Here is a 55369-nt window from a genome sequence, read left to right as displayed (position 1 = left end):
TTCCGTGGGCCTTCCCCGGTGGTCCAGCGACTGAGACTCCGTGCTCCCTAAGCAGGGGGCCTGGTTCGATCCCTGTGCAGGGAACTAGATCCCATATTCCACAACTAAGACCCTGAGCAAACAAATAAATAAAAAACAAATATTTTTTCAAAAAGTGGCCATAGTCACAGTATGATTGCTCCCTCCACTGAAGCATGTGAAAAAACAGGCCCCTTCCCAGTGAACGTGGGCCGTGAAAAGATGATCAAGCGGTGAGAGAAGTAAACAGTGGCATGTTCTTCGTCCTCAGACACTCACACTGGCATTTGTGGGGGACTTTCCGTGTGCCAGCCCCTGCGCTGATGGTGGAGCCCTTCTGCGACAATACCGCTGGGTGAGAACAAGCACTGTCCACATACCAGGCAGTGAGTGGAGGCTCAGAGGGCGTCCCCCTGTAGCAGGCAGCAACACTGAGGTTCATGTGGTTCCAGGGTGGGCAGTGTCTGACCCCCCTGCCTCACGACTTCTCACACGAACCCCACCCCCACCCCAACCTTTCTCCTGTCGCCTCTGCCCACATCTAGCACATTCACATTTTTTTGGTTGTAAGTCAGTTCCTGAGAGGAAACTGCTGAGTTAAGCTCCTCCAGTAAAAACCTTTCGCCAAGATGATGACGGGGTTGTTTTATAGATTAGCCTTGACACCTGCAGCTATTTCCAAATGGAGCCAGGCAGGACTTCCACCCCTCCCCCTCCTGCTCCCCATTTACAACCTCCTCCCTAGAAGCTGAGACAACAGAGCATCAGGTTAGAGGCTCTGGGACTGGGCCCTGGTACGTAGAGCAGGCAGCCCCATCTTTCTGCGCTGTTATTGGTAAAGTCGGATTACGATTGGCCCTACCTACCTTGTGACGCTTAAGTGAGAAGAGATGTGGAAAGGCTGCTGCTGCTGCTAAGTCACTTCAGTTGTGTCCGACTCTGTGTGACCCCAGAGACGGCAGCCCACCAGGCTCCCCCGTCCCTGGGATTCTCCAGGCAAGAACACTGGAGTGGGTTGCCATTTCCTTCTCCAATGCATGAAAGTGAAAAGTGAAAGTGAAGTCACTCAGTCGTGTCCAACTCTTAGCGACCCCATGGACTGCAGCCTACCAGGCTCCTCTGCCCATGGGATTTTCCAGGCAAGAGTACTGGAGTGGGGTGCCATCGCCTTCTCCAGGAAAGGCTCCTAACCAGCCACAAAGCATTGTGAGATGGCGGTCACTGGATCATTCTCGGATTCAGGATGCCTCTGGGTCCTGGAGACTGAAGAGGGACAGAGGGAAGGGAGACAGGGTGTCGGCTGTGTGCAACCTCTGGAGTTCAAGTTCTTTTTGTAAATGAACTTGGGTATTAGGTCAACATTAAAAACAAAGGTCAAGAGAGAAGGATTACAAGTTGTGTGGGCAGATCAGCTTCCGAAGAGAAGATACAGAATCAGGTATCTCAGTGTGCCGTGGAGAGGCTGTTTGGGAAAGCAGGCAGAAGGCACACAGCCCAGTTATTGGTGAAGACTGTGGGTCACCTTATTAACAACCACCACAGACACTTGAGTGCCTTCTGTGCATTGAGCACTGGGTTCTGGAGTTTATATGCATTATCTCTAGTCCAACAAGCACCCTAAAATGTAGACACCCATATTACAGATGAGAAGGGAAGCTAGTAAGGTTAAGTAACTTGCCTTAGGTGTCAGGTGAGCCCTGATGGTCTGACCCATTGCACCAGAGGCTCTTTTCAGGGATCCCTTCTCCCAGCCACCACCCAGCTGTACCTTCCTGCCCCCTTTGCTCAGTACAAAAGCTGCCTGTTTCCTTAATGGAGTGACAACTTATCATAATATAGTTAAAATTTCACCCAAGGGGTAATTTAGGTGCCTTTACCTCAGCTTGTGACCTACTGTTGTGTAAGAGTAGGTTTCCACCTCCAAAGAGGAAAGAAAACAAACAATAAGGGGAAAGAAAACAAAAGCCCATGATCATGGGTCTCCCTCCCAACTAACAGTTTCAGGAAAGAAGAGCTCCCAAGTTCTAGTCTTTACTTGAAAGCATTCCAAAGAGTTTCTTGTCTCTTAGTTTCTCCCGTAAATACCAAACAAGAAAAAGTAAAACAGGCAAAATGCTATAGAGGGGATACAATAATGATGCAGCTTCTAGTTGCTTCAGGTGACCATCTATGATGAGAGCACTACCATTATTTAGCCACTGAGAAGGCAAAGCAAGGGACCTGCCAAAGGTTACCCCAGTTAGGATGTACACAGTTGGGATTTGAATTCAGGTACTCTGAGCGCAGAACCGAGATGTTTTCTAACCCAGGCTCTGACTCCCTCCCAGCACAAGGAAGGCAGATACACCTGGGGAACTTAGCTGACACTATTCCACAGGTGTGCTGGGAATCATGGAGCAAGGTAATCTGTCTGCACTTGGCACTCTGGGTCATTGTCTTCCAGGGCCTACCAAGAAGCTGGCATTCAATGGCTATTTAGTGAATGCATAAATTAAGAAATAATCTAAAATATCCTAGATTTTTTATAGGAAGTAAAAAGAAAAAAACTCTGAGATTAGAATGAAACCAAATTCCTCAATTCATTCCCCTGCTCTCCATACACATAGGCCATGGGGTGTTATGGCTGCACAGGTGGATCTCAGAAGACTTGGCCTTGCTCGGTGATGTATCCTGTTCTACCACCAGGCTATGCCCAGGGGCCTTCAAATAAAAGTTACTTCATGGTGCTGGCAGAAATAGAGCCAGACTACCTATGACCATAACCTGGCCCCACTGCTTACTATCTATGTAGCCTTGGCCTCATCACTTGACCACTCTGTGCTGACTCAGTTTTCTCAACTGTAAAATGGGGATAATAACAGTTCCTGCCTCAGTGGATTTTTTGAGGGTTAAATGAGTTAATATATACAGAACACTTAGAGTAGTGCTGGTGATACGAGTGTTAGCTATTGTCAATTTCCTTCTTCCTCTAAGGATCCCTGTGCCCTTTACTTACTCTGTTTCGCAGCTACTTACTGACTTATAATCTCATTTTGAGAGTTAGATGTCCAAGTACAGGACCATCTCTTTTCCATGTCCCTTAAATTCCTGTGTCAAGGACACAGGGCAGGTTTAAGATGAGCAACAACTGATCAGCATCCCTGGGGGGAGAGATCCCTGGAAGATTCTGGGAAGAGAAAGAGACAAATGACAAAGTGGTGGGCTCATAAAAGAGGCCTGTGACAAATGACTGGGAGGACTGGGTGGACAGATGGAGAAGAGCAAAGGCCCCTGTCCTTTTATTGGAGAACTCCTTGTGGCTCCCTGAACAAGACAGTGGCTCCCTAGGGGCTGGGCTAAGGGTTGGTCTCCCTGGTTTTCTCTGCTGGGATGAGTAATATGGACCAGGGCAGAGGGTCTATATCAATCTAGCCCAGCAGAAAAATGAATGAAAATTGAATTCCCCAAGGAGAATTGGGGAGCTGTTATCCAGACAGAGATAAATCAAAGGATGCCACAGAGACAGGGAGAGCAGGTTTCCAACAGCAGGAGAATAATTAAGGAAACAGTTTCGAAATGCAAATGATAAAAGAGGGTTTGAGAGGAATAAGGACAAGGAGGAGATGATTGGAGATGGGGTGACACGGAGCAGAGGCAGTGAATTGTCCCTCAGCGGGAAAAGAGACGGGGCTTCAGGATTCCTGGCGTCTTGAGGGTGAACTCCCCCACCCTGTGAAGTTCCTAAAATGCAAGGGTTAGAAGACACATAAGTCTGCTGTGCCCGGTGGAAAGAGCACCAGATTGGGAGTCAAAGGCTGGATTTAATTTCCAGTTGACTCTGTAACTTATTAGCAGTGTGACCTTAGGCAAACCACTTAACTTCTCCGTTTCCTGATAGTCATACCCAAGCCCTGGCATGATGATGAAGATCAAATGAGATAAAATATGTGGAGAAACTTTGTAAAATGTAAAGTGCTAGACAAATGCAAGCTTTAATCATTTTCTTAAATTGAGTTTCTGGAGAGTCTTCTCTCAGAATTGGATCCACTGACATGTTGGGTTTGGTTCCCAGAAATGTAATATGTAAATGTCCAGAAAGTACTGGATACTCTTCCTGACTATTGACCGACTGCCCTGACAGAACTTTAAACCTGGGAAAGCCACATGGCCACCAGCCATGAGTGGTGGCTGGTACCCACCCTCCTACTGGGTATAGCTGAAAGGCACAGGTCTGAGGAGGCTCTGAGAACCGTTGCTCCTGGGACGTCACCTGCCAGCTGTGGACAGCCTTCAGTGGGAAAAGCCCTGAGTTAGCTCAGAGGTTTAAGTCCAAACACCTGGATGGTTTTCCTGGGCTATTCCAGTAGAGACTGTCTGCTCTTTCTGGGAACCAGTCCTTCTTCCATTCTGTGGGGGGTTGGGGCGGGGAGACTAGCTTAGCCCATTATCCTCGGTGTTTTCACCCTCCAGTGCCACTTATGAAATTGTTGTGAATAATAGATGGAATTACACAGGTAGAAGCTCTTACCTTGGTGCCGGGCACAGTTTTACACTTTCAGTAAATATTGGTTATTATTATTACCACCATAGGTTATTATGTTGATGTTATTATTGTTGCTATCTGTAGTGGCAGGCACTAAAAGGTACATTTAAGGGAAGCTTTTTCTTTTTTAAACTGGAGATTCATTATTAGATGGGAAAGGTAAGGGCCCAGGAGGAAACTGAAATACCTTGGCAGATGTAGGTGTTAGTGGAAGACCTCAGGGAATGGGATTCAGCTCATACCAGTAGACAAATACCTCTAGAGAAGTATAGGAATGCAAAAAGGGTATTTATTAGTGGAGCTGCTTTGTGGGTACATATGGGGAAACAGAGGGATGTTGGGGGAACTGCTGCTCACAAGTCAAGAATTGACAGCAGAATGGGTCTCCCAGGGCTCTTCTGCCATTGGGTAGAGTTGAAAGTGGCATCCCCTAAACCAGCCCTGGGCACAGGAGAGTCCCCACCACAGTAATGCTGCCCCAAACCCAGTGACAGGCTAAAGACATGCAGTGAGAAGAGGGCAGGACCCAGGCAGGTTCATTCAAGGGGAGCAGGAGCTGCAGAGAGCATTAAAAAAATATAATATTAAATCATAGAAGTAATTATGCATATGCTTCACATTTCACTGCAGATAAATATTTTATCTTTCACTAATATTACTGAAAACATATATCAACTTTACAGGAAATCTGGAAAAGAAAAAATTCCGTAAAACACATCTCCCTAATATACTTTTTTTCTGTAATACACATCTGAATAGCATTCTGATATATTTTCTTCCAGTTTTTCCCCAAAGTTTTTGAAAAACAACTTCTATTAGTTTTTTTTCTGCTTTATAAAATAGTGTGTTCATTGAGGAAACTGAAAAGAGCAAAAAGAAAATAAAAATTGTAATGTACAGATAACCACTTTCGTATTTTAGCATATATTTCTATCTATGCTTGTTTAAAAAATATCCTAAAGTCCATACTGCTTCACATTCTTATTTTTCCCTCACCTCCTAATAAATCTGGAGCACTTTTCTACATTATTAAATATCCTGTTGTATTTTCAAATGACTATAATATTCCATTTATATACTCTAAAAATCCCCTATTGTTGGATATGTAGGTTATCCTCTTTAACTGTTATAAACATATATCATTATAGATATTATTCTTGATTATTTTGTGTGGACAAATTTTCATATGGATGAGGTCAAATCCATCACACTGTTAGGCTATAAAAGATATTGTCAAAATGCCCTCAGAAGACATTGTTCCTTTTTCCATACCCATGAGGAAACTGTTTTCTAATTTTCCCACACACCCTAGCCAACAATGGGATTACCACTGCTTTTATCTTTGACTAATATTTTTACATACTTATACAATATTGCATCCTGCTTTAAAAATTGTTAGTATTTCACAAGCATTTCCATGTTACTAGGTTTCATAGTTACCTTCAATAATTGTATAACATTATTTTTCTTTTATTGAATATTTAGGTTGTTTAAGCATCTTCTTGTCTGAAACTTTTTTCAGATTTTATTATTTCCGTAGAATAGACACTCAAAAGTGGAAAGACATGAGCTAAAGAGTATGAATAGTTTATGGACTTGATACATATTGCCCAATTGCTTTTCAAACGAATTTAAGAGCTTATAAACACCTTAGCAATGTTTGTGAAACAGTCTCCAAGTACCTTCAACAGCAGTGAATTCTCCGATTCCTCCTCCCCTTTTTCACTGAACAGACAGAAAGAAGTATATGTACAAGATGTTTTGTTTTGCTTTTCTTTAATTCTTAATGAGGCTGGCATTTCCTTGTGATTGTTTGCTGGCAAAAGTTTTCGTAGAAAACATTTTGGTAAACACTGAGAATGTCACCTGGTTCTTGGCTTCTTGGGCACTGGAATTGCCTCCCAGGTAGGCAGGGCAAGAGACGATGCCAACCCAGCACCAGGACACACAGAAGTCACTGTGACTTCATTGAAAACAAATTCTAAGCGCTGACAGCCATGCCAGGCTCGCCCACTGTCATGCTTGTCCCTCACCAGTCCTGGTATCCCCTCTTTGTGAACAATCCCCTCTTTGGAGAAAAGGCTGGATGGTTGGAGAGAGAGCACCCAGTTCCCCTTCCCATCAGAGCCAGACCCCACTAAGCAGGGACCACACATCTGTCTGTGTCTCCGGAACGAAATTCAGGGTGGTGGTGTTGCGAGGACTGGGATCCGGAGAGTTGCCTATTAGGATAGGATCCTAGGATTCGGAGAGGGTCCTATTGCAGGGGGATGGGCTTCTCGCGCCTGCAGTCAGGCGGCGTCGAGAATCTGATGAAGCACTCGGCGGAGACCCGTCCCACCGATGGGCCTTCTGTTTTATTTCCTCCAGGACCTCGCGCGGAGAATTGGTGTTTGTGTGCGTCTTGTAAATACCATAAGCCACACGCGCGCCCTCGCTCGTTAGCCCCGGCGGTGGGTGTGCGCGCTGCCGTCCCGCACGCACGAGGTGGGGAATTGTTCAAAACACCCGCGGTTGCAGTGGGTGAGGCAGGGCGGTCTCGAAGGACTGAGGGCAGGACGAGCGGGTCGGACGCAGGCAGAACGGCCGGGACGGGGCGGCAGAGGACCGAAGAGTCCACTGGGAGCCGCAGGCCGCGGTGTGCGGGGGCGCGCACCGGGGGCCCGCGCCCCGCTACCTCCGCGCGCAGTCCCTGGCGGCCCTCCACCACCGGCCGCCGCCCGCTGCGTGACTCGCGCGCTCCGGGTTGAGTACGGGCTGTCCCCTGGCCCGGCCTCAGCTAGACGCGGGGGAGAGAGAGCAAGGGCTGGGAAGCGCCGGCGGGAAAGGAGTTGGCCGGAGGAGAAGAGGAGGCCGAGGACGAGGAGGATGGAGTCATCTAGTTACGGAGCGCGCTCGATCATCAGGCCGGGAGAAGCCCGGGACCGAGAGCGCGCGACGGAAGACCCCCGCCGAGCGGCCCGGCCTCCGGAGCGCCTGCCCCGCCCTTTGGTTCGAACGGAGGAGCGGAGAGGACACCAGCCGCCCGCTGGGGCCGGGACCCCCTCCACCTCGGGGGAACCCACGGAACCCTCGAAGGCCCGGACACCGCCGTCCGGGACACCTGCTGCCGCGGCCGAGCTAACCGCAGTATTTATACCCGGGGCGCGAGCGCGCACCGCGGGCAGCGGGTGGGGGAAGGCCCGTGAGGCCCCGCCCCGCTCCATGCAGTCCCGCCCTCCTGCCTGGCCGGACTCCCTCGGGGCGCTGGGACCCCCACTCCGGCCTGGGTTCGCCGCTTGCTGCCCGGTGGGGGGCTTGGCTGAAGGGCGGGCCTGCCTGCGGAAAGCGACGTCACGGCCGTTCCTGCAGTGTGAATGAATCAAAATGCCTGGGTGACCGCGGCCTCCCCAGCGGCCGGCACGCCAAGGGTGGAGGGGGGGGGAGGGAAGCGGGCGGGGGAGGGAGGAGGGGAAAAAAAAGCCAGAGCTGCAGCAACAGCGTCTCCTCAACCCGGGATGTGCACCAACCCGGGAGAGGGAGATCAAAGGGATTTGAAACAGACCGGGGACTGGCAGGGGGAGGGGGCCAGGCAGCCTGTGGAATCCTGCTGGAGAAACGGAGGGTCCGCTTCCACCGTGACTTCGGCGGTCTGGTTGGGTGTTTTTTTTATTATTATTATTTTCCAATTTCTGAATCCAGCTTGAGCGAGAGATCTCCGTAGACTGCGACTCGCTGGCTCTCGCTCGGAGATGATGCAGAGCGCAGCTGTCCCCGCGGAGGGGGCTGTCAAGGGGCTCCCGGAGATGCTTGGTGTGCCGATGCAACGTAAGACACCCCCCTTTCTCGCTGATTTAATTTGGTAGCCAGACAGCCAGCAGCTTGGGCCGGTTTGGGGCGGGCCGGACGCTGCGCGTAGCCTGGACCGGAGGGGACGGGCGGGGCGAGGGGCCGACGGCCGGGGCGCAGAGGCGGTCGCAGGGCAGGGGCACCGGGCAGAGTGCGTGTGAAGGGTCTGGCCCTCGGCCCTAGGGACCGAAAGTGAACGCCTCCGGGATAGTGCTCGAGGCGAACCGAGGGATACCGAACCCCGCATCCCCAGCCCGTGGCTTTTCTAGGAGCGTTGGGGAGAGTGTTGTTTGGGGACGCCAGGGGAACAGGCTGCAAGCCAGGCCAGAGCCCTGGGGTGGTCCCCCCAAATCACTCCCCCGGGGGGGGCGGGGAGGGCTACAGTCAAAGCTCGCAGTATCGCTAGTGCAACTTCACCCCAGCTGGCGGAAAGTTGGAGAGCGCGTCCCCCGCCCCCGGGGCTGGCGGCACAGAAGCCCAGGCCCACTCTCTGTCCCCGCGCGCAGGGTGTGCGCGCCTGGTGCGTCCCCAGCCACTGCTGCCCGCAGCGCCCGCCGCCTGCGCCGCCGAGACTGCCAGCTCCCAGTGAGGAAATCCACTCGCCATATTCTAGCAAGCCGAGGAATGAAGGGAGGGGGAGCACCAGGACGAAGTTCTGAACTCGGGGTACATCCTTGGCGCACGAGAGGGCAGGTTTCGGGATGGCTTGGACTCGGAAGGGAAGAGATTAGAGCGTAAGGGCGCTTTGCTCGCCCGCTCGCTTGTCTTTCCTGTGCCCGAAATTAGGAAGGTGGCCGAAGCTCAGAGCCTGTTTATCTTAAGGTGTGTGTGTGTGAGAGTATGTGTGTGCGCGCGCGCGCAGGGATTTTCCAGGTGGGAATCTGTTTCTGACCCTCACTCGCGAAGGGTGAGTCTTCGGTGGAAAATCTGTGCAGAGGCCAGAGCAGGTCCCGTGGCGTCGCGCGCGCGTGGCGGGCGCCGCGCGAGCCCTGCCCCGCGGGCTCTTAGGTTCCGCGGAACGCCTCTGGGCTTGGGAGAGAGAAGAAGGGCTTCCTCCCTCTAGTAGCCGAAGGGTTTCCGCCTGCGACTTCTTCCATGGAGCGGTAGCTACATCCTTGAGGTTTAAGTAAGGGCCGGCTCATCCACGGATGGTACCTACCTACGAACTAGGATGCACGAGCGCGCCCTCCTGCGCCCCGGCTCTCCATGACAAGGTTTCTGCCCCAGCAATACCTCAAAGGTAGGCTGGCGAGTGTTCCCCGACTCCGCGACTTCCTAAGAAGTTTGTGAGAAGGGACTAGAAGAGGATAGCTTCACTCAAGTTATTTAGGTTGTTCCTTGACTATCCTACAGTTATCTTTTGTGTCTTTTTCGGTCAGTTATTGACAATTCTAAGTCTGCGCTGTGCCTTCGAGAGTTTACTGCTAAATGTGTCTGTAGAAGGGGTTGGGGGCTCACTGACTCCTTACTCCCCTCATCCACCAAGGGCGGGGAGGGAGGGGGTTGTCAGCCCCTCGCACACACACTCACAAACCCTGTCAAATGTGCTCCGGCTTAAGCTGATTGTCACTCTGTGCAAGTGAGGGGAGGAGTGTGAGAGTGGACGAAGGTGTGTGTTTCTCGGGTCCCTTTACTGTGATTTAATAGTTGCGGTCCATAGGTGGCCTGTGTTAGGACTGCAACATAACACAGTGGGTTTCGCTCTGACAGCCTTTCTTTGGATGCCTCGCACACACTCTCAGATGGTCTCACTTTTTGTTTTTCTTACTCAGAGACAAGTTTGATTCCATCATCAGGAACTCGATTTCCTAAAATGCCTAGAACTCACCCTCAGAGCAACAGTTCGCCAGGGCTCAGCGTCTGGGTTCGAAGTGTGGAAAACTTAAGGAGGTAGAGAAGGGGACTCTCATTCCAGGGTGGTCCAGCAAGGCAAGGCTGAACCCGGAGAGGGTGGTCTGTCCTTCCTTTTGTCTTGCCCTGGTTCTGTGGCCTGGGTTGGAGGCGGCACTAGCCAAAATTGAGGGCACCAATCCCTTTGGGGATTGGGATCAGTTTTTTTTTTTTCTTTTGGGGATGTGTGTGGATTGTTCCCTCACCAACTGCAGCAGATCTGGCTTCTGGCTATTAAGCTGCTGGTGCTGGGAACTGGGGGTGGAGGGGAGGAGGGGGGCTGGCCCCCTCTGGCATATTTATCCAGCCATTCTCTTTCTTGGGATGTACGACCCAGTAGCCTAAGGATTCCATGTAGAAGTGGACATGCCCTTGGGCCTCAGGGAGGGAGAGGGGTAATCCTGGGATGTGGGTGTTTAAACCCGGTGTGGGGGTGGGGGTGGGGAGCAGAGAATAGAAGAGCTCTCCAACAGCCCGGGTCCCTCCAACCCACCAACTGGAAGGCTTACCCATCCCCCCACCACAGCCACCTTCTGCTTCTTCACCCTGAGCCACCACAGATAGAGCACAGGTCTAGAGATCCCCCCACCTCAGTGCCTCTGGTGCCCTGGCCTCTAGGGGTATTGTAGGGGTTGGAATCCAGTTTGATTGTAGGGGTTGGAATCCAGTTTGGTTCTGCTTTGAGGGGATGGTTTAGGCGCATTCCCTTCAGGAAAAATTACCAAGTTATGTAATTATTTCTCTCTCTTGGCGGTCCTCTTCCTTACACCCTATCCGCTCGCTCCCATACCCCCCAACCTCCCCCCCCCCCACACACACACATACTCCTTGGTCCTGGGTGGCCTGGTCTATGGCGCTCCCTGTCCCCTGCTTCACCGCTTGGAGGTTGCAGAGCAGGTCCCGGCCTTGCTCCCACAGCCCCTGGGTCACCCAATAAGGATGTGCCGGGCTCAGGCTTTCTTGGCTTTCTTCATCCCTTTGAGGGGCATAGGCCTGGGCAAGAAGCTTGGAAGAATCTGGAAGGAGAAGGCTGGGAGCAATCCAAGAGCAACTTAGGGTAGAGAAATACCCCCACCCCCCAAAGCTTGTACTGGTTGCCTGGGCAGCGCCCTCTCCCGCCTCAGGTCAGTGTTTTCTAAGGAACTCAAACCCTGGCTCCTTGCTCTGGGTGTCGGGAATGCTCTCCTGTGCAGGAGGCAACACCCTCAGGGTCACATCCAGCACCGGGCGAGTTCGTTGTTTTGTGGGTGCGGGCGGACAGGTTCAGAAAAGGACCTTGTCCTAAGTTGATGGGTCCCAGCTACTTGGCCCACGATTTAGGGTAGCTGGTTTCTGTTGTTCCTGGCACAGCCTGTCTTTGTCTGGGTGGTCCTCGCTGCGTCCCTCGGGGCTGCCAAGGTCGGAGTCCCCACAGCGCCTGACCCTGTGCAGCGCTGGGTGCAGTGACTTCTCAGCCAACTCCGAACCTCTCTTCTCCCCGAATCCAGCGGTTCCAGTCCTGCTTCCCTCTTGCTGGCCAAGACATTTAGGAACAACGAGGGGCATGGCGGGCCTGGGGGGGTGGGGGCACGTTTTATCATCCCCTTGCCTTCGGTTTTGGCCCATCTCACAAGTAGTCTCCCGGGGCACCAAGGAAAGGAAAACGGACATCCGAGAATGTTGGCTGGAGAGCGGCCCGATCCCGCGGGAAGAAAGACTGATTAGCCCGGTCCAGACTGGGAGTGGTGAATGGGAAGCAGGCCCAGGGCGGAGGTCACCCATCTCTTACTTGTGTCCTAAGAAAATCTATCTTGCAGCTCTCGTGAACCTCGAAGCTCTCCTGAACCCCGAAGCTGTGGGCAAGGGTGTTTGGTTTTGTATTTGATAGGATCTGGGCAAAGGACGGCTCAGGACGCCTCACTAGCCTTCTTCCCTTCCGGGTGCTCCTGCGTGGGGTGAATTCTCCCTGCCCTGGTCGGGTCCGACTCCTCGCCCCCAACCTTAAACTCTTGCAGGCTATATCTTAAGGGTGGAGTAAACGCATTTCCCGGCAGGGAGTTCTCTCCAACTCTGGAAAAGCGATTTGCTCTTCTTCCCATTCCTGCCTTTTTCGTGGTTCCAAGGGAGGTAAAAAGGAAAAAGAAAAAAATATATATATACACAAAATACAGAGAGAGTGATATTTCATCAGATCCGATACAGATATTCAAACAGCAGCCCCCAACACCGCAAACCTCTTTCCCTGCGTCATAAATATATAGTCCAGCGCGGGCCAACTTTTATAGGTCAGACTGGTTGGTCCCGCTGGCAGATTTGGGCCTCGCCGGTTGGGGATCCTGCCCCCACCGTCCGGCCGGAGCTGCGCACCAGCCAGAGGGAATTTGGAGAAACCCGGGTGAGCGCGGCCGTGCCTCGTTAGGGGCGGCGGGGTGCCGCGGCGCCCGAGGGGCTCGCTTCTCGGGCCTCCTCGGTTCCCATGCCTACATCGGAGAGGGCGGAGGGGAGCCCGCCTGGGAAGCCGCAGTCTCGGGGCGCTCAGGGAGATGAATTAACGATTTAACCCAGACAGAGAGCAGGCAGGTCGGGCAAGTGAGGGTCGAAGGTCTGCACTGAGCAGCCCCAAGTCCGCGTCCGGGGAAGAAGAGAAATCCCGGCTGAGAAGAGGAGGCAGGACCTAACTCGAGTGGTTTCCTCGCTTGGCCGCGATCCATCCTCGCGGAAAAACAGAGCCAGGAGGGGCCAGGCGGGAGCGGCGTCCTTGGGTCTGGGAGCACGACCTGGGTGACCTCGCCGCCACCGGGGCAGAGCGCCTCTGCCCCCAGGGCAGGCGCCGGCCTGGGTGGCCCGGGGGAACCGAAGATGAATTGCTTCCAAAAGCGATTGCCTCGCACCTGCGGGCGGTGCACCGTCCGGAGCGAGCCCGCCGCGTGCCCTGGGTTTTTGAGGGTTCGCCTGGGGGGCAGGTGCGGACAGGGCGGCCCTTCCCGGGGAGCCAGCTTCGCCAGCACCGCGTCCACCCGCTCCAAGTGGAGGTCGCAGCTGCGAAGGGGGCAAAAGAGGGGGCGCATTCGGCACCGCGCGGCGCATTCGGCATTTCTGCGCCTTGGCCCTTTCCCTCCGTCCACCTTCCTCGTCCACCTTCCTCTTCCTAGTTTATTATCCCGTTTAGTCTGGGATTGGCCAAGCCTGGAACCAGTTTCCTACTTGTTTGGAGCCGGGCAGACTTTTCTCGCCAGGAGCGCGGACGGAGCGCGGGAACTATAAACCCTCTTCTTCCGCATACTCATTTCGCACCAAGAATTTGGGAAAACCTTGTTCACCCCCCCCCCACGCGGGCGGCACAAGTCTTTCCGTGAATTTTTAACCCTTAGAAAGCGATTCTCACATTTTGGGAGCAGTTCCTCCAGCACAGAACCTGGAGGCAGCCGGCGGGTCCCTGCGCCGCGCGCCCCCTTCCCGCGTTCCCCTCTGGGCTCCTGGCCCTGATCCCCGCGCTTAGCGGACCTGGAAGAGCGCTCGAAACGTGGCAGGCTCAAGAGAGACGAGGTCTGTACCTGGACAGCTGTTGTTGTAAATTAAATTCGACCTGGGCAGGGACTTAGTAACACTGTGCGCCCAGGAAAGAAATGGAGCGGGCCGCGGGCTGTACCCAGTGTCCTACAGAGGAAGGCGCGGCTGGGACTCAGCGCAGGCTTCATTCACCCTTTGGGGCTCAGAGGTTGGTTTCATCAAGGATGGGATTTTTTTTTTTTTTTTAAGGCAGGGTGAATGTCTTTTAAAGGAATCTGAAGGATGAAACTAGTCAAGAAGAATTACTAGCAAAGCCCGGGCGAGATGAAACCAGGAGCGGCAGGAAGTTAAATGAAGGAATACCAAAGAGAGGTGTACCTCCCTCCCGACACGCCAAAAACAAAGCGGGGTTAAGGCAAGAATGTAGGCTGAACGCCCCGGGGATTAGAGTAGAGTCTTCAAGTAGAGTCGAGTCTTCAAGACGTCTAGGAGGGCCAACCTACGCGACCAAATACCAGGGTCGATTTTACAAAATCGAGTCCTCCTGGAGGTGAGGTGGGGTAGGGTGGGGTCGAGGGGTCGAAGCAGGAGGGAAACCGGCGTAGCAGTGGCTTTCCATTGAGTAGACAGAGCACAGCCCACCGGGGCGTCTTGGATTTTGAACAGTGACCTGATGACCCCGCTGACCAGGTGTAGACAGCCTCAAGTCCTAAATATTTCCATTGTCCTAACACTTCCCTTTTGCCTCGGATTTTAGAGTCCTTTCACTCTGTGCTCCAGTCAATTAGTGATTACTTTAGCACCGCATTAGCAGACAGAACCCAGAGAGACTCAGGTGCTGGGAGGGCTGCAGTGGAGGAAAGGGAGGGAGACAGCCACACCTGCAGTCATCCAGGGATGGGAAATTAGTTAACAGGCACTCACCTTTCTTTCTATCACATTGTTAAGAGGTCTCCTTTGAGCCTCTTGATTTAGTCTGTACCGGTGGGTATCTTGTGGGTTTCTCAGGGAAACTAGTCTTCTCCTAATTAAGGAGTTGTGGAGCGGGGAGGTGGGTGGAGTTGGATGGAGGGATCTTGTGCCATTTCTTTCAATCAGGGAAATAGATCAGGATTGGGGCTGAGAAGCTTTGGAATGCAGAGAGACTTGGAAACAGTTTAGTTGCTGAGCGGCTGGTGGAAAGGAGTAATCTTATCCACTTTGGGAAACCCAAGGCTGGAGACAGACTGAAACAGCCGTTTGCTATGGCGCACCAGATACCTTACTGTATAGATGGCTGAGTTTGGAGATGGATGGTGTGTGCAGGGGGTTCGTTTTGTAATGGTTTTCTGCCTTTCCTCCCCTTCTGGAACGAGTGTTAACAATGCCCATAACACAGATGTGAGCCAACAGGGTCTACTGCTTTTAGGAAAATGTCATCATGGCTTGAATGTCTGTCTTCCTTGTCTGTCTCTCTTTCCTTTCTCCCTTCCTTCCTCCTCTTGTGAGATCCTTGCGGGAGGAGCATGGGTTTGCACAGGATTTCTGATCAGCGGGATCTCATCAAGGGTTGAGTGCCTAGCAGGCTGTGGGGAGGTAGATCCATCCATCTCTCACGCAGTTTCCAGGAGGCTTGGGGTGGGGGAGGAGAGCAATTTCTGGATCTGGAACAGAAACGATCCCAGAGCGGGGCTACTGTTGTTTGTGATAGGAAGAAAAACTCACATGCCCCCTGTGAGGTCTTTACCTTTTTAAGGTCTCAATTTTATAGGAACCTCCATCAAAATGGAGCACAAATGAGCCATTTTGAGGCGCTGCAGCTGAGGGTAGGAAGAGAGGTTTAACTGGCAAAATTGAAATGGATTCTTCCTTGGAAAATGTACTTTGGGTTCGTGGCGGGCTGGAAAAATAGTCTCAGGAGGCAACTAGTAACTCCTATTGTTTTTTGGCAGATTTCTTTTCTCTGATCCCCACTCCCCTTCCCTCTGCCAATCTAGGTCTAGTCACAGATGTTTTACTGTGGTATCTCACCCCCAAATGCCTTTAAAGTATAATTGGCTTTAATTATAATGTTAGGGGGTTAAGGGATTGGTTCTGGGAACAGCTTAATAGAGACAAAACTTGCAGCCAAATTAATTGAAAGTTTCTTCATATGAAGGAGCAGTTGCCAAACATATGGAATATTGCCACAGAATGAGACATCAGAAAAATGCATTGTGGAGATTCAGCAATGATTAAATGTGAAGAATGGAATAGAAATAGATGTCTGTGGCAGTTCCATAGACTGTCATGGATTCGTTTAATGTGATTTTTCGGTTTTATTTGCAATTATTGAGAATAGTCAATACTCAACAGAAGATTACTAATTCTGTGTCAATGTATAACCTAGGAGATAATTCTACACCTGCAAAATATATGTCTACATTTCTTATTTTATTTACTATGGGATGCCTTCTTTTAAAGGGTTGTCCAGATTCAGCCTTAAATGGTAACATCAAAATTGTCTCAAGGCTACTTTTGAATTTGATCTTTCATCGAAGAGGTTACTATTTTTGAGCTAAGCAGAAGAACAAAAGAGATTTTCAAAGGGACCTCAAACCACCAAATGAAACAAATAGGATCTGTGGTGGGAAGGATTCTAGGGAAGAACAGGGGGAGAAGACGACGTTAGGTGTGATAATTTCTCATTCTCTGACTCTTTTCTAGTTGTTAGTCATTTGTCAAGACAAACTAGAAATTAGATAAGATGTGTGTAGATTGCTGTATTTTGAAGTACATCAGCGAACAGGATTATATTAGAGAATATAATTTACCTTAAATGTGATGCCAGGTTTTGTTTTGTTTTTTACTTATCTCAATATTTTTGTGGCTGGCCCAGATCCTTATAGACAATGCTGTCATCACATAATAACACAATGTTCAATAAACTTTTTATTCTTAAATTTTTAAAGAACTAATATTGGAATTTTGTGCTTCTACTGTGCTGTTTAAGATTATTCTTACTAGGTTATTAAGAGAAAGTTTATGAGAAACATTTTTGAAAATTATGTTTGGTCTCTTGAAGATGCTTTGGTTTAGAATAAGGGAACATATAAATAAGGATGCTCTAAGTTCAGTTCAGTCGCTCAGTCATGTCTGGCAAAGCATTTCAGTATTCTTACTGAGAATCATGAACTCCTTGTTGCCATAGAATAAGGGAACATATAAATATGCTCTAAACTGTTCAATAAAAGTGAATTGTCTTTAATAGCGAAATAATAAAGAGCCAGGAGGGGGTAGAAAACAGACACATCTAGTTCTGATTTGTCATATAAACTGCATCCTGTGTCTCAGTTCTCTGTTCCTTTGGTCACAGTTATCAGGTGATTTGAAAGGGGAGTTATGACCAGAAAACAAGGTTTTATTGTCAGTAGGGATGGCAGCGACTTTGAAAAGTTTTATTTAAGAAATAGGTATTGAATAACAGAACTTTCAATTAGTTTAACTGTACCTCTGTTATAATTCTGAGACTTGGATATTCCAGAACTTAGGTTTGCATTTAGGCAGGTCTGGTGCCATACTTGCTATGTCCTGTGGCCTTCTGTTAGCAACACTTGAGAATTAATCATTCCCAGATGAAACGAATAAGCCCCCACTGAGAATATTTCCCCAGCCTGCCTTTTCAAAACCTCCTTCTTTCTTTCTTAAAGAACTTTAGGTAACAGAGCGACATTGTCTGCCATTAAGTGCTGTTTTCTCCCTCTTCTATGTTGGGAAGGAATCGAGAATTCCAAGAAAAACATTTGCATAATATTTCAATTATATATGTGTTTCCTTAAAGCCCCATTTGGCTTTTCTCCTTTCAGTTTGAAGTCAGTTAAAAAAAAAAAAAGGCAAATAAAATTAAGTATTTTGGGAAACATACAGTAGCCAAATGTTATTTAAGACAGAGTTCAAAACGAAAACTACTTACCAGCAAAAGAATTTGAGGTGAAACCCACCAGACAGAGGTGCTTTGGTGAGCATTGTTGGCAGCCTTGGTCTTCAATCAGTCTCAGAATCTATCACAGAGAAAAAGAAGATTCTAGCCCTGGTTTGCTCCCCAGTTGTGTACCCTTAGGGAAGCCCTTTTAAATGTAGAGGTTCACTTTTCTCAAGATCTCAAGGAAGAGTAAATGAGCTTACAGATTTGCAAGTTCTTGACAAAATTCATAGTGTGGGCAAACTTAAAGACCACAATCATGATCACGGTTCCTGTTTTGGGGATGGAGTTGCCGTAAGTGGGCTGGAGGGCTCCTGGGTTTCCCGAGAGGATGGCCAAGACAGTAGGGAACACTGAAGGGGTCTCCAAACAGGAAAGAAACCCTGGAAGCAGGTCCCAGGGACCGGCTTCCTATCCAGAAAGAAGCAAGGAAAACCTTTTCCTGGGCATAAGGCTGTCAAGTCAAATGGTTTGTGAAACAAAAAGAATTTTATTGTCCAAAAAGCAGTGATAAAGCAATGTCTTGCAGGATTCCAAAGTGGCCCATGAAAGTCCAAATTTTACAAAATATTAATCTGTTCTGAGACTGTAATTAAATGAACATTATTCCAACCAGTACAAAATACCTGTCTTTAAAATATTAAAGTATTCACCAGCATTATGGGTCCAATGGAAATATCTGAAATTCTAAATCATTTTCCCAGAAAGATAAACTTTCTCAAATACACTTTAGAAATCCTTGTCAAGTGCGTTGGTTCTAGTTTTAGTCTCCTTAGTGAGAAAAAAATTGTTTTTCCTCACCTTGTTGATCTTCTGTGACCAAAGAGATGGAAAGCACAATTTTTCAAAGAATTAAAATCGATTAAACAAACACAAACAGTCTCTGAAATGTTTCAAGGTGGCCCCAGGTTCCTTGAGAGCAGTTTCTTGGAAATGAAGAAACGTGAGTGGGGAATAAAAATACACAGTACTTATTATACATACCAGAGGGGTGTGGGCAATTTGATCTGCTGCAGACCGTATTAGACCTTTGATCGCTTCCACTTCCCACCTTTCTGAAACTTCTCAAATGGAGGAATTTGGGGATTTAAAACAGAATCCGTTGTCTGTGGGCCACTCTGAAAAATAAGCCCCATGTGCACTTCAGGTGATTTGAGGGCTGAGCATCACGTTGTGGCTTTTATGAAAGCTTATAAGCTTCCTTGATGAAGAAGTAGGTTCCAGCTATAGGCAAAGGGTTTTTAGTTATCTCTTACCAAACAAGAAATAGTCACTTCACCATTGGGCATTTAGATGTCTCCAAGGAAAATAGGAGAAGCCTCAAATGTTAATTTGAACTCAATCCACTCTTACCTGGATACATTACAGCAGAAGGTCAGGCAGTTTGTGGTCCCAACTACCCCACTCTCAGCACTCACATGTGAAGAGGGGGACCAAGGTCTGGCAAATTTGCCCTCATTCTGTGGAGGAAAAAATCTGACAGATTTCTTTATTCCAAAAAGACTGAATCTTGTAATGTTGCATTATCTGCTGTTCATACTCTGGGATTATGTTGATTAGAAGGGGTTGTACATTTTCCAGATGCTTTAGAACAAGGGGGGTGAAGGAGAGTTTTGAGTGTTTTGGTGGTGAGGGTAGGGAAAATTATATTGGGAAATAATGAAGCATGAAATAATTTTGATACGCTTTAAATGTATAAATCCATCTTGTTGGTGACCGGCTATGAGAAGGGAGAAGGAAGCTGACCACTGAGCTTGGACAAAGGTATTATGGAAGAAGTGTTTTATACTCATTAACTGACGCAGTCACGTAGCAACCCTGAGAAAATGATGTTATTATCTCCATTTTACAGATAAGAAAGTTGAGGCTTAAAGAGATTCTACCATGTGTGTGATTGTCCATGTGTGTGATTGTCCAAAATCACACACGTGGTAGAATCAGCATCTCATTATCATAAATAATTTGGAAGACCTAAAGATTTGAAGATCTGAACTCTAACCAGAACTGAAAATTTTCAAATTCCCTAAGTAGTTTTCCAAAAAGGTCTTTGAGCAAAATTTTTTACCTCCCCCTAGCTTTCCATTTCACTCACTATCCATTCTCCCTACCTCTCCAGGGTTGGACAGCTCCCTCATCCAGAGATGGTTTCCTTTCTGTAGATACAGCTTGACTTCAGAAGAATTGGCATTTTCCCCGAGTCACCACGCCTTAGCTGTGGTATCCAGATATGCGTGTGCATGTGTTTGTGTGTCTTTAGGAGTGTGCGTTAGAATCTGTGGCATGTGTGTGTGTACCTATGAATACATGTATGTGTATATGCTAAATGTTTGAGTATACGTGAATGTGTGTGTGTGTGTCAGTGAATGTGGTATGTGTGGGTGCCTTTGTCTATGTATGAGTGTGTATGCTTAGTGAACATTAGTGATTGTGTGTTTCTCTGTGTGTCTGAGTATATATGGGAGTGTGTCTGTGTTAAGTATGTCTTTGTATATACTGCAAGTGTGACTGTGTGGGTACATCTGACTATGTGTATGTGTCTGAGTGTGTGTAAGGGCATCTGCTTGGGTAGTTGTGTACATGCAACTGTTCTCCCTGCAGACTTAGGTCTGTGCCTTGGGTTGTGTCTCTCTGCTGGACTCTGGTGGACGGCCCCATGATGGGAGGGTATTGTCCCACGTGGTCCAGCATGTCCACAGATTCCTTGGCTGCTCCAGGAGTGTTGCTGTCTTTTCATGCCTGGGTTTACCCTCTACAGAGCCCCAGCAGAGAGTATCACCACAGAACACTTTCCTGCAGATAAGATAAAAATTTTCATTTTAAATGAAATGACTCCTCAGATCAGGAACTGAGTTTATAGATCAGATTCTGTCTTAGTGACTGCAGAAGTCTGCTTAAACTCCAGTTTTCAAGGTAAAATCTTGCCGTATCAAATACTGCATGGATAAGTCAAGTTTACTAGGGACTTGGAAATCCTCTCACACCTTGGAAATTTTGGTTATGACTTTATTTCTTGTAGGAGACCTATATAAGCTCTGTCCTGTTCAGACTCTTCAAATTATGGGGAAAAAAATAGTTTATTGTAGGTTAAAAAAAGATTTGTGTTGTTGCTCTTTGAAATTTTCTGATAAACATTTCACATGCATCTGAATAATTGCCTGGAGCTCTGTCTCCTGAAGTGTGGGGTCTGAGGTCACAGGTCCTCACCCCCATCACAGGTGGGGATGAATCTGAACTTGAATAAATGAATCAACAAGCTGGCACCTTGCAGCTGGGGGGAGGGGATCAGCCGGACAGGGGTTCCCACTCCCAGCCCTGCTTGGGCATTAGGTGTCTGTCCCCTAAAACACCTGCGTGCTCTGTCCGAAGGTGGGAGAGCTGTCCCTCAGACAATTCTGTCTGCACAATTGTTAGGGAGCACCAGAGGCTGTTGGCTTATCAACTCCTCGTCACTGACACAGAGCAGCTTAGAGACTATTCCTCCACCTCCATCTCCCCTCCGTATGTGACACGTGACCCAGTAGAGCTAGCTGGGTGAGGTGATGTCTGACCTTCTAGCTCTGGGGTTGGGTGAGCCCACCCCATGACAGGCTTAGTTCAAATCCTGGTTGCCCCTTTGGGGGACCTCTGACATTTTGCTTGACCTCTCCCAGACTCAGTTTCCTCATCTGTAAACTGGGGATAATAATATTCCTACACCAAGTTGTGTGGATTGAGGAAACCTATGCGCAGGGCCTGGCATAGTTTATAACAGGTTCTTGTTGCCTGGTTTTACCTTTATTATTGATATACAGTGGATCTCTTAAAACCATTTCTGCATTATTTTTGTTTTTTTTAAATGCTCTGTCTCTCAAAATCTGCAGTGGAATACAGTGGGAAAGGTTTTGTTTTCTTTTAACTTAAAAAGCACCCTTAGTATATCCTTTACCTTTTTGCCAAGCTTGAGGACGCCAGCTGGGTTCCAAGGCCTCAACCCCAAGTTTGGGAAGCCCAGCCTGATCCCTCCGGAAGCACTCCCTGCAGGCTGGAGGTCGAGAGAAATGGCTCGTCTGCCTGCTTTTAGTGTTGTTCCTAGACATGATGTTGTCTCGGCTTCCAACCCTCTAAACCCCCCACCCCTGCCCGCCCTTCCTGCATACATTAGCCTTAATGTATTCTCCCTTGAATACTCATCATATTAAGGCTCCCGGTAGATACCTTGCTTGAAATAAATTTTATGGGCACGCATCCTCGCCCTCATCTCCATGCATTTGTGGCCTGGAGGAGAAATATAGCTGTATCTTTCCTTGGAGGCCAAACAACAATTAGGTGGGAATGGGCAGCCCTCTGGCCTGGGCGCAAGGCAGGGTGTGGGGAGGGAGCGGGCTTGCTCTCCGTTCCCCTATCAGTCTTTCCCAGCTTAATTTGCCTCTGCTGGCCTGCAACCTGGCTCCTGGGACAAAGACGTCCCTAGTTGGTTTTTTTCCGGGCTGATGATCCACGAAGACCCACAGGTCGGACCAGGCACCCGCGGCTCAGTGGGGCATGGGTTCCTTTGGCTCTGCACCGCACCTCCAGGCTCACCTCTTCGCTGAGCCGGAGGGCTTCTCCCCTAGGGCTTCCTTCCCATCCTTTGCATAAAGATGCCTGAGCAGACTTCCTTCACAGCTCTTTCCGTAAAACTCAGCAGCTGCCACCAGAGCGCCTGCAAGGGAGGTCCACACCCTTTTCCTCTTAATGGCTCCATTTACCTGCCTATCCCCATCCCTTTCCCAGGCTGGACTTGTCACACCAAGGGAGCTCCAGGTTACCCGCCCCTTACTTACTATAGCTTCATCTCTTCTTTCCCAACCTCCCAACTGGTAAGGCCCCTGCCCTCAGAACCCTCCCTGGCAGCTCCAGGGATGTGGCCCTTGGTGGTTCCTGAAGAGTCAAGCGTGTGGTTGAACAGGAACCTGCCTGGAGGTGCCTGATGAGTCCCCAAGCCATGGCACAGCTGCTGTGTGCTGTGGGTCCGCTCTGAACCTCCGCATGAGAGGAGGGTCTTGACATCTATGTGGGACTTCTTGGTGGGAGTTCAATGAGATCAAGCTCAGAAACTTGGGCCCCTAGCTTTCCTTACTCAGCCCAGTGGCACCACTGCAAATACCTGGTTACTGCAGTTATATTACCTCCTAATGATAGAGACCTTTACTGAACACCTACTAAATACCAAGTCCTTGTCCTGTATACTGAGTCCTGTTGTTTGGCCTCCAGCCAAAGTGTTGTGAAGATGAATTGATTAATATATCTTCACAACACTTCTACCAGATTCAACTGTCATCATCACTCCATTTTACAGGCGAGGAAACTGAGGCAGAGGCAGAGTATTGGGTTGGCCATAAAAGTTCGTTTGGGTTTTTCTGTAAGATGGTTTGGAAAAATCCAAATGAACTTTCTGACCAACCCAATGATTTGTTAAAGCTTAGAAAGCAGAATCAAAATTGGGCAGACTGGCTCCAGAATCCACGGTCTTAACCTGTGTCCTATCTTGCCGCTCTTATTCAATGGAAATTCCTGTAGCTGTCCTGTGCTTAGCCCTTTGCTGGGACTCCTTGGTAAATACTTACTGGTCGAACAGTTTCTTTGTCAAGGAGGAGAGCTTTTGAGATAAAAAGAAAATCCCATCTGAACTGGGACCGGTAGTGAGTGTCCAAGCCTACATGTACCAGGGAGTTTTCATTTTGGTCTGAGAATCCGGTCAAAGGGCAAGGCATCTAGTGAGTCTGACCTTCAGGCAATGGTGGTGCCTGCTGAGGCCATGAAGGGAACAGACTGTGTTGGGGTTCAGTTGGGTTTAAGATCAACACTGTGTGTACAGGGCTAACAATGATGGTTAGTGAATGTCTCCATAGCCTGTCTGTGTTTTAGATATAAATGACTTAATACTTGAGAAAGCTTTCTCTTTACATAGGTTTGCTGCTGCTGCTAAGTCGCTTCAGTTGTGTCCGACTCTGTGCAACCCCAGAGTCGGCAGCCCACCAGGCTCCGCCGTCCCTGGGACTCTCCAGGCAAGAACACTGGAGTGGGTTGCCATTTCCTTCTCCAATGCGTGAAAGTTAAATGTGAAAGTGAAGTCCCTCAGTCTTGTCTGACTCTTAGTGACCCCATGGACTGCAGCCTACCAGGCTCCTCCGTCCATGGGATTTTCCAGGCAAGAGTACTGGAGTGGGGTGCCATTGCCTGCTCCGTTACATAGGTTTGAATGTGTTCAGTTTTTCCCCTTAATGCTTTGAGGCTAATGCTCTTATGTGAACACTTTAAAATCACAAGTCTCGATAGCCTGTCTATGTTTTAGATATGAACGACATAATACTTGCGAAAGCTTTCTCTTCACGTAGGTTAGATGTGTTCAGTTTTTCCCCTGAATGCTTTGAGGCTAATACTCTTATGTGAACACTTTAAAATCACAAGAGATTTAGTTTTACTACTTTTGTTGACATTTTGGGATGTGCAGGAAAAACTAGTGAAGAACTGTCTCCAGGTGAGCTTCTTAGGAATTTTTTCTTTTTGTAAATTTAAACTATATATTAAAAATTTTTACATTGTTGTGTTGGTTTCTGCCATACAACCATGCAAACCAGCCATAAATATACATACATACCCTCCTTAACCTCCCTCCCTGTGATACATATATACTATGGAATATTACTCAGCCATAAAAAAGAATGCATTTGAGTCCATTGAGGACTAGTGAGGTGGATGAACCTAGAGCCTGTTACAGAGAGTGAAGTAAGTCAGAGAAAAACAAATATCATGTATTAATGCATATATATGGAATCTAGAAAAATGGTTTTGATGAGCCTATTAGGAAGCAGATACAGAGAAAGAACTTGTGGACACATTGGGGGAAGGAGAGGGTGGGACGAATGGAGAAAGTAACATCAACATATATACTGTATCAGGTGGAAGATGGGCAATTGGTGAGAAGTTGCTGTATCGCTCAGGAGCCCAGCCTGGCATTCTGTGATGACTTAGAGAGGATTTGATCAGTAATTTATTTGGTGATAAATATCTTTGGAGGTACTCTTGTGTGCCCGGCACTGTGCTAGGCATGGAGGAGACACAACTGAGAAAGAAATGCTGCTCCTGCTCTTAAGGATTCTGCCTTTTAATGGGAAAGATAGTGTGTAAAAAGACAAGTAGCAAAAAATGCTATAATAGAGGTAAGAAACCCCAGGGTTTGCCAGCCTTGTGACCTGCTGTGTTATGAGACTACCATGGGAGGCCAAATGCTTGCCCATTTATGTTTTTGTTCTTAACATTTGTTACAGTCCTTTTTTTTGAGGGAAAGGACAAGGGAAAATGGCTAGAGATGTTTACACTATTTGTTCATCCAACTGTGAAAGCCTGACCATTTTATACATTTTGAAACTAATTCAGTGACTCAAAAATACTATCAATCCCCTGAGCAATCCCTTGGTAGAGATGGGATGGCAGAGAAATAGACCTTGGCTAGGAAGTCACCCAACCCAGGAACAGGATGGGGCAGTGGTTAGGATTCAGTTGCAGACAACAGAGTCCATTTTCACTATTTAAATGGAAAGTGGTCAATTACCAGGTATGTATTAGATGACTTTCAGGTTAGTGGAGCCAGCCCTGGAGCAAGCTTCTGGCAATAACTCCCAGTCCCCAGAATGGTGTTGCTTCTGCCATGATTGATTAGGACATTAAAACCAGAGAATCCTGTGGCCTCTGCCGTGCTCCACATGAGCATAATGGGGGCCTGCCTCTTGGCTGTGCCTCCATTCTACTCAATTCTGAATTCTGGTCTCTCCTTAGTGCATCTGATTGGTAGACTCTAAATCACATTTGGAACCTGAGCTTCAAGGGAGTCTGGAAAAGCAGAGTCTAGTTTTCCTGTCTGAGGTACTACACGAAGTCATATTCACTGGGGATATTAATTGATGGTATCTTTTGTAGTTCATTAAAATACTGAGATTCTTTCTCCTCTTGGACCTTTAGGCATGGACCTTGGTCACTACCCCTCTCCCCTACATATCATTTTCTGTTTAGGCCAGATGGCCTCTCAGTCCATGCCTAGGCAGGGCTCACTTTAGAGGTTTTAGCACAGATTCTACCCAGTAGTGAAAGTGTCATGGGCTTCCCTGGTGGCTCAGATGGTAGAGGATCTGCCTGCAATGCAGGAGACCTGGGTTCAATTCCTGGGTTGGGAAGATCCCCTGGAAGAGGGCATGCAACTCACTCCAGTAGTCTTGCCTAGAGAATTCCATGGACAGAGGAACCTGATGGGCTGCGGTCTATGGGGTCTCAAAGAGTCAGACATGACTGAGTGACTAAGCACAGCACAGTGAAAATGTCATAGAAATAAAAGTGAATGTAATTGGGTCTTCCTGGCCACTGGCTGCTGAACTGCAGCTGGCATAAGTGGAGTTAGCTGATGCTGCTAGCCTTGTGGTGCTCTCAGAAACAGGCCCTTTGGGCCAAAGCCACCCAAAGCCAGGCCAGCAAAACATGGATTGGATTTCAATCCCAACCTACTCCTTTGACCAGGCGTCTTTGCACAGTGTACAACCTGCACAACTGTATGTGGCAGCTGTGGGAGTTTGGTTTATGTTCTTTCCCAGATCAGGCAGAATGAGAAGGCATCCACACAGCACCTGGTCCAGTTAGCAGTGCTCTGCTGAAGGCTCACACGGCTCTCTCACCTCTCTCCACAGAGATCCCCCAGTGTGCTGGCTGCAACCAACATATCCTGGACAAGTTTATCCTCAAGGTCCTAGACAGACACTGGCACAGCTCCTGTCTCAAGTGTGCGGACTGCCAGATGCAGCTGGCTGACCGGTGCTTTTCCAGGGCTGGCAGCGTCTACTGCAAGGAAGACTTCTTCAAGTAAGTCAGAACTGGGTGGTGGGGTGCAACTTGCTCTCCCTGCCCTAATCTAAGCCTCCCCCATGCAGTGAGGGGGAAGTTTGCCGTAAGACAGGGTGGGGAGGGCAGGGGTCCATCCTGTGTGGGACGGGTGAACCCTGATGCTAAGAGCCTGTTCCTCATTGATGTCCGGCTTCTGATCACTGGCCCCATCATTCCTTGATGCCCAGAGTCTCAGCCTCACGCTCTGCAAGGGGCAGGTATGAGGAGCTGGCAGGAGGCAGGAGCCAGACTTCTCCAGGGTGACTGACAGAGGATCCTTGCAAATCCTAAAAGGAGTTCTTTCTGTCTTTGTGAGTTGGTGCCTCAGGGCGCTTCAGTTCAGCTTAGTCGTGTCCAACTTTTTGTGACCCCATGGACTGCAGCATGCCAGGCTTTCTTGTCCATCACCAACTCCCGGAGCTTACTCAAACTCATGTCCATTGAGTCGGTGATGCCATCCAGCCATCTCATTCTCTGTCGTCCCCTTCTCCTCCCACCCCCAATCCCTCCCAGCATCAGAGTCTTTTCCAATGAGTCATCTCTTCGCATGAGGTGGCCAAAGTATTGGAGTTTCAGCTTTAGCATCATTCCCTCCAAAGAAATCCCAGGGCTGATCTCCTTCAGAATGGACTGGTTGGATCTCCTTGCAGTCCAAGGGATTTTTAAGAGTCTTCTCCAACACCACAGTTCAAAAGCATCAATTCTTTGGCACTCAGCTTTCTTCACAGTCCAACTCTCACATCCATACATGACCACTGGAAAAACCATAGCCTTGACTAAACGGACCTTTGTTGGCAAAGTAATGTCTCTGCTTTTGAATATGCTGTCTAGGTTGGTCATAACTTTCCTTCCAAGGAGTAAGCGTCTTTTAATTTCATGGCTGCAGTCACCATCTGCAGTGATTTCGGAGCCCCAGAAAATTAAGTCTGACACTGTTTCCACTGTTTCCTCATCTATTTCCCATGAAGTGATGGGACCGGATGCCATGATCTTCGTTTTCTGAATGTTGAGCTTTAAGCCAACTTTTTCACTCTCTTCTTTCACTTTCATCAAGAGGCTTTTGAGTTCCTCTTCACTTTCTGCCATAAGGGTGGTGTCATCTGCATATCTGAGGTTATTGATATTTCTCCCAGTAATCTTGATTGCAGCTTGTGCTTCTTCCAGCCCAGCATTTCTCATGATGTACTCTGCATATAAGTTAAATAAGCTGGGTGACAATATACAGCCTTGACGTCCTCCTTTTCCTATTCAGGGCACTTGGTTGTATCATTCCTGTGACTTTCAGAGTGGTCCTTTGAAATTTAGATCTAGAGGCATCTCCATGGCTGCTTCAAGGGTCTCAGAGAAGAGTTGCTCCTGGTAGGGGTTGAGCCAGGCTCACACCGTGTCATCGATTTCAGTGGAAATATGATGAAGAGACAGTTTTGTGTGATGGTTTAGAGCTCAGACCCTGCCTGGGTTTGAACTTCCTTATTAGCTGTGTGCTCTTGAGCAAGTTATTTAACTTCTCCGTGCTCAGTTTTCTCATCTGTAAAATGGGGCTGATGATAATAGGGTTGTTGTTAGTTTTGAATGAGTCAACATGTGTAAGTTCCTTAGGACAGTGCCTGATACATGAGAACTAGCTCTTAAGACTGTCCTTGGTTTTTCATTCTGGGATTGGGTTCATCAGAAAGAAAAATCCTGTTGGAACTTCAGAGTGAGGGGATCTCCTAAAATTTATTTTCCATGGCATTTGGTCTGGCACTTCTCTTCCAGAATGTATTACCTAGGCCTCAAATGAAGTGGACAGGCTGGTAGGACAGGAGGCGAGGAGTGTCTATCAGTGACACAGAGCCCATTGCGGTGGCCCTTGGGGTGTGTGGAGTGTGGTGGGGCTGCAGGGTGGCTCACCAACACCGGGAAACACCGGGCAAAAATGAGCAAGCCCCGGAGAGATGGTGCGCCTCCTTCAGGGGATGTGTATTCTGGAGACAGGGAGAAGAAATGGGGAGAAGCACCGTTCCAGGATATGGAACTCGATTTCTCCCAAATCCTTCCCAAGGTTTAACCGCAGGGAATGAGTGATTTGAATTTCTGAGGATTCTCCAATTTTGTCAGTCCAGTAGAAGTTGAAAAGCACTTTAAAGATGATGTTGATAACCACGGGGGCTGCCTCCACGGCTTGTGCTCAGAAGGCAGGACTCGTCACTATCACACTTCGGTCAAATAAGCTCTGCTGTCTCCTTGAAAGTGTGTGTGTGTGCACACCCATAGATGTGCACACATCTATGCTCACGCTCCCTGAGGGTGGGGCAGTGGCTAGCACAGGCACGCCCAGCAAGTCCTTATGGCTCCCAGTTGAGAGGTGGGCCTCTGGTTCTTTTCTGTGGACTGCACCCCCCTTTCTCCCCATCTTCCTCTTACTTTGCCCACCCCTGATGCTCACCTTGTTGCCTGTATTCTGCCATGTAAGCAGTTTCATCCCCTCCACTCACATCCTTTCTCCACAACAAGAATTTGCCTCAACCCTCTTTGCTCACAGATGCCCTGGTCAGATACCATGGCAGCTCTTTGGACCCCAGATAGGGCAGTTGTCATCCTCTGTGTTGGGGGTGGGGAAGAGGGCAGGAGGAAGCAGGTGGGCGGGCCTGGCCTTGGGGCTTTGCTGAGCGGTCCATGCTTCCAGGGCCAGCACCTCATCCTACCGTTTGTCCCTGGACCTTCAGAAATCCTCAGTGAACTCCAGGATGAGCAAGAGGCCACATTGCCTTCTTGCCCATCTGGGGACAGGGGAGGTGCTGAGGGATCCCTTGGTCAGAACTCTGGCTGGGTGCAGGCCTGTCAGGATCAAAGACGTAGAGCTCCATAATCAGAGAAGCCCTTTTGAGCCCTGGCATTGCCCTGGGGCCCAATCTGATGTTTGGACCTTGACTGGCTAGCTCCAGGTTTGGGAAAGGGAGATGGCAGCAGCTGGCATGTGGCTTTGGCTTTGGGAGAAGTAGCGATAAGGAAAGAGGATCACTTTAGACCCAGGAGGGGCCAGGGAGTGGGGTATGAAGGGATTAGCACAAGCCTACGAGCCATAAGCCCGAGACCAGCAATAACAATGACAATTACTCACGCAGGCTGTTGCCCCAATCCCTGCCTCCATGACCTTGGAGACTCATCAGTAGGGTCTGTAGTCATCTCCCCCTGGCTGCTGCCCACAACACCTCCCCACCAGACCAGCATCCTCCATCACAGCTCAGGTCCTGGCCCACCATCCCCAGCTCCTTTGGCAGGCCCCCGCCGTGTACAGAATACTGCAGAAACACTATGCCGCCAGAGCCTTCTGCCCGGCACCCAGCCTCCTGTCCAGTCCTAGCTCATGGCTTTCCTTGGGTACCTGATGCCCCCCAGCAGGATGCCTCCCAGGCATGCTCAGCATTTCCCCATCTCCACACCCTGGTCCGGGGATGAGGTCCATCCTCTCAAGGTCTCCCTATCCTTCCATGGCGGTGAGTCCAGCTCCTCGGTGGAGGGAGCCTGGTGGAGGCCTGGCCATCTTACGCCTTGTCTCTGCCGATGACTCAGCACAAGCTGCCTTGCTTGGCTGGTTCCTCATGCACCTGTTGGCCTGAGGAAAGGCTTATTAGTCCTTCATTTTTCTCTCTCCCCCATACACATAGGCTGTTGCTGGGTTTGATGCAACAAAGAGTAGATTACACGGCGAATTCACAGTGTGCTGTGGGGACCAGTTTCTTCTGTACCCAGCTTTGGCATCCTGCAAGTCACAGAGGCCCAGGCTGCCTCCCTTATTTAGCCACAGTTACTCTCCTCTCCTGAGATCATTCTGCTTTTTAAGGTAGCCCACTGTCAGGGCTGGAGCCCCTTGTTAAGGGGAGCTGGCCACACATTCAGTGCTGAATCCACAGGTCGTTAATTCTGTGCTGGGGATGCTGTGTGGAGAGAAATGGAAAGTGGAAGTGATTCTCCCCACTGCCCACAGAGGGACGATCAGACACAAAGCCCCAGGGAGGACCCTTGGATTTACAGGCAGTCAGGACTCACCCAGCATTTGGGATCATGGCTGTTTGGTACAGGAAGGCACAGGTGCAGCACAGTTTGGTCTAGCAAGTCACAGTCCTTGGTGAGGACGGGGAGGGAGCATTGTCTACAGTTAGAACAGCTTCACCTCCCATCCTCAGGGCTTGGGACCTGCTGCCCACTTGGGGCTCAGACAGCAATCTGGCTGCAGAACTGGCGGTCTGCTCCTCATTGCAGCTCATTAAAGGTCACCAGGCACCTGCTTTCAGCTGACATACATGCAGAGGGACACTGGGAGCAGAGAGAACAGGAGATAGGGCAGGAGGGGAGGGCAGTCCTGGGCACCCCAGTTCCCTCCCGCATCTCACACCAGGCTGCAGGAGTCACCTCTGGCGGCCTCAAGAGAGCCCAGCAGGTACCATGCACTCGAATCTGCCCAGAAGACCTCAGAATGCTTGTGGCTGTGGCACTTGGAAGATGCCTGGTTGAAGGCATCTTCTCTATGCACCTTGAAGTAAAAGAGAAAAAGAAAAAATAATAAGTACTATTCTTTTATGATATCTACCCCAAAGCCTGACTCAGAGACAGAGGGCAGGATTCATTGACCTTACTGATCATCACTGTGTTTCTAAGTTCCGGGATCAATACTTTAAATCTCTTTGTTTATAACAAGGGGCAGAGCTACTGCTTTGCATAACTCCAGGGGCATCCTTTATTTTGTGTGACGTTTTGTGAATCAAGACAGTATTGTGAGGAGCTGGAGGGGTGATTACCCCAGAAGTCAGGGGAGGATGGAGGTGAAAGAGATTGGCTTCCCCTAGCCTCCAGCCTGTGAAACATGGCAGTACTGGTGCCTGGCAGCAGAGGGCGATGTTGGCGTGTGCACAGACAAAGAAGTACTGTTGGAAGGTTGTACTCTGTGGTTGTTGTGCTTTGGCAGGGGTGGGGGGCACTGTTAAACACTGTCTTGCTCAATAACATTGGCTGATTTTTGCTGTTGTTTGTTGTTTTGCCTCTTGCGTCCTTGGCTTCCCTTCTCCAAAGGAAATAAAATTCCGAGGCCAGAGAGGAGAGGCAGTGAGTCGACTAATGCAATGTGCTTCTGAGACTATTACAAAATTGCAAGCTAGGAAGCCAACAACTCCTTGGGTTGTGTTTGCTGAGCAGGTCCTGTCTGGACTTTGCATCCAGGGGTGGAAGGTCCCTGGCTCCTTGCAAAAGGGCTGGAGCCTGGGGATAGCAGGAGTCTGGGACTTGGGCTTCTGGGTCCCCTACTCTTCACTGTCTGGGTCCTGGCAGCTCCCTTACTTTGAAGCACGGTGAAAACAGATTTTCTGCTCCTGGTTCAAGTGCTGGAGGTTCTTAGGCAAGTTCCTTAATGTCTCTCAGCTCCAGTGCCCCAAGACTGGGTACACAGGGGCGTTTCGCAAAAAGGGAGTCATTTTATGAGCAGACTGGTTTGGTGAACCCAAATGGAGCTTGATTGAATTGCTGTTCTGTGTTTAACCAGCTGTTCATCAGCAAACATGTGAACCAGGCCTTCCTGAAAACCTCATCCCCTTATCTGTTAAGAGGTGATGTTCTAACCCACCGAGTTGCTGTGAAATGGGAAGAAGGTGGTGTGTAAACTGTGTCCAGCACTGCTGGGTTCTTCTTGCTAGGTGCTAGAATCTCTGGGTGTTGGGTTTCTGGCCCCAGAGGACTAGCTGTCAGAGTTCTGCCCCAGGGCTGGGCCGTGCTGGCTTCTCCTGCACCACCCCCCGCCCCTGCCGCTCCCACTGAGATGATTTTAAAAGCCTAGAATTCCTCACATGGAGGTCAGGGTAGTCTGGCTCACGGCAGTGAGCTGGGCATAAACCATGGCATAGAGATGCTGTGCTGATTTACACAAAAACTTGAGAAGCAAACCAGTGATTATTATAACATGAAAACAGAGAGCTAGAGAATTGAAGGGCAAGATCCACATACATTTTTAAGGTAAGCCACAGCCCTTGAGAACATTCTAGTCTTGTGGGAGAGCTTCAAGCTGTATCCTGGCTGCCAGGTCTCTATGCTCACACCTGCCTACCAGAAGGAGCCGTGGGGAAGAGTTGGAGATGTTCGGGGGTGACTGCCACCCCAGGGGGGTCCTGTCTAAATTTTCATGCTCCTTTGGGGGTGTCTCCCTGTGCCTGAGGCCCTCCCCTGCCTGGCACTGTGGGGACCCAGCGAGATGGAGGGCCACTGGACCACTGTCAGTGGGGCGCTGCGCCCCTCCCCCAGCCAGTCAATCTCTAGGCAGCAACGGGCTGTCAGCCAAGGGCAGGTAAGAGGCGTCCTTGGGAGCCCGGGAGCTGCTGATTTATCCCCGCCGTTCAGAACAGCCTGTCTCAGCTCCGGCAAGCTCTGCGTTTGGCCTGGCCACAGGGTGGTTTCGCTGGCTCCTGTGAGGTCTTCATTAGTGACCTTGAGCCAATCACTCTTGTAACCAGGGCCTCCATCCCTCAGCTGGGCAGATGCCCATGGGACATCGGGCAAGCTGGGGGACATGGGATAAGGCCCGTGCTCTGAGTTGGACATTTGGAGAGGGAGCAAGCATTGGGTTTGAATCCAGGCTCAGTGTGAATTTGGGGCATTAGACCTCTTGGAGCCTCATTCTCATCTTGAAAAAAGAGATGAAAATGTCTACTTTTCTAAGTTACTCCGGGGATGGAGTGAAATGAGGTACTTAGTATCCATCATTATTGGTGACTACTCTGTTACTTATTTTTATTTTTTGATGTGGACCATTTTTAAAGTCTTTATAAAATTTATTACAATATTGACTCTGTTGTTTATGTTCTGGTTTTTTGGCCATGAAGCATTTTGGATCTTAGCTCCCCGACCAGGGATGCAACCCATACCCGCTGCATTGGAAGGCGGGGTCTTAACCCTGGACCACCAGGGAAGTCCCTGGCTATTAAGACCATGACAGCATATCTATGTAGGGAGGAGAGAAAGAGAAAAGGAGGGTCCTGGGGGCAGAGGCTAAAAAAGCCTTGAGCCAGACAGGGGTCCCGGGGAGGGAGGTGGGGCCTGACCAGTGCGATGGCGGGTCAGATGACTGGAACAGCTGTCCGCCTCTTGGCGTGGGGGTGGTGTGTACAGATGCCATGGGTTTTTTCCACAGGATGCCATCCCTCCCTGTGTGATCCAGAGCTCTGTGGTGGTGACCGCAGCCCTCAGCCTTCACTTCCCAAAGTGGAGTTCCCAGCTCTGGCCAGAGGGGCCAGCCTGGGCTTGCACGGGTGCCTCTAGCTAGCTGGTACCTTGCTGCCGCAGGAAGAGGACACTTCAGTTCTGCGGTTGGTTGTGGGTCCAGTCTGGGCCCAGGTTCTTGCCGAGCCACCTGTTATTTTTGATGACTACACACCTACTACGACACACACACCATTCTCGAAAAATGTTCTTAAAGAACTCACAAGGGGAGGGTCTCTTTGACGGGTGACTTTCCATAATTTCTGAATAGTTTATAGTCTAATCCCCTCACTAAGCAAATTAAACCTTTTAAGGTAACGATCAGATGGTTCAGATAGTAGCTGTGCGTGTGGACATTTGTAAGGTTCAAACACACTGGTGGGACCAGGCCCACAGTCATTTGCAAAGGCCTGTAATCAAGGCAGAAGCAATTACTTAGCCGAGCAGCTCCCCTTGGGACCCGAGGCCATATATCAGGCAGTGATGAGTCCACAGATTATCTGTCTGCCCGCCCCGGAGCCCTCCTGTTCAGCTGCGCCCGCCCACCCTCCAGGAGCCCAGGCTTGCCGCGGGAAGGCCCCCTGACATCTGTCTACCTGCATACCAGAGACCTTTGTGTCCTGGGGAATCTATTTGGAACCAAATAGTTGCAGATGAGCCTGAGAGTCGGACAGCATCTGGGCTGTGCAAACATAGTCCCCAGACAAAGAGGGATTGGAGTGACATGGGAGTGGGAGATGGGGGCACCCCAGCAGGCATCAGCAAGCCCCATTCTCTTAATCACTGGGACTCCACCCCTCTCGCCTTTACCTCCTGCCCCGCTTCATTCAGGTACTGAGACACAGGGTCCCACCTCCAAGAGGCCCTCTCTTTCCCTTCCCACTGCCTCTGTCTTCTCTCGGGCCCCTGCCATACGCCTCTGCACCACTGGAAGCTTTCCAATCAGCTATCCTACTCATCTTGTTCCCCTCATGCCTTCCTGCTGCAGGCCCATCTTTGGTCACCTTACTACCCTGGCTCCTGAATCTCCTGAACCCAGCACTCAGGGGTTCATCGCCTGGCTCCATCACATTGCTTGCTGATTCTCTGGCCAAGATCACATGAGCGTCCAGTGAGAGCCAGTCTCTGGCTTGTGGCTGTGCCTCCTGGGGTCTGTCAGTGCCCCTGGAAGCCCACCTGAGGAGGAGCTGCGGACTAGCCTTAGACCCCGTGATGGGCATCGTGGGTCCTTGCGGCTGGCTGCGGGATGGGGTGAGAGTGGCTTGGGAGGGGGCCCTGTGCCTCTCCCGTCCCAGTGCCTGCTGCACCTCCGTGAGAATGAGTTCTCAGGCCTTGAAGGGCTCAAGAATCAGCAGGCAGTCTGCACCTGCTGCAAGAGGGCCTAGAGCACCCATTACATAGGGTTTCTCAAAGCACAGTCCATGCCACAGCTGGACTTATTAAATGAGGGGCTTATTAAAGTGTGCAATCTGGGGCCAGAGTCAGGAATCAGGGATGACTTTTCTGCTTTTAAGCAAACATCCCAGTTGGCACTTCTACACAGGGTAATTTGGTAACAGCTTAGCTAACACCTTGGCAGAGAAGAATTAGCCTGGGATCAGGAGGGCTGATTAGGTGCCCGGAGGAAGGGGGTGGAAAGGAGGGACAATGTTGTTGGGCTAGTTGGACAATGTTGTTATCCCACCTGTGGAAAGGGACTAATAATGCCTATGATAAGGGCTCTTGTGAGTTCAGGTAAGACAGCTCGCTAGAAACTCCCCTGGTGAATACTAATGCTTCATGCATGTTCACAAAAATTTAAGAGAGATGGGCTGGACTCTGGGAGAAGAGGATCAGATCCTACACGTCCCATTGCCTCTTGAGAAGCAAATCTCCCCCCAGCAGGGAAAGCAGGGACATCCCAATTGCCTCTTGGGAAGCAAATCTCCCCCCGGCAGGGAAAGCAGGGACATATGATGGGAGAAGGGAGAGTTGGGCTGTAGATTTTTTTTCTGCCACTCACTGGGCTGTGTGATCTTGAGCAAATCTCTGACCCTCTCCGGGCCATTTTCTTCTGTGTTAAATGAGGAGGTTGGACTAGGTGACTGATTCTAAAGCTCTTCCAGTTGCATTCATCTCAAAGTAATATTGAATGCTCGTTGAAAAGAAAAATGTTATATTAGAAACTGCAAATAAAAAGCGGAGCCTGAGCGGAGTTCTGCTGGGGCTGGGAGGTTTATGTGTGAACATGCATATGGTGTAACTGTGTCCCCATTCTCCAAGGCTCTAATGTTCTCCAGTGTCAGGCCTTCTCCAAATATGGCACCTTCTGCATCTGGAGAAGGCTGACTGTGCTAGGGCAGGACTCTGTGTGCCGTGACATGGCTGTGGTGGTGATATATGTTGGAAATATTGGTACATACAGTAACAGTAAATATCAGCGACTTACCTGTCAAGCGTGGTGATAGATAAAAGAAATACATGGAGGAAAGTGTCAACTGGGGAAAAAATATATGGCCAGCAGTAAATCACCGCCAAGCAATTAAAGCATAAAATTAAGTTGTGTGATATTTTGTTTTCTTGGGATGGTGCACCGCTCTGTGGCAGCTCCCACACATGGGGGCTGGCGTGGGCCTGGGTTGAACTGCTCCCAACAGCCCAGAGAAAGGAAGAGGATTGGGTTCAAATTCCAGCTCCACTGTCTATTGCTGTGATGTCTCTGGCACATTTCTTACCCTTTCTGAACTTATTTCTTCCCCTACAAATGGGGGAGTGGCGCCTGTTGTAATTTGGGGTGGAGCCAATGAGATTTGCTGACAGATCACACCAGGGTGTCCAAGGCAGTGGGCCTGAGCAACTGGAAGAGAGAAATCGCCCTTCTCTGAGATGGGGAAGGAGCAGATGCTGAGGGAACATTAGGAGTTGAGATGCTGAGGGGGCGGCTGTGGGCTGTACCATCTGGAGTTGGGAGGAGGTCCCAGCTGGAGGTGGAAGTTGAATCCCCAGAGGTGTGGGATGGATAAGAAGAGGTGGAGAGAGGTGGAACAGGGGCTGCCAGAGAAAGGAGCAGAACCCGGAAAGTCAGGTCCTGAGGCCCAGTGAGTGATGTGTTCTAAGGAGGAGGGACAGCCGATGTGGTGCAAGGTAAGGGACAATGAGACCTAACCAATGGACTCAGCAGTGTTGGGGCTTCCTGGTTAAGTGAAGTTGGGGTTGATTCATGGGCGACCACCTGACTGGAGTGTTGTATTAGTCAGGGTTTTCCACAGAAATGCAACCAACAGGCTGTGTGTGTGTGTGTGTATAAAGAGATTTAATTTAAGGATTGGCTCACAGGATTTTGGAGTCTGAGAAGCCCCAAGACCTGCAGTCAGTGGGCCGGAGGACCCAGGAGAGTTGATGGTATATACAAGTCGGTAGGCTTGAGACCCAGGAAGAGCCAGCATTTCAGTTCAAGTCTAAAGGCAGGAAAAGACCAACGTCCCAGCTCCCGCAGTCAAGCGGGAGGAGTTCACTCTTGGGAGGACAGGCCTTTGTGGTCTGTTTGGGCCTTCACCTGATGGGAAGAGGCCCATCACAGTGAGGAAGGCAATCTGCTTTACTCGGTCGACTGATTGAAATGTTAATCTGTCCAAACCACTTCCAGACACACACAGGAAGACATTTGACCAAATATCTGGGAACTTTGTGGCCCAGTGAAGTTGGCATATGGCAACTGGAGGTAGAATGAGAACAGGGGCATTAGAGACTGTGTATAGACCCTGTTTTTGAGGGATTTTGCTCCGAGGGGAGTAGAGATGCAAGGAGGCATAGGGTTAAGAGAAGTTTTTTGTTTTGTCTTGAAGTGGCAGAAGTAACGGTGCTGTATGCTGCTGGGTACCTGTGATAGACAGGGGACATTGATGGTGTGGGTGGCAAGGGGTCTAGTTGCTTGCTGAATGATCTTACTAGGAAGGAGTGGACTCTGTGCCCAGATGGGCCGACAGCCTTGACTGGGAGTACCGATGGGTCAGCTGTAGAGAGCGAGAGACTGGGCACGCGGTGGGTGGACAGAAGAGGGGGAATGCCTAGCAGGCCTTTGCTGAGAGCCCCTCTTTTGTCCCGGAAACAGGAAGCTGGGCCACCAGCTGAGACCAAGGATGAGGGGATTGGGAGAGAGAAGGGATAGGAGGGTAGGATTAACAGACGAGAGGGGGCACTGTGCTTTCCCAGGCCCTCCGGAGGTCTGGACCCTGAGTTTAAAGGTCGTCCAGTCAGTGAGGAGGTATGTTTCCCTCAGCCCTGTCCTGACACCTGTGCTGCGTGGCGGAGGTTGGGGGTTGAGAGCAGGGTTGGGAGTTGAGGGTATGGGCAGGAGAGGGGTTTCTAAGCTGGACCACGGAGTCTTTGCTGGGTTGGGGGGAAGTGAGGCCATGAGGAGAGCGAGGGGCAGTGAGAATGGGCCGGGTGGCAGGGTTGTGGGAGTCAGGCTGCTGTGGGCACCGAGTAGAAGGGCAAGACACTGTGATGCTTGAAAGTCATTCCTGGAGGCGCTCTAGTTCCTGATGGGATTGTCTGGGGTGGATCATGAGAGTGAGTGTCTGAGGATATGACCTTCAGGGGTGCCTGCTCTGTCGCTCAGTCATGTCTGACTCTTTGCGACCCCATGGACTGTAGCCCACCAGGCTCCTCTGTCCATGGGGTTTCCCGGGCAGGAATACTGGAGTGAGTTGCCACTTCCTCCTCCAGGGGATCTTCCTGACCTGGGTATAGAACCTGAAGCTTCTGTGTCTCCTGCATTGGTAGGTGGATTCTTTACCACTGAGCCACCTGGGAAGCCCATGACCTTCAGGAGAAGAGGTCAAAGAATTCAGTGCACAGGGTCAGGAGGGACTTGTGGGGACATCGATGTCACTGAGAATTCTGGCAACAGAGTTGGTGAGCGTGAGGGTGAGCCAGGAGCAAAATCAACCCAGGAGGGCGGGGGTAGGCTGGGGGTGGCGATGACACCCCAGGGAGGTAGCGGGCTGTGCTCTGAGAGCGGTGGTGAGGTTTAAGTGAGGTTATGGACACGGGCACACAGCAGGTGCTTGGTAACTGGGAGCTGCTTTTTAATTGTATTGGTGACCAGAATATGGTGCCTGGTCTGATCGTAGGTGAGAACATAAAATGAGGAATGTGCTGGAACACCTGTGGTAGACGGTTTACATGCACCTGTTTCTAGAAGATGTGACGCCTGCCAGGTCTCCCTGGCATCCGTTTTGCAGTATCTGGGGATCCTGCACTGGAGAGAGGGCCAGTCAGGCCTGTTGAGAGGGGTGGGAGTGGACAGATAAATGGGCCGAGGGGACTCGGGTTGAGCATGGAAGGAAGGGTGAGACCAAGGACACAGGTTTCGTCCCCTCGCTGGGGTCAGGGGCAGCCCTTGAATGTCAGCCGTGACATCTAGTGCATTTCCACAGTCAGCAACCCAGGCCCTTCACGCCTGAGCTGTAGGGGCAGGGGAGTGTCGACAGGATCAGTCGGTGTGTTGGGGTGACACTGACTGTTGGGGGAGGGCTCCTGGGGCGGTCCCCACATTGCAGGGTCGGGGACCCCAGTGGCTCAGAGGGGGACAGGGCCCCTGAGCGCCAGTTCCAATTCAGAGTGGGTGCACCGTGACTGGCCTCTCAGTGGCATTTGCGTCTCTGACGCCCACTGTGTGCCAGCCGTGCCGTCAGAAGCACCGAGTTCAAATCCTGGTCTTTCTACTCTGTGCCTGTGTGAGCCAGGGCCAGCACCTCACCAATCTGAGCCGCAGTTTCTCATTTGTCAGAGGCTATCAGAGTCCCTACCTTTCAGGCTGGGAGACATTTGTGGACTGAGTGTGATGATGGGAGCAACGTGGGGTGGAAAGTTGATGTTTTAATAAACTTCAGGCCTCATTTTACAGGGGGTTCAAGTCCCTTCTTTGAAAAGCTTTTGCCAGGAGCTGCAGCTATTATGGGCTTCTCTGGTAGCTCAGACGATAAAGAATCTTCCTGCAATGCAAGAGACCCAGGTTCGATTCCTGAGTCAGGAAGATCCCCTGGAGAAGGGAATGGCCACCCACCCTAGTATTCTTGCCTGGAGAATTCCATGGGCAGAGGAGCCTGTGGACTACAGTCCCTGGGGTCACAAATTGTCGGTTATGTCACGTGCTAATTCTCCCCTGCTTGCTCCGACCTGTGCCTGAAGACGCAGTTGGTACACTCATTCCTCCCAGCATGCATTCATCCACTCCTTCAGAGGTTCTCCCTGGGCAGGGATAAGAGAATCGCCAGTGATGTTGCTCTGTGGAGGAAAGTCATGTGAGCTGTTACAATTCTTCCTTGCATTTTCTTTGTCATTTGGATCAGCTCCAACTGCTTTCCCTGGGGAGACCGGCTGTCCACGGAGGTCTGGCAAGGCAGCACTCACCAGAAGGGTTGTCCTTCTGATGAGCGAGGCCAGTGCTGTTTGCACCTGAGTGGGCAGGGCCCTGCACGCAGTAGGGGCTCAGTGATAGGATGAAGCAGGTGCTGACTGGCAAGTTCCTCGGAGGCCTCTCCCTTGGCCAGTGTGCTGCTCTGCCCCCGTCGCCGTCATCCTTCGGGGCGAATTCACAGTTTTACCTTGTTTCCATCCAGGGAGTTTTAACTATGGCCATCTCATTACTGCCTGCTGCAGAACAAGCCGCATAGCCTTTCAAGGCCATGGCTGTTGCACCTGCAGCCCTGGCTAGTCTAAGATCTGGAAACTCACGACAGCGTCATCATCACATCCGCAACTCACAGGATGACGGCACTGTATCCTGGGCTTGCTGGCTCTGACCAGGAGTGGGGGTTGAGTGCCCCTCGGGCCTCAGCCACACTAGGGGAGCCCTGTGGGCCCCGGGGATGCACACAGTCCCCTCAACAAAGAGTCTCATTGGCTGTGCTCCAGGGGAGAAAGGTAACGAGAAGCAACTTCCACTTACCATCGGTATAAATCCCACAATCAGGAAAATTGCTTCAATTGCTAAAAAACGCTGGTGGGAAAGTCCATTTATTTTTCATTTTTCTTGTGCACTTGCCACCCTCATGCATGAATCACTGTCGGTATGTAGATTAAATTTATATCCCTGTTATCTTTCATGTCTCTGGGGCTCTGGTGTCAACTGGGCTTCTGGTTACTGAAAACCACTGCCTGCTTTTTAGTGGGGAGAGGATGTGGCCCTCCCTGTGGGCAGGGGCATGGCGGGGTCTCCACTGTGTTTTGGAGTCTCTGCTTTGTTTTGAGGTCTCTACTCTGCCTTCCTCCTCCTCTGGTCTCCGCCCTTGATTCGGCCACAAGACTTGCTTTTTGGAAAACTCTAGTTCTTCTCTGGAGCTGCTTCTGCTCTATCCTTTGCAGCAAAGGATTTGAACACTTGGGTTTTGGTGGTTTATTTGAGAGAGTTTGCAGTGAGCAGGATGAAGGCATTGTTTCATTTCAAACACCTGCTTTGTGCATTGCCTTGGACTGGATAGAAAAACTCTAGGCAATTTGAGAACACACTCTAGTAACATGTATGCAGGCTTTCCTTTCCTTTGTCCCTGAAACACACATACACACACGCACACACACACACACATGCAGTAGAGCTGGGTGCCTGCCTGCCTTCCTCTCTAATACAGTGATGTGATCAGGCAGTAGTTGTGGAGAAGCCTGTTCTCACCTGTGCTCTGGTGGGTACTGAGCCACAGAACCACCTAGAACTGACAGCAGACGTTGTTCTCCATTCTCAGATTTGGCCATCTCCATGCACAATCTCTGAAAGCATGGCTCTTTATTCACTGACTTACTCAACAAATGTGATCTCTACTTTTCTGGGTCCTGGACTTGAAATCTGATGAAAGCTTTGAAACCTTTTGAAAAAATCGGTTGAAAGTCCAGACTCTACCTCCTGATGCACAATTTTGAACAACTCAGGGGTGGCGGACGGAGCCTGTCCTGAGCTCCAGTCTGAGAACCTCTACTTGCAAGAGGCCTGCTCCCTGCACGCCACCCTCCTCACAAAACCCAGAGGCATTCCAGGAGTTCAGAAGTCCGGGTTTCTTTCAACCCAAACGCCTCAGCCCCTCACACCCTGACACCCTCCTCGTATCTTGTCTCAGTGGAGCAGTCCTTGGGGCCACACTCCTGGCTCTTTGGGGGTTGTCCATCCAGACCCCCACTTCTCTGTGATCGTGTCCCTGGGAGGGGCTGAAGCCGCAGCTGGCCATGCCTGCTCCAGGCCCCTGCAGCCCCCCAGCAGGTATCATTACTGCACAAGAGACCCAACATTCTGCATTAATCTGGGATTCATCATGATCGCCATGACCATAATTAATTTATTTGGTATTAATGTGGATGAAATATGTACTGTCCTTTCAGGGGAAATCAGGCTGCCTATAAGCATTAGTTAAAAGGACCATTAAAATCAAACCTTCCCCAGATCCATTAGGCGAAGTCTTTCATCCTGAAGAAGATAAAGTTCTGCTGTGTGAAATGTCATGAATAATTAGGTTGATTGCTGTTTTAAACTCTGCCCCTTCCTCCCCAGCCCCTCCTGCTTCCCTCCTAAAGCAGGGAAGGCTCACCTGCAGTGGCTCACCACCGCCCCCTTTCCCTTCATCGCCACCTCTACACTGGCCCCATATTTCCCTCTGACCTCTGGGACCACTGGCGTGGCTCTATGTGTGTGGCCAGAGTGGGGAACGGGGCTTAAATGACCCAACTGGACTGTATTTTCAATGGGTCTACTTCTCTTTCCTTCCCAGCCTTGGGCCAGGCTGGTGGTGGGCACAGTGCTGCTCCAGAAAGGTGCAGACGGAGCGAGGTCTGAGGCAGCATCCTTTACACTCGGGTCTGCAGACTCCCTGCCCGGAATGGTGTCGGGGTAGAAATGCAGATTCCTGGGCTCACATCTCTGGAGCTGTGCATGGGAGGGGGGAGGAGGCTGGTAAGGATGGTTTGACGTGTGCAGGGTGGAGGGGAGAGGAAGAAGAGAGGAACCATGTCAAGAGCCCTGCTCTGCTGCCGAAGTGCGATTTCTCTGGAGCGCCCGTGTGGATCCTGACATGCGGGCTGTCCCGGCCACACGGCTCCTCCTGTGGGAAGCACGTGAGGAGGTGTTCTGCCTGATGCTTTATGCACATGGGCACTTGCAATTGCCCGGTGGGACTGGTCCTCTAGGCTTCACCATAAGGCTGAAGAGACCAGGAAACAGAGGGTGAAACTGTCTGCCCAGTGGGACTTGGAAAATCCTATGGCCCTGGGTGAACTGATGACCTGTTAACTGGACAACTGGATGGCCCAGAGGTGGAGGCCCATGGACAGCCCAGAATAGTGGAGTGGGCGAGGGGCTGATGAAAAGTGGGGGGAAAGCAGACCCCTCTCCCACCCCCGTGTTCTAATCCACTCTCGTTCCCTGACAGGCGCTTCGGCACAAAATGCACAGCCTGCCAGCAGGGCATCCCCCCGACCCAGGTGGTCCGCAAGGCGCAGGACTTCGTCTACCACCTGCACTGCTTCGCCTGCATCATCTGCAACCGGCAGCTGGCCACGGGGGACGAGTTCTACCTCATGGAGGATGGGCGACTGGTGTGCAAGGAGGACTATGAGACGGCCAAGCAGAACGGTAATCAGCTGGGCCCTGCATGGCCAACCTCTGTCCTGCCAGAGTCCAGGCTGCCCACCCCTTGGAGCCCCGCAGGCATCCTGCCTCTTCTAGAACCTTCCCAGATGCCTGAAGGGAGAGAGATCTCCCCCCCACCCCTCACCCCCAGTCCTTGGCATTGGCTTCCCCAGTGAAGCATCAATCAAGTTATGGTTGCTGAGCAGCTGCTTGTCTTGGGACAAGGCAGTACTTTGGCTCAGGAGTAGCTGGGGCCCTTGTCCTCATCATCACTCAGACTCCCCGTATTGGGACTTAACCACTGGACCCCCAGGGAAGTTCCATGCTCCTTAGTTTTTTTTTTTTCTTTGTTTGTTTTTTTCTGCAAAAAACTTTATTGTTTCCATTTGGTCCAAGGCTTGAGAGAGGGCTCCAAGGTGTTAACAAGCTGCCCAGTGGTTGCAGAGAGGGACTTCAGGCAGAAACCCTGACATTAGAGGGGCTCCTCAAAGGCTTCTGGGCTCCAGAGACTCCTAGTTGTGCTTGAGGGTGAGCCTTTTGAAGAGATATTCTCCCAACCCCACCCAGGGACCAGCCAGCCCGCGGAGGTGGGTCAGGTGGCCACCCATCTTCTAGATGAGTTTCACCTCCTCCCCTAAGAAGTGGTTCTCCAGGAAGTCACAGATGCAGGGGTCTGCAAGGGGAGAACCCAGGCCATGCAGATCTGAAAGGGTCTGGTTTGGGTTCTTCTCCATGAGAAAGGTGGCTTCCATAGCATCCTGGGTCTTACCCCACTCATCTTGAGGTGGCTCCTGCATGTCCAGGAAGAGGGCGCGGCCGCTCTGCTGGTTTTGCGTGTTTAAGACTCACTCCACGCCCTTGTGCTCCTCGGCTAACTTGAAGGAAAAGTGGCTTACACCCTCCAGAGCCATATTGTTGTGGTTGAGATAGAAGCCCAGAGAGAGGTAGGTCGAGGAGGCCTGCAGATGCTTGTTGACCAGGCGGTTGATGGCGGCCTCCCCTTGATGGAGTAATTCTGATGCATCTGGGAGCTCATGGTTGATGGGTAATAGAGCTAAGCTCAAAAAACGGTGTTGTCTGGTCCTGGTGATCGTGGACAGCTGAGTGGCGGATTCCAAAGGTCGCGACTGGTAAAAAGGCTGGAGGGTGGTTGGAGGCTAGAGTGAGGGCCGTCCCTGGGTCTGTTTTCTCCAAGCACTGTTGAAGCAAGAGACAGATCCCCGGACTGCCCTGCCCTTAGCTTTGTATATCGGGGTGCACATTTACCTCAGCACCTCTACACCTCAAAGGCTTCAATCAGCAAGAGCCCTCGCATTGGCCTGAGTCCCTCTTGGAACAGGTCAGCCTGTGTTTCCGTTAAACGTCCTCTGTTTCACCTCTCAGACTGCAGGCTCCTTGAGGGCAAGGACTTGGGGGTGATGACTCTTGTGTCTCCCAAAGTCCCTCATGTGGGAGCAGTTGCTCAGCCGGTCTCCTCACTCATGAAGACTCATCCATCTCAACCATCTGCTCCCATGCACCCGGCCACCCTCCCCGGCTGCCTCCGGGCCCGTCCGTGGTCTGCACAGAAGCTTACAGCACGGCTGATGTCAGGCCCCAGCATTGAGCAGCCACCCAGAAAACCTGCCTTCACAGGGGTGGCCTGGGCAGCAGCTGCTCCTACCGCCTAAGGTCAGGTTCTTGGGCAGCCCTGGGTCTTTCCTGGGACTTTTCAGGGCTTGGGGAGCTCTTGAACCCCCATTCCTGGGTCCCCTCAGAAAGACCATGTCTGATTTCCCACCTCCTACCACCTCACCTCAGGCTCCTCATTCACAGCTGTACCCTCCAGCCTGGCTCAGATTTTGGCATTTGGCCAAACTCACCTTGGGCATTTCAGATGCACGAACTCATGAAACATCAAGGTCATTTGCCCCTGACTAGAATTTTTATGAACTCAGGGTGTTCTGTGGAATGCTCTTATTGACAGCTCTGGGCTTGATGAAAACAAAAACAAAGCAACAACAATTCCATGTATATCTTTCCAGGTCTTTCCTGAGTTCCCACCTGTATATTATATGGTTATGATCAAAACATGGAGAAATTAGTTTTTTGCTTAATAAATGCAGTTCAAGGGTGGTGATGGGGAGGCCCTTTCGGTGAGGCTGCTGGAGCTCAGCTTGGCTCTGGCAGAGGTGGGAGGGACGGCACCTCTCTTTTCGTCACCTGCCTCCCACTGTGCCCCCCACCCCCAGCTCTGGCCTTCCGCATGGACAGCCCTTCCATCTCTTCTCCTCTTTCCCGGCCTCTGCAAGCCTGCTCCCGGGCTCTTTGCTTTAATGTATTAATCTGCTCTGGCTCCTTAAAACACACTTGGTGCTGTTGCTCTGGAGTCAATTACGGTGTCACAGAAGATTAGGGCGTCTTGTCAGGGATAAACCATCAATGCAGAGGGACTCAGAGAGCCCAAGCTGTCTTCGGAACTCTGATGCCCTTCGCCAGAGACATTAAGGATGCAGGCCTTCCCCCAGGCTGGTGGCTGCTTCTCGCCATCAGAGGCCTCATTTAGACTCTGAGAAGTCACAGCCTGGCCTCTGCTGCTGCTGTGGATGGGTCAAGAGAAAGGAGAGACCAGCTGGGGAGGCAAGAATGACCCAGTGGAGCTCACACTTGTATCCAGGATTGTTTGCGCCATGCAGAACCTCTGAAGGACAGTGGAAAGACACTGGACCTGGCCTCAGAGGCTGGGGGGCATCTCTGCTGGGTCACCTACTAACTTGGGGGTCCCCTGGTGGTTGTGTACCTGGTTGAGCCTTGGCATCTCACCTCCACGTGGGAGGTCAGGCATCTGCCACACAGGGCTGTGTCCTGGGGTTCAAAGAGGCTGCAGCTTGTGGGATGGGATGGCACATGAGGGAGAGCCCAGTGAGGAAGAGAAACACAAACAGTAAGATATGCTGTAGGTTTGCCAGCAACTGGGCGTTACACCGTGTTTCTGATGTGTTCTTCTGGCCTCTGGCTGTCTGCGAGGCTGAGAACCCTCCATCCCATGGAACCTGGGTGATTCTGAGTGCAGCAGGGGCCTTGGTCTGCTGTGGGACATCGGGCTTTCTCTTTTTATGTTTTGATCCCTCCTTGCTAATCTAAACCCTCTTTCCGACTTAGGTTCCCTCCATTGTGCTACACAAAGGATTGAGTATCAGCTATTTGTACCTTGGTGTGAATAATTTTGTTCATTTGTTACATTTCCTTGAATATTTGCATTTTCAATATAATGAGGTTGCCTTTTATGCCAGGGACAAGTGCTAGGAGACCCTGCATAATTCAAAACTAACATACTTTAAGGCTAATTTTCCCATAGGAATTAATGTGAAAAATTGGGGTGGGATGTATTCTGGGAGCACATAAATCCATAATCAGTGAAATGTATCTTTGCCTTAATGCTACTTTTTATTTTCTCAGCACTATCTCAGTCCCTCCCAGATGCTCTTTCCTAAATTAACAGCCTAGGGTATCATGGTCTTGCTTGGCCTTCCTCATAGCGTTTTATCACATTTAACTTCCGCACCAAAGTTATTGATTTTTGGGTGCATTTTTCAGCATGAGCACTGCCACTGCTACTTAATGAATACTTGGATGACATTGTTATAGGATATAAAAAAGATTTTAAATTATAATAACAGTGAATGTTAAAATAACAGCATAATAGTCCCTGTAATCGCAAGAAGAAAGTGCTGTGTATGTAGCCAGCAGTACAGAACCAAGGAGCCACCAACCCAGGACAACAGGGGTTTGTCCCAATGGCACTGCCCAGTGGCCATGCTGAGAACAATTTCTAATTCACTAGGGCAACCTATTTGAAATTAAGTGATTCTTGATGAATTAAAAATTTGGAGTGATTCCATTATTTCAAATTTTGTGTGTAAATAGTATATATATATATATATATATTTTTTTTTTTTTAGGTTTAAAAAAAACTTTATTTTTGGCTGCACTGGGTCTTCATTGCTTTACACAGGCTTTCTCTAGCTGCATCGAGCAGAGGCTACTCTTCATTGCACTGCACAGGTTTCTCACTGTGGTGACTCCTCTTGTTATGGGGCATGGGCTCTTGGCACGCGGGCTTCAGGAGTTTCGGCTCCCGGGCTCTAGAGTGCAGGCTCAGTAGTTGTGGCCCGTGGGCTTAGTAACTCCTCTTCATGCACAGTCTTCCCGAACCCGGGATTGAACCTGTGTCCCCTGCATTGGCGGGCAGATTCCTATCCACTGCACCACTTCCTCCCCATTGGCAGGAACTCTGAAGAGTATATGAATATTTTTGAAATGCACTATTTTGTATTTACATTAAGTGCTGTCATATTGTTCTCTCTATGAATATGGGAAGAAGGAAGTGATTCCTAACAACGAGTTTTGAAGGTTTTTCTCAGTGTCTGCCTCAGTGGCTCTGGAATCCTTCCTCACTGGGTTCAGGACCCCAGGGAGGGACTTGAGTGGCGGGGCTTTGAGGATGATGGTGGCTCTGCTGGGGAAGAAAACAGCCCGAGGAGAAGGGAGGACCGGGGGCCTGTCCCCCACCCACTGTGTGCACCATGGCTTGTCATGTGAGCCGGGCTGCATGACTACTTACTCCTGCACCGTGCTGCCCACACGCAGGCTTCTGAAGGTGAGGGGACTTGCCCACATCATTGACTCAGTGAGAATGGTGAACCCAGGTCTTCTGACCCCAAGAAAAGCCGTTTAGAATGGTCATGAAGATCATAGGCACATCAAGCTCTTGATAAACATCAGCTATTATTGTTGTTTTAAGAGAGGACTTCCTTGGATGGAAGGGAAGAAAGGGAAGAAGATAGACATGGAGCAGACCCTCTTCAAAGGACGCCAGTGTGAAGAGGCACAGAGAACTCAGGGGGCTGGAGGCAGCTGCCATTCCTCTTCCGGACTCTGGGCAGGGGTGCTGGGCAGAGAATGAATGAACTTAAGTGCTGGGAGAGGAGCAAACCATTTACACTCAGTGCTTCTCCTGTGCTGGACTCTGGCTGAGAAGAGCCTTTGACTTACAGGCACCTGAGGCTCAAAATCCATTGAAGACAGTTGATTAGTCAGCTTATTGTCCTGAACACTCTTTATACAAGTGTTTTTAAAAAAATGTGTTTGAATATAAGCCACAGTAAGAATCTTGTTTTGTTTCAACTCAGCACACATATTCATACACCTGACACTGATCAAGTTTCATGAAGCAACACTTTCCCTCATCTGTCTCATCCATCCCACCCCATCACATCCCATCCCATCCCCTCCCCTCCCATCCCATCCCATCCCATCCATCATCCCACCCCATCCCATCCCATCCATCATCCCACCCCATCCCATCCCATCCATCCCACCCCATCCCATCCATCCCACCCCACCCCATCCCATCCATCCCACCCCATCCCATCCCATCCCATCCCATCCATCCCACCCCAGGCCACCCCATCCCACCCCATTCCATCCACCTCACCCCATCCCATCCACCCCATCCCACCCCACCCCATCCCACCCATCCCACCCCAGGCCAGGCCACCCCACCCCACCCCATCCCATCCACCCCACCCCATCCCATCCCATCCCATCCACCCCACCCCACCCCATCCCACCCCATCCCATCCCAACCCATCCCATCCCATCCCATCCACCCCACCTCATCCCATCCCATCCATCCCACCCCATCCCATCCCATCCCATCCCATCCATCCCATCCCATCCATCATCCCACCCCATCCCATCCCATCCATCCCACCCCATCCCATCCATCCCATCCCATCCCATCCCATCTATCTATCCCATCCATCCCATCCATCCCATCCCATCCCATCTATCCCACCTCAGGCCACCCTACCCCACCCCACCTCAGGCCACCCCACCCCACCCCATCCCATCCACCTCAGCCCATCCCATCCACCTTACCCCATCCCATCCACCCCACCCCACCCCATCCCACCCACCTCACCCCATCCCATCCACCTCACCCCATCCCATCCACTTCATCCCATCCCATCCATCCCATTCCATCATATCCCATCCCATCCCATCCATCATCCCACCCCATCCCATTCCATCCATCCCATCCCATCCCATTCCATCCATCCCACCCCAGGCCACCCCACCCCACCCCATCCCACCCACCTCACCCCATCCCATCCACCTCATCCCACCCATCCCACCCCAGGCCACCCATCCCACCCCAGGCCACCCCATCCCACCCACCTCACCCCATCCCATCCACCTCACCCCATTCCATCCCATCCCACCCTACCCCATCCCATCCCACCCTACCCCATCCCATCCACCCCACCCCATCCCATCCACCCCATCCCACTCCATCCCACCCACCCCACCCCATTCCATCCCATCCCATCCCATCCAGCCCACCCCATCCCATCCCATCCCATCCCATCCCATCCCATCCCATCCACCCCACCCCATCCACCCCACCCCACCCCATCCCATCCTATTCCACCCATCCCACCCCAGGCCACCCATCCCACCCCATTCCATCCACCCCATCCCACCCCATCCCATCCCACCCCATCCCACCCATCCCATCCCATCCCACCCCACCCCACCCCACCCCATCCACTCCATCCCACCCCACCCCACCCCATCCACTCCATCCCACCCCACCCCACCCCATCCACTCCATCCCATCCCATCCACCTCACCCCATCCCATCCACCCCATCCCATCCACCCCATCCCACTCCATCCCACCCACCCCATCCCATCCTACCCTACCCCACCCTACCCCATCCTATCCCACCCTACCCCATCCTATTCCATCCCATCCCATCCATCCATCCCACTCCACCCCATCCTATCCCACCCAATCCCATCCCATCCCCATCCCCATCCCCATCCCCATCCCATCCCATCCCATCTCATCTCATCTCATCCATCTTGTTTCCTCTTTTAGTTTTTGATCAACTAAATTGACTTTACAACCCACTTTTGGGTTCTGACCCATAATTTATGAACATTGCTTAGGTGAATAGTAAATGGACACGTCACCTTTGCTATGAGCCCAGGGCTGTGGAAAGGCAGTGATGTCATGGGTGGGACCTGGGGGAATGGAGGTTTCTGATGGGAGGAGGGACAGGTATCTGGGGCAGCCCAGGGCAAAGACTTCCTTCTGTCTCCTTCCCCTCCGCAGCCTTGGCAGTAACTCACAAGGTTGGCCAGTGGAGTGTGCCATGATGGGGAAACATGTAGAATGGTACACCTTCAGTCTGATGAGAGCCCCGTGTGGCTGGGCTGGGAGGGGATGGGGAGAGGCAGGGAGCTGAGGGAACAGCATATTGTCCTACCTTTCCAGTGACTCGGGAAGGCCTGTAGTGCAGGAGTGGGCTCCATGCAGGTCAAGAGTACTCTCCCCTGACGTTGCTCATTCTTCCTCCCTCTTGCCCATAGCAGGCAAGGTTACATGAGGAAAGGAGGAAGGAGGGTGAGACCCAGCTGCTTCAGATGGGCTGGACGCAGTAAGAAGTGGTTTTCGTTGCAGATGACTCAGAGGCTGGAGCTAAGCGGCCCAGGACCACCATCACAGCAAAGCAGCTGGAGACGTTGAAGAACGCCTATAAGAACTCCCCTAAGCCCGCCCGGCATGTGAGGGAGCAGCTGTCCTCGGAGACAGGCCTGGACATGAGGGTTGTACAGGTGAGGCTCCAGCCACCCCAACCCGTGGGGGCGCCTTTGCTGACCGGAGATCCCAGGCCGGGCACCATGCGGTGCCGGGGCTGGCGTGGGGGTGGAGGGTGTCCTGTGGGTCCCCACATCCGCGCGTCCACAGGACGGCTCCAGGTAGCCATGGCGCTTCATCTGTGCGGTCCCTGATCCCCTTGGGGTGCTGGGCTCAGGACCACAGCCCCAGGAAATCTGCTGAACCAGAGAGATGTCTGAGGCCCAGGCCAGGGGAAGCGATGGGCACAACCCGTTCCTCACCCATCTGCTGCGGCTTCAGTCTTTGTCTCTGGTCTCGAGGACCCTGGGGGCTTTGGGCTCGTGGTGGACACCCCCAAAGTGTGTCCCTTTGCTTGTTGTGGCAGGTTTGGTTTCAGAACAGAAGGGCCAAGGAGAAGCGACTGAAGAAGGACGCGGGGCGGCACCGCTGGGGGCAGTTCTACAAGAGTGTCAAGAGGAGCCGGGGAGGCAGCAAGCAGGAGAAGGAGAGCTCTGCGGAGGACTGTGGGGTTAGTGACAGTGAGCTGAGCTTCCGAGGTGAGCAGGGCTGGAGGGGCGAGGCCAAGGCCCTAGGAGAGGCCCCTGGGAAACAGTGACCCCCGACAGGCAGGAGGGGTCTTTCTGGAGGCCTTGCCAGCTCTCTTCTGAACACAGGCCCCACCCTGTGACTTGCAGTAAAGGGTGGGGGGAAATGGTCGTGGCCCTTCCAGAGGGGACAGGGCAGAGGAAACCAGAGCTCTGCTGCTGACCCATGGAAGCTGGGCTCCCAGGCCTGCGGGGCCCAAAGGCCTCCCCTCCTTGCCCGCTGCCCGGGGCTCCCTCATCAGCCCACACAGCTGCAAAGGACCCCTGTGTCTCAGTCTGTGCCCCAAGCCCCTCTCCGGCATTTCTCCCCTCAATGGGGGCAGTGGCCTTCCTCCCATTACCCACTAGGTGAGCCCCCTCCTCTGCTGGTGGTGGGAGGATGTGCGTCACAGCCCTTGGCCCTGGGGAGTCAGTACTGCGAGTGCATGTGAGGTGGGGGCTGGCCTCATTCTGGAATCCCTTCCCCCACCGCTCACTTCATCTTGTCCCCAGCACATATGCTTTGCTGCATGTGCTACATTCAAATTTTGTGCATCAGTAGAATTGCAAATGGCTGCATGTTTTGGATCCTTTGGTTATTTGCAAATAGCCATTCTCTTGTATCGAGTCCTCAAACGTGGAAGGTCTTCTGTTGCGGCAGGAGAAGGGAAGAGGCCTGAGCTGGGGAATCAGAAATCTGGTTTCCAGTTGTGGCTTTGTCAAATTGATTTACTTTTCTTGAGCCTCAGTTTACCCATCTCTAAATGGGTTTAACAGTATCGTTGCCCATATCCCAGTGGTCTTGTGGGAATCCGTGAATACAACTGACTGGATGCGTTTGGAGAAAGCTCAGCACATTTTTACTCTTGGAAGACACAACCATTTTTAGGCAGCTTGTGGTTCCCACAGAGGGCCCTGGTCACTGGGGATGACAGGTGTAGGCAAAACACCAGTTAATGGCCATTTTACAGTGTAGCTGAGCCTTCATCTCCTGCCCCCTTTAAAGGGCATGACTCTCCTCCACCTTTTCATTTTCATGGATGGGATGCGCAACAGCCTAGGGCAGGTTGTCAGAAGGGATGAGTGTTGAAGTCCACTCTGGGGTAGGAATGGACACACAGGCCCAGTGGGAATAGAAAGGAAGTCTGTGGGGCAGCAGATGGCAAGAGCTGCCTGTGAGGGCCATGATTTCCTGAGAGGACCGTAAGTCAGCCCAAAGGTCTGCCCATGAGGCCCGGGGCATGTTCCAGGCTCACCTTCCAGGCCTCCTGGGGGTGGAAAGCCACTCAGTCTCCTCTAAGCTGCTGAAATCAACATCTGGAACATACAGGATTGTTAAGTCTTGGTTTGTAGCTCCTTTTTGTTGGGTGCAGGTGGGACCCCAGCTTGACATATCACTGGTCTCTCCACATAACTGTATAATCTTATTTTTCTTAAGACTAAAATTGTTCACCTCTGTTGGAGAGATGAATTCTTCCAGGTGGCAAAGATTCCACGAGATCCCCTTAATGAAATTCCTCAAGAAACAAGGTCCATTTGCCTTAATCAATCCAATGCTTTGTCCCCAGTGAAGAACTTAGAGAAACCAAGTCCTCTGATACTGAACCTCTTTCCCAGGTACAGCAGAAAGCTTTTGTGTATACATGTGTTGAGTCCTCAGCTCCCTTGAGCCTACGGCCCTGCTTGTTTCCCTACAACTGAATCAAGCACTTTTCTCAGCTCGAAAGCTTTCAGATGAAATCTTGTTAGCATGGAGTTTATTCCCTTTGTGCTGTGGATGACATGTGACACAGCAAACCTCAGGCACTGGTACTCCATAGCTGTCAGTGTAGCCCTCTTCATACATGACCCACCTGAGACCCACAAGCTCACGAAACATTTGTCCAGCCTTCTGGGACCTGGGCATGTGGTCTCTGGAGGTGTTTGTTCTGTTTTTCCCCCTTGACGTGTCTGGATGCCAGGCTGACATGCTGGTGTCTGGTTCATGCTCGGGCTTCTTTCCTGGTCATGTGTATTCCTAGGTTGTGAAGAACAGGGGAGCGCTGGAGTCCTGGCGGCTGACAATAAATCTCCGTTCTTTTGTCCACAGAGGATCAGATTCTCTCAGAACTTGGCCACACCAATAGGATTTATGGCAACGTGGGGGACGTTTCAGGCGGACAGTTAATGAATGGGAGCTTCTCCATGGACGGGACAGGACAATCCTATCAGGACTTGAGGGATGGGAGCCCCTATGGAATCCCCCAGTCTCCATCCTCCATCTCGTCCCTGCCATCCCACGCTCCTTTGCTCAATGGGCTGGATTACACGGTGGACAGTAACTTGGGCATCATTGCGCACGCAGGGCAGGGAGTAAGCCAGACGCTGAGAGCCATGGCTGGGGGACCCACCTCTGACATCTCCACAGGAAGCAGTGTAGGCTACCCCGACTTTCCGACTAGCCCGGCCTCTTGGCTCGATGAAATGGATCATCCTCCTTTTTAAACACTTCTCCTCCCCACCCTACCTGTCCTCTGGCTTGAGAGAATATCTTCAAGGATTGAAAGACACTTGCCTTTTAAGGATGGAAAGTGCGCCAATGTGAATTTCCATTATTTTCAATGGAAGTCCTCTGCCGATCCCGGGGAGGTCGCGGCGGGACCCCACTGGGGCTGGCTTTCCTGGGAAGCGGTGGGAGAGCAGCCACCTCTCAGAACACAGCACAGGGGCGCAGAGCCCAGAGCGCTAGGGTGCCGGCTGGTCGGCTCCTCCCCTGTCCCCGTCCTGCTTACAGGCTTTGGCTGCTCAGTGCTTGGTTGATGGGGTGACCGTGTCAGGCCACCTAAGCCTTCGGGAACTCTGCTCCAACTGGAGAGTCTTGTGAGATGTCTCCTGAACCACTGCTCTCGCCAGAACCGAGATTCCCAAGGTGGAGGCCTCATGGCCCTTGAGTATCGATAAAAGTGATTTATGGACCACCCTTACTTAACCCCAATTTTCAAAATTAAAAAAAAGTCACTTATTAAAGATCAGTGGAAAACTTTGATGACCACAGTTTGATGTTGAAAACATGCTCCCTCCTCTTTTTTTTTTTTTTTTTTTTTTTTTTGCTGTGAAAAAATATGACTTTTTCCCTACCCAGAACTACACGCCAGAGACAATTTTGTCAGTTTTGGTTTTTATGAAATTCCATCCCAATCACTGAATCCCTGATGGCAAGAAGTGGTTTTTATTGCAGGTGACTCTGAGGCTGGAGCCGAGTGGCCCTGGACCATCCCAGCGACTGCCTGACAAGTCCCCCTGGTGCACAATGTGCCTTTTTAATTTGCTTGTATTATTTATTCCACAAGACAGGCTATGGGTTCCAAAATGATCAAAGCTAAAATATGGAGAGAACAGAATGACAATCAGTGAAAATATTTGCAGACGTTTGGATTCCAGACATGCAGTCAGTTTAGCCAAATCAGCAGATGCTAGTCTCCCAGAGTTCTTATCCGGTAGGGTGAAATGATATTGGATCTGTTTGGAGGGAGTTGGTTTAGATGAGATTGTAAGCCCACTGCCCACCTGCAGCCAACCATCCTTGGCCCTTTAAAAATGAGCGCTTTCTCTGCCACACTAGCTGACTCAGTAGGAGGACAGTCTTGGCCTCTTCCAAGTACTGGCCATACTTCTTGGCCCATCTCGGTTGGGAGGAATCATTTAGGGAGCGGCCCTTAAGTTGTCCACAGGGTTCCAAA

At 50.8% G+C, this 55369-nt stretch overlaps 1 protein-coding gene across 1 annotated transcript; it reads left to right on the top strand.

Annotated features, from left to right (window-relative positions):
* The first annotated feature begins 8271 nt into the window (after nt 1–8271).
* Nucleotides 8272–54141, top strand: LHX4 (LIM homeobox 4). Its single transcript, XM_005901562.2, has 6 exons — nt 8272–8347; nt 26384–26555; nt 43196–43398; nt 50908–51062; nt 51452–51623; nt 53740–54141. Exons 1-6 carry the CDS (start codon nt 8272–8274, stop codon nt 54132–54134), a joined length of 1173 nt encoding a protein of 390 aa, XP_005901624.1. The 3' UTR covers nt 54135–54141.
* The last annotated feature ends 1228 nt before the right edge of the window (nt 54142–55369 follow it).

The sequence above is a fragment of the Bos mutus genome, chromosome 16 (assembly GCF_027580195.1).
Source record: "Bos mutus isolate GX-2022 chromosome 16, NWIPB_WYAK_1.1, whole genome shotgun sequence".
NCBI lineage: Eukaryota > Metazoa > Chordata > Mammalia > Artiodactyla > Bovidae > Bos > Bos mutus.
Note: the sequence above shows the minus strand (reverse complement) of the source record. Positions and strands in the feature narration are given on the sequence as shown.

Bases quoted from the DNA above. Each gene is read 5' to 3' on its own strand.
- LHX4 (XM_005901562.2), top strand. From the start codon at position 8,272: ATGATGCAGAGCGCAGCTGTCCCCGCGGAGGGGGCTGTCAAGGGGCTC. The intron at 8,348-26,383 runs GTAAGACACCCC...CTCTCTCCACAG, and splicing joins GCTTGGTGTGCCGATGCAAC to AGATCCCCCAGTGTGCTGGC. The intron at 51,624-53,739 runs GTGAGCAGGGCT...TTTTGTCCACAG, and splicing joins CAGTGAGCTGAGCTTCCGAG to AGGATCAGATTCTCTCAGAA.